Below are 72,089 nucleotides of genomic sequence, written 5' to 3'. Positions count from 1 at the left end.
AAAGACCAAGGCTAGGACACCCTTTCAGGTACCTAAAGATGCGCTTAACAGCATGCAAATGTGATTCTTTTGGGTTAGCCTGAAATCTGGCACATAAACATGTTGCAAACATTATATCTGGCCGACTGGCAGTTAAATACATTAGTGAACCAACCATTCCACGATACTTTTTTTGATCCACTGGTTTTCCATTTGGGTCAGAATCCAAATTTAAAGGTGCTGCAATGGGTGTGTTTTTAGATGGGATTGAATCATATTTGTATTTTCTTAACAAATCTCTGACATATTTTTCTTGGTTAATAAAAATACCTTCCATGGTTTGTTTAATTTGTAAACCTAAGAAAAATGTTAATTCAACCATTAAACTCATTTCATATTCCATTGACATGATTTTTGAAAATTTCTCACACATTGCATCATCAATCAAGCCAAAAATAATGTCATTAACATAAATTTGTACCAGCAAGATATTACCTTTCTCCTTTAAGATGAACAAGGTACTATCAATTGCACCTCTTTCAAAACCATTTTTGGTAAGATGTTTGGTCAGTGTGTCATACCAGGCTCTTGGGGCTTGACGAAGACCATACAATGCTTTGTTCAGTCTGTATACCCAGTGAGGATGCTTTTCATTCAAGAAACCTGGTGTTTGCTGAACATACACTTCTTCTTCCAAAGTTCCATTTAGGAACACACTTTTGACATCCATCTGGAAGACTTTAAATTGCAAATGAGCAGCATAAGCCAAGAAAATTCTAATGGCTTCAAGTCTTGCAACTGGAGCAAAAGTTTCATCAAAATCCACACCTTCCGCTTGACAATAACCCTTGGCATCCAATCTAGCTTTGTTTCTAATAACGTTGCCATCTTCATCCAACTTGCTTCGGTAGACCCACCTCGTTGCAATGGGTTCCTTTTTTAACCCTGGAGGACAAGGAACAAGTTCCTAAACATTATTCCTTTCGAACTGGTTGAGTTCTTCTTGCATAGCCTTAACCCAGCTTGGATCTGCCATAGCCTCGTCAATCTTCTTCGGTTCAATCAGTGATAGGAAGGTGACGTTCAAGCATTGTTCACTTGTGGCTCTTCTAGTATGAACCCCACTTTCTGGATTGCCAATAATTTGCTCGATAGGATGAGCAGCAGTCCATTTAGTGTATTGACTAGGTTGATAAGCTACAACATCAGTGCAAGTCACCTGGCGATCTTCAACAGTTGTGGTAACTGGAGAAGGATCAGCCCAAACTACTTCAGCTTCATCATCAGTGTCAACTGGGGTGTGAACACGATTATCTTCAAACAGAGGCATGTCTTGAAGAAATGGAGAGGTTTGAACTAGTTCTGATGTTGTCGCGGCACGTACATCTGATCCAATCACCAGTTTATGAGGTAGATTGAAACTGATGGAAGGATAGAATGAAGTGTCACTGGAGCTTTTCTTTAGTATAACTGCTTCCAATCATCAGCTTTTGCATCAAACTTTCCCAACTGACTAGAATCGTTTAAGATAAAAACTGGACAACCAAATACATGAAAATATCCAATATTTGGTTTACGATTCCTGAGGACTTCATAGACAGTCTTCCTATGTCTCTTGACATAAACTGACCAATTTTGGGTATGGCAAGCAGTTACCACAGCTTCAGCCCAAAAACAGGTGGGAAGTCCTGATTCAGATAACATACTTCTGGCAACTTCAATTAATGTGCGATTCTTTCTTTCAACCACACCATTTTGCTCTGGAGAACGAGCTAACGAGAAATTCTGAGAAATGCCAGTGTCAGTGCAAAATGATTCCAATTCTTTGTTGATGAATTCAGTTCCATTATCACTTCGCAACTGACAAACTTTCTTGGTATACTTGAGCTCAATTTTCTTGATGAGAGAGATAATTTCACCAGGTGCATCACTTTTTGATCTGACAAATACCACCCAACAATACCTGGTGTATTCATCAACAACAACTAAAGTGTATCTTTTACCAACTTTAGTTTGAACATTCACTGGACCAAAAAGATCCATATGAAGCATGCGAAGAGGTTCAGTGATACTGAAGTTTTGCCTGGTCTTGAAACTAGCTCTTTTCTTTTTGCCCATCTCACACCGTGGACATGGCTTCTCCTTTTTAAAGGAAATTAAAGGTATCCCATCCACCAGTTGTTTTCTTGACAACTTATTGATATTTTTGAAATTAAGGTGGGATAACCTTTTATGGCACAGCCAGTTGGTGTCCTCATCTGCCTTAGCATAGAAACAATGCTCTTTTGGAGCTGGTTCCATGTCCATGATGTACACATTTCCCTTTCTTGGTGCAATCATCACTACCTTCCAATCCTTGTTAAAAATGGTGCCTTGAGCAATATTCGAACAGAACCTTATATCCATCATTACAAAGTTGACTGACACTTATCAGGTTATATTTCAAACCATTAAAAAATGCAACTTTTGTGAACTGGACCTGTCCATTGTCAACAACACCATACCCTTCAGTTTTCCCACTTCCATCATTACCAAATGTCACCGCCGGTCCATCTTGGACAGTGAACTCTTCCAGCAGGGGCTTACATCCGGTCATAGTCCGGCCAGCAGCGCTGTCCAGATACCAGATATTATTCTTTCGATCGCCCTGCACACCCAAGCAAATGATTAGTTATTTTTATGAACCCATCTTTTCTTGATGGATCCACTGGACTCTTTCTGAGATATCTCAGGAGTTTGACTCAGGTTCGAACTGGAAGAAGAATCTGGACGATTATTTCTAGCTTCAGAAGTAAAGACAATTGGTTTGATGGGAACATTGACCTCCTTTTTCTGGCTAGATTTTGCTCCTTTCTGAGCAGATTGTTTAGCTTTTTGTTTATGAGGAGGTGTTTTAACAATTTGTTTTTCAACTGAAGAAGTCGAGGCTCCTTCTAAATTTTTAATTCTGGCAGTACAACTTTGTACCTACCTTGACAAGTTCTGGAGTTGACTCTCCAGTTTCAACAAAAAGCTCTTTTCATTAGGCTGCTGGCCCATGGACTTGGGCTCAGCGAGGGTTTTAGTCTTTTGAGTCTTGGGCTCTTTGGACTTTTGAGGTAGAGGAATATCACCAGCTTCCTTCTTAACTGGAGCTTTAGCCTTTTTGGCTCCAGTTTGAACCTCAACAGGGGTGGTCTCAACAGAATCTAACTTGACAGGGCCAGAAGAGTCATAAGGAGTCTCAATTCTAACCGAATCTGGCATCTGGTGGATTGTGGGTAAAACAGCTGCCATCTAAAGATCACCAGATTTCCAGGCAGTTTTTTGAGCATCAATGGTTTTAGAAAATGCATCATAATTTTTACCAGATGCTTGTACCCAAGATTTGATAACCATGTGTTCCTTTTCAAGATCAAATTTCAATTTTTGGTTATCCTTTTCCAGTGCCTCAATTTTCAAATCAGATTCTTTAAGAGGCAACTGAACACTTTGTAAATCATTAATTTTATTTTTCATGTTATTAAATTCAGTTAAAACAGTCTCAAGATATCTTTCACAGTCAGTTCTCAAAGTTTCAACAAATAACAGATCATCATTTAATGATTCAGCAGTGTCAAGTTTTGATTCAGTGTCCAATTCAACATCATAATCCCTTACCTTTTCAATATGATGTCCACCCATCTTCCAGAAATGACATCATCTTTCACCATCGGTTGCTTATTTTCCAGAGCCATAAAACAAACATCTCTAATCTCTTCATCATCATCAGATGAGTCATCAGAGAGTTCCCACTTTCCTTCAGTTTGAGTCATCATGCACTTATTCTTTTCTTTTTCTTTTTCTTGTTCAAGTGACATGAGGGCTATCTGAGCCTTGAGTTTCTTGTATTTAGCCTTGTAATCATCAGATTTAACAAAGTTAGGAACAGAGGGACCAATTTGGTTGTTCATCTAACTAGATCTGAATTCCTTCATAAAATGACCTTTCTTACCACACTTGTAGCAGGTAAGATTGGCCTTATCCAAAGAGTTGGAACTGGAAGCATTATTGGACCCATTAAATCGATTAGATTTATGCTTGAACCTATTAAAGGTTTTAGCAATCATGGCAACCAGATCATCATCGTCAGTCTCATCACAACCATCACTGAGATCAGTAGTCAGGCCAAAATTCAAAAAGCTATTTAACATCTCCTTCATAGAATGTGACTGGACATTCTCAGCAGACATTAAAGCAGCACAAGGTTGCCCAGTTAAACTGGCGACCTTGGAATTCTGTGCATGGTTTAAAGCATCTTGCTCAGCTACCATTATTGCAGCATTATTATCTTCAGTGAATCTGAAGGCTCCAAAGAGAGATGCAAGAGTGTGACTGTGAAAGGTCTTTCCTTGTCTTAGGACAAGAACCATGTGTGCCCATTTGGATGGCAAAATATCATAAAATTTTTCAAGAAGGATATCCTTATCCATTTCAATCCCTAAGCCTCTCAGTTGATTAATCAAACTGGTAAACCTGGTATAGGTACTGGTTAGGCTTTCATTGGGAAGAGCAAAGAAGGTCTCATACTTCTTGTTTAAAGCAACTTTTCTGGTAGAAAGAGTGTCAGCTCCTCCTTCAAACTGGAGAACCAATTCTTCCCACATAGACTTTGAACTGGGAAACAAAACAAGGGTTGGAATTAATTCCTCTGGAACAGCTGCGAGGATCATGTTTTTCAGTCTGGTATCAAGGTTAACCAGTCTGCGATCCTCATCAGTCCAATGTTCTTCAGATTTTTCCTTTGAACCTCTTCTCCCAGTTGGGTCAAGAAGAGGACTAACACCACTGGACATGGGTATATATGGTCCATCCTTGAGGATTTTCAACATATACCTCTCTATCCCACCAAAATGCAAGAGCATTCTAGCTTTCCATGTATGAAAGGTATCCTGGTTTCCATCAAATTTGGGAACAGGAGTGTTGGAGTAATGTACATGGACGTGGCTCGCTCCAGGAGTAGAAGGAGGGTTAGTATTTAAAGGAGTTGTAACATTAGGATTAGATTCATTTGGACCAGAACCATTCTCACCTTCAGCAGCCATCGAAGCAGACCTAGGTTATAGAATTGTAACAATTCAACCTACCTGCTCTCATACCACTTGTTAGTCCCAACTATTACTAGATGGGTGCAGAAGACACTTCTATGTCAATGGTGAGTGAACTTTGCAACACAATCACTTAATCTGGACGTGACTAGTTTAGAGTGATTGTGTACCAGGTAATCTGGAGGTTTACTTATTAAGGTGACAATGTAAATAAGTAAATACAATGCAATGCATATAAGTGACAAGTATTTATATTGGTGAGACAATATGTATTTTTCAAGTGTATTTTATTTATTGATTGTTAAATAGAAAACAAGGTTGTTGCGGAACCAAGATAATACAAGTATGTAAATATCCTAACAACCTATGAAATACAATTGATCTATACTTGGAAATTCTCCTAACAATCGAAACACTTAAAGTTGTGAAATGTTCCTTTTTGCGGTTGAGAGAATATTGCACAAGTTCACCAATATTGCAGAATGTATGTATTTGCAAAGTTGTTGAAAAGCTTGGGCAAGGACCTCTATTTATAGTCGAAGTATGAGCATTGGGATCTCAACTTCGACGTACAAATATGGTTGACAGCACACAAAAGTATTAGTAAATAATCCTTTGTGTGTGCTAAATAAAGTAAGACAAAAGGTTACTTTATTCAACCACTCTACATCTTTGCACTTTTATCCACAGACAAGATTATTGTCCGGTTAAAAGGATGTAGTGTAAAAGGTCCTCCTCGTAATCAGTGTAAAGCTTTGTAAAGGCATTTACACTGAAGGATCTTCGGTTGATTGATCTGGTGAAATGTCAACTGGGCTTCGTTGCCATTGCCATTTCCTTTTTTCCACTTGTTGTCTTCGACTTCAACTAGAAGGTCTTCAGATTTATGTCTTCAGATTTCAACTGGAGGAAGTCATCAGTTGCTTAAACTGTACGATGCAACTGGACTTCTAATATTTCAGACAATTCTTCATGCTCTCCAGATGCAACTGGAGAGCTCCAGTTTTATAGCCAAAACTGGACCTAACAGCAGGCCAAGGCAACAAGGGAGGCGGTTGAAGCGCCTACACTTAAGTTCTGGCCCGGGCAATTGAACGAGAAACACACGTGGCTCGAGTTCAGCAGGGTGAAACAACCCCATAAGAATAACTTCCTTAATGAGTTGTACTCCATCCATAAGGAGGTGGTTTGCCCTCCCAGGTATCTTACTCCTCTTGCGGCTCAACATTTCGGCATTCAAGTCGATATTAATGGATGGTTCAGAATAGAGGCTCAAGTGGGTGATCGGTTGGTTGTCAGTGACATATGGCATAATGTGTTTAATAACCAGGAACATGTTTATAGGGAGCTATGTCTAGAGTTTTATTCAACTTTGAAGGTTACAAAAGAGTTGAATAAAGTTAAGGATATTTTTTAGGAGAGATGTGTGACCTTCTATTGTGGAGGTGTTGCTAGGAAGATTTCTATAGCCCAGTTCGACTATTATACCGGTATGTACACATTGGATCAGTTGAAGAGTAGTGAGTTTAGGAGTTTGTTGAGGCAGGGGTTATATGTTAAGCAGGCTTTTGATGGTGAGTCAATTCCGCAATATTGGACTCGTATTACTGTTGGTGAAGCTTGGTCGTCTGGTGGGTCGGGTAGTGTTTCAAAGATCAGGAGTGTTAGGTTGAGGATGCTCCATCGCATGATTGTTACATTTCTGGTACAGCGGTCCACTCACTGGGACAAAGCGTACTAGACCGATCTTTGGTTGATGAAGTTGTTTTCAGAGGGGGCGCCTAGGAGGTTTGCTTTGACCCCCATTGTTGTTCTGGACAGGATGTGGAACCACTCAGACTCGGAGTTGGTATTGGGGCATTTCGTCACGATGATTTATCGGCGTATGGGCATCTTTGACACGGACGAGTACCAGACCGATCTTTCTCCCCCGATTTTTCAGGAGACATTGAGTGAGGCTGAGTTGGTTAGAGCTAAAATTGTTAAGAAGATGACACAGACAGAGAACTCTAGACTGCTTGATGACATTGGGTTTATTGCACCGCCTCCCGTTGTGGAGGAAACTAAGGACGTGGAGATGAGGGATGCTCCATAGGAGCAACCTAGGAGGCGGGCTCATAGTGATGTTAATTGTGGTTACATTCATAAGTAGCTTGGTCCATCTTTATTCCATTTCATATATGTCTGAGGATCCGCATAGCCCTCGATTTATGTGTTATTTATCCATTTTTACTTTTTTTATGCTAATGTTGGTGACTGGAGATAACTTTCTTCAATTATTCCTGGGATGGGAGGGAGTAGGTCTTGCTTCATATTTGTTAATTCATTTCTGGTTTACACGACTTCAGGCAGATAAAGCGGTATAGACTTGACCCCTTTGAGCACCCAGGCTTTTGATGACTATCAGCGGCGTATGGATCAGGAGGTGACATGGTTGGGGTTGCAGCAGGCCCATACAAACTACACTCTTGATTATTACCAGCCGATGTGGCAGGCCCAGTATACAGGGACGGAGTTTCTGAGACCTGACCCGATTCCACCCTTTAGCCCACCACCTATCCGTGTTCCACCTTATCGACAGGATGGCGGTTCTTACTTCTTTACGCTATCCCAGATGTCCCCACGACCCCATGACTTGGGAGGATCTCGCCGAGGGCCAGTTCAGTTTGGTCAATATATACAGGTGGCGATGCTGGGATTTCCTCTTCCATGCCTAGTTTCTTTGCAGGTGCCAGCTCGGGGTTCGCTGATTTTGCTGGAGGCTCGGGAGGATTTGCTACTGGTGGTTCTGGACAGGCAGATGATCAGCTGGGAGGCGGCTATGGCGGTTCAGGTTCAGGAGGCACGCCAGAGCAGGCCACTAGCTGGGTGGATGATCTCTTTAGCCCACCCGGTGCTCCTTATGGCTATCATGGGCAACAGTGATGACAGTGATGATGATGACTTCCATCCGGTACCGTGGGATGGTGTAACACCCTGCTTTATAAAAATGTGGATTTCAAAAAATTTTCAGCTTTAAACATAACACCGTTAGCAAAATGCGGAAGCGACGTTTAAAAATCCCATTTGATTCCTAACGGAATCAATAAAACATAATAAATGTCTCAAAAGGTGTTACCTACAAGTATCATCACAGTAATTCAAATGAAACCCACAATCTAAACCAACAAACTAACGGCCAAATGGCTGAATAAAGTCTAATTAGATAAATGCAACTATGGGTAACTAAAGCCAACATCCATAAGCTCCAGTAAAAGCTACCATCTCACAAGCATGCTACCAAGTCGCCAATCAATACCTAACCTGAGAGCACAACACATTTTTCACAAAAACAAGTGTCAGCTATTAAAGCTGAGTAAGATAACAGGTTATTTAATGAAATGGATTGCCAATTAAATCAATTATAAAATAACTCATGCATATATAAAGGCACAACAAGAATATCAACACAACCTGCATAGTAGGAATATTAAATCCTATAATGTGCCTAGCAATCCTCCATATCAGCACTAGCTACTTCACTGCACAAGCAACACAATCAACGCAAAGGTTATGCCAAATAAAATCTGCACAAATAAGTTGTATGAGGCGGCCACATGACCAAATAGGAAACCTCACACCCGACTAGATGGGTAGACCTTATGGGGTCCATCAATGTCGTTATGGATAGGCATAACCAAATCCATGAGTAACCCGCTACTACACTGGTGGTCAATCACTTCACCCGGAATTACTCTACCAACGCTAATTTGGTCAAACAAGAAACATGTACGGTGCCCCCGAATAATCAACGCAGCACAACTAGCCTAAATAGGCTAACTGTGGGTTAAGCTTAACTCTTTCAACACAATGCTCGAGACTTATCTACACAAATAGGTTGCAACAAAATCTACTCATCAACACTAGGGCCCTTATCGTGCACGTGACATGGCAACTTAAATCATGTCTAGTGTTCTATGTCAACAAGTCCACACAAAATATTCACAACTCATACGACAAGCTACAAAAGTAAATCATGCAATAAACATCTCATTACTACATAAACATGCATGAATAATACCCTAGTCAACCTCCCTCATATATCCCACACCCAACATATGCATGAGATAATTTAAGCAACATAAAATGGGGTTAAAATCAAAACTGAGTTTTGTTGTGTCCCTCATGTGTCAAAAGTAAGTTATGTTACCTCTGCGCTTCACAAATCACAAATAATAATAGTTTACCAAGCTTGTTATGTATTCCCAATAACCTATATAAATGACGAATGATTACAATAAGTCAATAAAGACTAAACACCAATACCTCTAACTAATGATTCACTGAAAACCGAAATACTATATATATATATATATTGTACTGCCGCAGAAGCATCAAATCAAGACCACAATTCCATTAAATAATCTTATGGTTTATGTGGTCTACTGTCTAGTCAAAGAAACTACAAACATAAAATATACCTTAGTGATGGTGGTCCACTAGTTGAATGAAAAACACACATTTATATACACACACACATATATATATATCCACGTATAATTTTATGAATAATTCAAGAACAACACTAAACAACAAATCTGATTACTTCCTTGTACTTTATTTGTGGACAATAATTTATGACAACACCTTATTTGAATAGCTTCATGATTTCATTATACTTCCATAGTTTCGGTCACCACCTAAAGGATACAACACACTATTTTTTTTTGAATCGACATTATAGAAAACAACAAAGTTTTTTTGCTTCTTTTTCTTTTACATATTGACCTCAATGAAAGGACGACACTCTGCTGCGTATTATTATACATACATATATACATACTATATCATACTAATGGCTAATGCAAAAGACAATTTCTCCTTTTATATACAGTACTATAAGACAACATATCCCCTTTCAACTTGACTTTTCTCTATTGCACATCTCAATAAAAGAACCATATATTGTTATTATAATATTATTACTATATATCTATAGATATGTATAGGGAATCATAGGATACAACAAGAGACAATTAATCCATTGATCAAACAAACAGCTCACCTCTTATCTCTGATGGAATGCACGAGATCCTAGGCAACTTCCTATTTATTTTTTTTTGTTTACTGCGGACGACTCTAAACAAGAACGAACAAACCCCTTTTTTTATTTAGTTCGACGACTACACAATCTCGACTAATCCTTTTTGTTTTATATATAACTTCGATACAAGGGAATAACGGAAGGGCTATTTTTGTTTTACTAATTTTACACTTAACACCCTTCAAATCTTATTACTTAATTAATAACCTCAAGTAATATCATTTACCAACATCAATACTGATTCAACACTATAGGGAATACATACCGCTTTAACAAGCCGCAATGGTAAACATTTATCAACACATTTAATCACCATAAATGTTACAATTACCTCCTCCTTGAAAGGATTCTGTCCCCAGAATCTACTCAGCAACAAATAAATGCGGGTAACGATCCCTCATCACAGCTTCAGTCTCCCACGTCAAGCTCTTACCCTTATTGTGCCTCCATTTAATCAACACAAGATCAATTACCTTTCTACGAAGCTTCTTTTGTTTCCGGCCAAGAATCTCAACCGGTTCATCCACCATCATCTTCCTTGGATCAATGCTAATATCTTCCAAAGGAATTACACTCATCTCTTCTGCTAAACACTTTTTCAAATAACATACATGGAAAGTGTATGAATACCATCTAACTCAAGAGGAAGATCCAATCTATAGGCTTGTTGATTAACCCGCTCCAAAATTTTAAATGGTCCAATAAAACGAGGACTCAACTTACCACGCTTACCAAAACGAATGATACCCTTCCAAGGCGACACTTTCAACATAGCCATATCACCCGCCTTGAACTCCATAGGTCGTCTCTTTTGATCTGCATAAGTCTTTTGACGATCTCTTGCCACCTTAAGCACTTCTTTAGCAATATTCACTTTATCAGCAGTTATCTGAACGATTTTCGGCCCAGCAAACTGCTTTTCACCAGATTCTAACCAACAACTAGGAGTCCTACATTTCCACCCATACAACATCTCAAATGGCGGCATTCCAATACTCGAATGATAACTATTATTATAAGCAAACTCTATCAAAGGCAAATGGCCATCCCAAGCACCACCATACTCAATCACACAAGCTCTTAACATATCCTCTAACGTCTGAATGGTCCTCTCACTCTGTCCATCAGTCTGAGGATGATAAGCGGTACTCAAATGAATATTTGTACCCAACTCTCGATACAATCCCTTCCAGAAGTTAGAATTAAATCGACTGTCTCGATCTGAAACAATAGATAAAGGAACTCCATGCTTCGACACAATCTCATCCACATATAACTCAGCTAACTTATTAAGCGGTGTTATCTCACATGTAGCTAGGAAATGTGCACTCTTGGTCAATCTATCCACTATGACCCATATCATATCATTACCTTTAGGTGTCCTGGGTAATTTCGTGATAAAATCCATGGTAATGTGATCCCACTTCCACTCCGGGATATCTAACTGTTGTAACTTACCATAAGGCTTTTGGTGCTCTGCCTTGACTTGAGCACAAGTCACACACCTCTGAACGAACTCAGCTACATCCAACTTCATAACCGGCTACCAATACAATGGCTTAAGATCACAATACATCTTAGTTGCACCTGGACGAATAGAATATCTCGACCTGTGAGCTTCTTCAAGAATCAATTCTCGGTTACCACCGAGTCTAGGCACCCAAATCCTACCATTCATGGTCTGAAAACCCCAACTATTCACCACCATTTCAATTCTCTTCTTTTTACCTATTCCTTCATCATCAACATTAGCCGGTAACAAAGCTTCAACTTGAGCTGATTTGATACGCTCAAGCAACCCAAATTTCACTTCAGTAATCATGGAATGGAGTCTACTCATAGAACCTTGCCCTTTTCTACTCAAAGCATCGGCTACAACATTAGCTTTCCCCGGATGGTATTTAATCTCACAGCCGTAGTCTTTCAACAATTCCATCCAACGCCTCTGTCTCGCATTCAAGTCTTGTTGATTAAAGACATATTGCAAGCTCTTATGATCAGTATATAAAGTACACTTGGTGCCATACAAATAGTGTCTCCATAATTTCAAAGCAAAAACCACAGCTGCAAGCTCCAAATCATGGGTCGGATAATTCTTCTCATGTGGCTTCAACTGACGTGAAGCATAAGCAATTACCTTACCCCGCTGCATCAAGACACAACCTAAACCAGTACCAGAAGCATCACTATAAACCACCATATCCTCGGTACCTTCAGGTAAAGTAAGAATAGGAGCTTCACACAATTTCTTCTTCAATGTCTGAAAAGATTGTTCTTGTGAATTAGTCCACAAAAACTTCACACCTTTCTTTGTCAACTCAGTCATAGGCTTAGCGATACGAGAGAAATCCTGAATGAACCTCCTGTAATAGCCAACTAAACCCAGAAAAGACTTAATCTCTGTCGGTGACTTTGGTTGTTCCCACTTCATCATAGCCTCAATATTTGAAGGATCAACTTTCAAACCTTCAATAGAAATGACATGCCCAAGGAATTGAACTTCCTTAAGCCAGAATGCACACTTGGAGAATTTAGCATATAACTTTTCTTTCCTAAGAACTTCAAGAACGGTCCTCAAGTGCTTACGATGCTCCTCAACAGATTTAGATTAGATAAGAATGTCATCAATGAAAACAATAACAAAGTGATCAAGAAAACGCCGACAAACCCGATTCATGAGATCCATGAAAGCAGCTGGAGCATTAGTCAAACCAAAAGGCATGACCAAGAACTCATAATGCCCATAACGAGTACGAAAAGCTGTCTTAGCAACACTTTCTCCATCCACCTTAACTGATGATAACCAGACCGTAAATCAATCTTAGAAAAACAAGAAGCACCTTGCAACTGATCAAATAAGTCATCAATACGAGGAAGAGGATATTTATTCTTCACTGTTCGCTTGTTAAGCTCACGGTAATCGATACACATCCTCATAGAACCATCCTTCTTCTTTACAAACAGAATAAGAGCTCCCCAAGGCGAGGAACTCGGACGAATAAACCCCTTATCAAGCAACTCTTGGAGTTGAGACATCAACTCCTTCATCTCGGTAGGAGCGAGACGATAAGGTGCTTTAGCAACAGGGGTAGCACCGGGAATAAGATCAATATGAAACTCTACTTCCCTATCAGGAGGAAGACCGGGAAGATCATCTGGAAATACATCAGGAAACTCAGCTACAACATCAACATCCGAAATATAAGGATTAGCTTTACGTGAGTCAATCACTAAGCCAGAAAATGATTAGAATGATCCTTAGTCTGCCGGATACACCTAAGAGCTTTCACAAGGGAAATAATCTTCACACTACCCTTCTGCTTATCACCATAAACTGAAACCACACTACCATCGGGAGTAGTGATACGCACTATCTTCTTAGAATAGAGAATAACAGCGCCATTCTTAGACATCCAATCCATACCCACAACAATATCAAAGCCAGCAACAGTAGTAGGCAACAAGTCAATAGAAAAAGAACGACCCTCTATCTCTATAGAACAATCAAAGAACCCATCACAAACCATAGAAGTACGACCGTCAACTATCTTTACCTCGATCGGGTTATCTAACGGGCGAGTTACTACACCAAGCTTAAGAGCAAATAAAGTAGACACAAAAGATCTATTTGCACCGGAATCAAATAACACATTAGCAAGAGAAGAATTAATAATAAAGGTACCACTAACTACCTCATCATCGGCTCGAGCAAGTTCAGCAGTCATGTTGAAGGCACGGGCTGTAGTCTTCGGTCGCTCATTCTTCTTATCTGCAGTCTTCAACAACGGACAATCTGACCTCTGATGCCCTGTCTGCTTACAATAATGACAACGGGGCTCGGTTGTGCAATCCTTAGCAAAATGCCCCATACCTGTACACTTACTACAACTCAAGGTGCTGATAGAACATGGTCCACTATGGTTGGACCTACAATGAGCACACCAATTACCTGCCTGCTTAGTATCATTCTCCCTTGAAGACCCACCCATATGCTTCTTTGAGGACCCTGATCTAGATGCACCATCAAATTTCTTCTTAAACCCAGAAGAAGTGTCTTTCCTCTCTTTATACCTCATATAATGCTCAATAGATTTTGCCAAGTCAACCGCCTTTCGGAGAGTCGGTTGCATCCTTATCACAGGACGGTAATCAGCAAGAAGACCAGTAACATATTTGTTCACCTATGAAGAATCATTAGGACACAAGTGTTTAAAAAATCGAAGCTTCTCTGTGAAATCCCTAGAATACTCAATAATGGACTTTTCTCCCTTTTTCAAACCAAGAAACTCAGACTCCAAAGCTTGCAGCACCCACTCAGTACAGAACTCTTTCTTGAACAACTCAACAATTGATTCCCAAGTCAAGCTAGCAATATAACACAAAGGTTATGCTAAATAAAATCTGCACAAATAAGTTGTATAAGGCGGCCACATGACCTAATAGGACACCTCACACCCGACTAGATGGGTAGACTTTACGGGGTCCATCATTGTCGTTATAGATAGGCATAACCAAATCCATGAGTAACCCGTTACTACACTGGTGGTCAATCACTTCACCCGGAATTACTCTACCAACGCTAATTGGGTCATACGAGAAACATGTACGGTGCCCCCGAATGATCAACGCGGCACAACTAGCCTAAATAGGCTAAGTGTGGGTTAAGCTTAACTCTTTCAACACAATGCTCGAGACTTATCTACACAAATAGGTTGCAACAAAATCTACTCATCAACACTAGGGCCCTTATCGTGCACGTGACATGGCAACTTAAATCATGTCTAGTGTTCTATGTCAACAAGTCCACACAAAATATTCACAACTCATACGACAAGCTACAAAAGTAAATCATGCAATAAACATCTCATTACTACATAAACATGCATGAATAATACCCTAGTCAACCTCCCTCATATATCCCACACCCAACATATGCATGAGATAATTTAAGCAACATAAAATGGGGTTAAAATCAAAACTGAGTTTTGTTGTGTCCCTCATGTGTCAAAAGTAAGTTATGTTACCTCTGCGCTTCACAAACCACAAATAATAATAGTTTACCAAGCTTGTTATGTATTCCCAATAACCTATATAAATGACGAATGATTACAATAAGTCAATAAAGACTAAACACCAATACCTCTAACTAATGATTCACTGAAAACCGAAATACTATATATATATATATATATTGTACTGCCGCAGAAGCATCAAATCAAGTTTATATTTGGTTCATAGACCACCTGCTCGTATGACCCATAAATTAAAATCAAAACTGAGTTTTGTTGTGTCCCTCATGTGTCAAAAGTAAGTTATGTTACCTCTGCGCTTCACAAACCACAAATAATAATAGTTTACCAAGCTTGTTATGTATTCCCAATAACCTATATAAATGACGAATGATTACAATAAGTCAATAAAGACTAAACACCAATACCTCTAACTAATGATTCACTGAAAACCGAAATACTATATATATATATATATTGTACTGCCGCAGAAGCATCAAATCAAGTTTATATTTGGTTCATAGACCACCTGCTCGTATGACCCATAGAAATAAATAAAGACTTTGTATTTCATTACTTGATTGACTATAAATAAAAGAGACCACAATTCCATTAAATAATCTTATGGTTTATGTGGTCTACTGTCTAGTCAAAGAAACTACAAACATAAAATATACCTTAGTGATGGTGGTCCACTAGTTGAATGAAAAACACACATTTATATACACACACACATATATATATATCCACGTATAATTTTATGAATAATTCAAGAACAACACTAAACAACAAATCTGATTACTTCCTTGTACTTTATTTGTGGACAATAATTTATGACAACACCTTATTTGAATAGCTTCATGATTTCATTATACTTCCATAGTTTCGGTCACCACCTAAAGGATACAACACACTATTTTTTTTTTAATCGACATTATAGAAAACAACAAAGTTTTTTTGCTTCTTTTTCTTTTACATATTGACCTCAATGAAAGGACGACACTCTGCTGCGTATTATTATACATACATATATACATACTATATCATACTAATGGCTAATGCAAAAGACAATTTCTCCTTTTATATACAGTACTATAAGACAACATATCCCCTTTCAACTTGACTTTTCTCTATTGCACATCTCAATAAAAGAACCATATATTGTTATTATAATATTATTACTATATATCTATAGATATGTATAGGGAATCATAGGATACAACAAGAGACAATTAATCCATTGATCAAACAAAACAGCTCACCTCTTATCTCTGATGGAATGCACGAGATCCTAGGCAACTTCCTATTTATTTTTTTTTGTTTACTGCGGACGACTCTAAACAAGAACGAACAAACCCCTTTTTTTATTTAGTTCGACGACTACACAATCTCGACTAATCCTTTTTGTTTTATATATAACTTCGATACAAGGGAATAACGGAAGGGCTATTTTTGTTTTACTAATTTTACACTTAACACCCTTCAAATCTTATTACTTAATTAATAACCTCAAGTAATATCATTTAACAACATCAATACTGATTCAACACTATAGGGAATACATACCGCTTTAACAAGCCGCAATGGTAAACATTTATCAACACATTTAATCACCATAAATGGAACTCCTACACAAATTTATCCACATAAACACATAATAATTAACACCATAATTATTCGCCAAAAATATAAGTCCACCTAACGATAGTTAAACTTTGACTAACGGTCAGACTCAACGAAATGAATAAAAAAAATTCGGGATGTTACAGATAGGGTCATATGTTAATTGATATTCACTCATTTTGGCAGATAGATGACTGTATTCGATACATTATTTCTTATCTTCTCTCTTTATTTCTGTTGATATCCACCTTACGGGGTGATGAAACATTGTATTTGGTTATTTTTCTTTTTCTTTTCGTTTGTTGCATGAACATTAAGTATAAGTATTGCTTTGAACTATTATGGTTTGTTTTGATGCAATTTGAGCAGGTTGTTACATTTGATGGCTATAGCGCAATTCAATTGTTGGGGGGGGGAACCCCTTGGATTCTCTTCTCATCTATTCTATGGCATCAATTTGTTGATTGTGTGATGGTGTGCGTATGCAGGCAGTAAGTTCAGCGCCATATTTGTTATTGCTATGTTTGATGCACACACAACTCTCGCACCTTCCGTTTTGGTACAAGTTGTTTATCCCGCCAACCAAAGTGTCCTTCCTATTTCAGAAGTGCCATTTGTGACACGGGTTCGATAACTTGTGACAAAACGGAATGTGTCCTTATTCCGGTATGTGCTCTTATTATTCTATGTCGCTTACCCCTATTTACTTTTGTTTGACCGAATATAGCATTGAGGGCATTGTCCATCTTAATTGTGGGGGGTGGCAAATAGGTTTAAGCTACCGGGTTTATCATTTTTGTTGTTTTGCCATTGAGATTTTTATCATTTTTGTTGATGTGTCCCTCTCGTAGGCCTTTGGATTCTATTTAGGGGTATGAGTTTCTATTTTGAACTCTTAACTATGATGTGCATGTTTAAAACTGGTGATATCAATTTGGCGGAATAATAGAAATTGATATGATTATTAAAACTTGAGTTGAACTTGTTCTTGTGGTAAATTGCCTTTGACACTTAATTGATTACTTATTAAGCAATTTGACTACAAAATGTTTCCTTGACAAAAATTTTAATTGGCGAAGTGTATCTTGAACGGTTATTTGGCTAGTCCTTCGGGATTGATAACATTACTTGCATACTCATATATATTCAAAACACCCAATTGTGAGATTTCATCATTTCATATATAGTGTGTCAGGTGACGGCTTTGGTTTGTTTGCTTCGTAAATACGTCCCTCTCTTAGTCTCTTGGATTTATTCAGGAGTAAGGGTTTTCATTCTGATTCCTTGCACTAGGATGTGCGTGTTTGAGGTATTTCTAAGCCATTTCCGAGTTCTTTTCTTGATAAGAGTATACCGGTGATGTGTTGATTCTAGAAGTTGGCCTGGTGATCGTGACGAGTACATTGGATGACGAATTGGCATTTAGGTTTGACCATACTTTTTATTTCTTTCTTTTCATTTTTCTTTTGTATATCCATATCCCTAGTATACAACCTTATATATATACTTGTCTATATTCACACACTTTTCTTTTCTTTCATACCTTAGCAATATACACACATATACATCACTGTAACTTACCTTTCCATTGTATAATTTCACCTATTCATGTAAACTTAACCTAATTATACCGATAGCCTAATCTGGTAGGCTATTGATTGTCACTGGTTTCTTTGGATGGTTTGGGAGAGTTTCAGTGGGTTGATTTGTGGAATATTCTTGTCTATGAGAATATGTAAATGGGTTAAGCTATTAAAGATTGTCTTGGATTGTTCAAACAAAGAAAGTGAAGTGTTATAAGCATGTTTATCATTGTAAGAAGGTATCTACTAGTAGAGTAAAAATGGTTCAAAAAGGATAAAAATAATTGAAAAACAAAAAAATTAAAAAAAAAAAAAGAAAAGGAAGAACTTGGGCTACTAGTAGGTATTTCTCATTTTTAAATGTCTAGAAAGTTGTTGTATCATTAATTTTGGAAGATTTGGTTGATTGTAAGTTGTTTGAAGTTGATACACCACAATGGTGTCAGGCTTGTTTGGTACTTTGGAGGTGTCTGCGGAATAGCATCTTATGGGTTAGTGGTTTGTTGGCAATCAATGGTATGGGTTGATTAGACTATTTTGTTCATATTCGATATAACTTATACAATAAATTCTTACATTTCACTTTCATCCAATAAATTTCCCATATTATATTGTACATATCCATTATACATAGCCTTAGTTTAACTAAACAACCACCCTTAATACCTATTTTGACGATGTACTTGATCCTTGCGCCTTAATGGTGGAGTAACGATCCTAGTTCAAGCCTATGGTAAAAGAGTATACATCACGACTGAGCTATGAGTGATTCTTCATATATTCAACCCCGAAAGTAAGTTTATTGGAGTAGAATGATATTGATAGGATCGTTTGTTTTCATTTATGCTTAGTTGATTATCGTGGCTTGCGAATTGTTCAAGTATTGTCAAACATTTCGAGTTTTCATTTAAGATTAAAACTGCTTCACTTGCTCTTTTCTCATTTGACATGCTTGGTGTTGCTTCTTTTTGATACTTGTCACTTGTTTGATAGTTTGATTGTCAAGGATTACTTTTTCTTAAATTCTGGATTTGCTTGAGGACAAGCAATGCTCAAGTGTTGGGGGATTTGATGTGACTAATTTATACCCATTACCCACATCCTTATTGGCCTATTTCTTATGCTTTTTAAGTATATTTTGTATGCATTTAACGCGTTTATGGTGTTTGTTAGTATTTACAGGCTCTAAACAGGTTACGCGTTCATTTGGTGCAATTACGAAGGGTTATTGGCCTAGAAGTTGATCTGAATGATTGAGAGTTGATAGAGTTTAGAAGATTGAAGAGTTCAACAAGCTTGAAGATCGAAAGACATATCTTAGTCACCAGGCTTGTGACTGCGCCGCAGTGGAGGTTGCCATGCCCACTGCGCCGCAGTCCTTATCCACGGAAAAGAATGGAACATACCCCACTGCGCCGTAGTGGGGGTCGCACTAGGTTGACTGCAGTCAGGTTAAAAAGAAAGGAGGCCGTGGAAAAGTACTGCGCCGCAGTGGTGGTTTGCTTAGCCACTACGCCGCAATCACGAGAAGGTCAAAGTCAAGATCACCTCACTGCGTCGAAGTGAGGGAAGGCTCAACCCCACTACACCGCAATGGGTGCACGGGAGAACAAGTTTTGCCTTGTTTTTGCATCAGATTTTGGAGGAGTATATATAGAAAAACCCTAGACGAAAATTAGGCATCAAAACTCTTTCTAGGAGCTGTTCTACAAGGTTTCTTCACCCTCCAATCAAGATAATTTCTTAGGCGGATTCGTTGAAGATTTACGGGCACCCATCTAGATCGTATCTACTTACTGTCTTGCAATTTATTTTTCATCAAACGATTGGTACATCATGTTTCTCTTCTATTTTATTTATTATTGTGGATTGATCATGAGTGGCTAAACGTTTAATCATCCACCTTGATGAAACGAGACGGATAATGTGATTGCAATATTTCTAATTCAAAAGAGTTTATTTAATTATCGTTGTTCTGTGATCTTGATGATGTTAATTCTTTTTATTAATTAATTTTGATATTGGTTGCATATAATTCTTCGTTGGTGGTACCAGTTGAATGTGTATGTGATTTTAAAACGGTTACTTGTCCATAAATAATTATCACTAGTTCATGGTATGATAGTGAATATCATTTTAAGAAAAGATTAATTTTGTCAACGTGATTGATATCGGTTGGTGGTACCACGTTATTGTCACATAGGTTCAATTGATAATTTGATAGTCAATAAAACTGATTGTTGGAAGAATTGTCTTTGTTTTGGTGGTACCGGCTTGGTTAATTTAACTAGCAGTTAGGTGATTCGGTATTTTGTTCACGGTTGGTAGTACCACGTGAGCACCTTAATCTTGTCACGATTATCTTTAAACTCTAGAGATTTTGTTCTTAATTAAATGCAATCACATTTGAAGTCGAGGGAAGTCAAGGTGGATGACTTTTAATTATATTATCTGAAGTTCTTTTTAAATTTATGCAATTATTTTGTAAACCAATTTTACTTTAATTGTCAAGAGGATTTTCAAAGCAACACCCGTTTTCCAAACCATTTCATAAGCAACTAATCATTCCCAATCCTTGAGAAAGAACTCAGACTTATCTCTTAACAATATTACAAACGATCAGGTCCACTGCCCGTGAGTGCGTAGTAGTGAGTTTTTAGGAGGTTTTAGTTTTATAAATTTAAAGCTCGATTTTGCACATCACTAACCCCGTACCCGTCAAGTTAACAACTTCATTGACTCTCTTGTTTAAACTAGTTCCATTATTAAGACCGGTACCCCGAGACGCCATTTTATAACTTCACTAATTCAACAATGGTTTTGGTCATTTTAGGTAACAAATGTGTCTATTGATTGTACCCAACCATTAACCCGTTAATTCTTATTAATTATTAATTACCTTCTACCGTACCCATCATAGAACCAATCACTTCTAATCAAGCGATCAAAATAACTTCTACCCAACCCGAGTTGCCACTAAGATTGTGCAAAAGTTATCCGCAATCAATAATTAAATGATAAAGAATTAATAAACTAAGATCACGACACAACGTTAAATTTTATCAACTTAAATTATAAAATATTGTGCAATCCATACATATTGTCTCACTCCATCAAGATGGATGAAAAGGCGATTAGCCACTTATATTAAAATACGAATAACAAATCAAATAAAGAGAATGCATCGTTACCGAATACAAGGAATTGAAAAATGAATAACGGAATTGATCCAATCGTAATGAAGTTCTTTGAAAGAGAATAATCGGATGAAAATCTGCTCCCAAGGCTGCAAAAGTTGACTGGAAAGTAAAGGTCGGGTTTCAAGAATAATGAAACACGCTATATATATGTTTCCAAAAATCTATGCAGAACCGACCCCCATTGCGGCGCAATGAAGTTTGATTTTCGCGTTAACTTTGACTTTCATTGACTTGATCTGACTGAAGATTGGATGTATTGTGGCGCAACATCGTTTCATTGCGGCGCAACTAGATTCCCTGACTTTATTGTTGCGGCGCAGCATGGAGTTGCGGCGCAATGGCATTTGACTTTTGTTCACCAGCTGATTTCTCCATCCACACGCTCCAGAATTCATCCGTTAGCACTTGTTTTAGCTCCAGAAAGTCATTTTCTCCAGATTTACGCTCACATTCTTGTCAGTCACCTGAAACACTAACAAATACCATAAACGCAACAATTGTATACAAAAACGACTCAACAAACATGCTAACTTTAACTATACTAACCGTGGGAAATGGGTATAAAATACGACATATCAAGCTCCAGCGCCGCTACCTGTCCAGAACGACACCACCAGCGCCGCTAGGCATATCACTAGCGCCGGTGGTTGCGCCGCTACCCGCTCCACCAGCTTCGCTTAAAGCTCCGTTCTGCGCACCAGATCGCCAAAAACACAAAAAAAAAAAATCAGAAAAACCCAAAAATAAAAAAAAATAAAAAATCAGAAAATACCAAAAAGAAAAGAAGATGGAGAAGCAATCTTGGATCGCCATCATATGGAGATGATTCAAGTTGTCAAAAGCTCATCATGTTCAAATCGCTCCACAATTGCCATCTTCAAACAACAATCATGCAATTTCAGGCCCGGGAAGTTTCGTTAAACCCTTTTTCTTTTACATTTTACGTGTTTTTCCTATAACCCTTTGTTATGTATGTCTAGTACAATGAGGACGTTGAACAATTTAAGTGTGGGGGGATGGAATAGGAAAAACCCTTGGTCAAATTGTTTGACTTTAAACAAGTTTTCTACTACTTATTTCATGCAAATTTAAGTTTTTAAGTGTCTAAAAACTATTTTGAGAATATAAGCTTTGTAAGTAGACAAAAAATGACGATAATTAAGCAACATTAGCTTGGTAGGATGAACGGTTAGTTAGAATTGGTAGCTTAACTATAGATTTGTGGCTGTTCATGCTTCAAACTGGATTAGAGCTTAGACTTAAACTGTATGCGATCATGTTTGCCATAGCACACTTAACCGGACTTTAATATACCTAGCAATTTAGAGCTTTCTAGTCATTAGCATAGGTGTATTAATTGGACTTAACATACGTGCTTGTGTAGGAACTATTTTAGATGTATGGTTTACCTTAAATCTTACACTATTTAATGTGAACTAGTTGCAAGTGGAGTAGGATCTCTGATAATGTCTATTGCATGAATAATGTAGTAAACTTAAAGGAAAGGCAATCAGTAGATTAAATAAGTTCAAAGAACTATTAACGAGTAAAATCTATATAAATACATCAAGTTATGTCGCTTTGTGCGTGGGGAACCACCGACCTGTCACCGCTGTCTTGATGTCAACTTTTAGTTGAGTTATGTCGCTCTGCGCGTGAGAAATCACCGACCTGTCACTGCTGTCTCAACTATTAAAGATGATAATATTGTATGACTGTAGTGTAGGAATATATCTAAGTAGTGACTCACAAGTACACACACTTTGAAATTTAAATGCCTTGCTAGTAGCTAGTAGTTCTGATTGCTATACAAACTTGAATTAAGTGCTTAACTAGTCAGCAAAAGGTAGTAAGATTGAGCTATAAGACATGTGGAAGTATAGAACTGTTTTAGAGGTATTAACACAAATAAAAAGTTAGCTATTAGTTTTGATTGACTGATTATCTAGCCTCTAGCTATAGCTTACTGATTTTGTCTAAAGCTTTCTCAAATCATTTTGCATGACTATGCTTTCAAATAAATTCGATATAGAAGAATACTTTAACACTTAAGATGTCCACTCATCAATTGTTTTATCTTTCTCGGACTATTTGCTTGAGGACAAGCAAAAGCTTAAGTGTGGGGGTATATGATGAGCGTCCATTTTGTGATAAAAGCCCCTAAGGAAAGGCTTCATTTCTATGCTTAAATGATTTATTATTCCAGAACTATTGGTACTTAATGAATGAAGTGTTTATACAGGTTCCCGGAAGATACGAGAGAGTGTAAATAACATCAAGTGACTCAAGAAGGAAGCCTATGAAGTTACAAGACACAAGGAAGTGATTCGGGAGCCAGACGAAGACACAAGAACAAGAACAGCAGCCACCAGCGCCGCTCCCCCAGTCACCAGCGCCGCTAGCCCATGGAAGCCCAAGACCAGCGACGCTGGTCAGCCCACCAGCGCCGCTGGTTGGCTCAGATCATTAGCCGACTTTTATCCCTATTTAAGTCGAACTAACCCTCAAAACCCTAAGAGAGAGCCGATTCAGCAGCCCTAGCCGCCCAGCAACAACCCTAGATCGAAATTGCAGATTCCAAGGAGGTTTTGGAGCATCTAAACACTTTCCGATCTTCACTCTTGGTCTTTCATCTAAACATCTAAACACCTTCCGATCTTCACTCTTTTATCTTTACTTACTTTATTTTATCGAACAATGTCTTTCATCTTTTCAGACTTTCTTATTCTTTTAATAATGCTAGGCTAGTAGGCTGAATACTTGTTTGGATCGATGTGATCATGTAGACACTTATTGTTTTACTGTGTTTGTTTAGATTCTGTTGGAGTGTGCTTTACTGTTTATCGTAGATCCATGTTTATTACTAATTCATGTTGCTATTGGTTTTATATCTGAACGTATTAGTTTAATTCTGATGGTTGTCTATGATCATACACTAAGACTAATATGCTAGGACAGAAAACGACTAGTCGGTCTATAACTAGAAGTAAAAAGTGATTCGCTTGTAGCCGAGGGATCCAGAACCATAGTAACTAGGATGAATTGAACATGAAGCTTAACAATGCCAGACCCGATCCTTTGACTTGGAAACGAGCACTGTGGTCACCGGAGGGAATTATATCTGGTCATGGCTTAAGAGCCAGGTAATTAAAAGATGAATTAGTAATACAAACTTTAGGCCATTAATGCTTAAAACAATGATCTAGCGAGAATTTGTTTTAAAGGGTAGTGTTAGTCTAGCGACAACACTACTAACTAGGCAAAGTGAATCTAACGAGAATCTGAACCGTGATTAAGTTTTCAACAGGCTAACAAACCAGTAGGATAGTATTTGGTCGCACCATGAGATCGGAGATGCCAAACAAGTATTTTAATTTAATTACTGTTATTTGCTTTTTCCAAACTACTTTTAGATTAGCCTCTCGCTGCAAAGCGTGTGGTTAGATTTTAATTTACTGTTAAAAGTATTAGTTTATTAGGAGTTAGTGACAAACCCCTAAACAAACTAGAATTACACGCACTACTAGATTAGGTAACGCAACGCGTCCCTACGAACGATCCTGTAACTTACCACTAGGCTATACTACACTAACCGGGTTCTCTGCTCGTTACGTGTGTTTAGATTAGATAGTTACTTGTACAACATAAATTTAAAGACAAGATACAAAAACGCACATCACGTCTTTTGTTTTAAATGATGGTTCGATGAAGATTCGGGTCAAGATTCAAGACCTAAGATGAAGGAACTTTAATGGATCACCATCAAATGGAGTCGACTCAAGATTTGAAGATCATCATTCACAGTGACTCCACATTTGCCATCTCCAACTGTTTAAACCCGGGAAGTTTCGTAACTTTTATCTTTTTATTTTTTGTTTTTCCTATTTCCCTTAGTTTCTATGTTTAGTACAACGAGGGCGTTGTACAATTTAAGTGTGGGGGGATGGAATAGGAAAAACCCGGTGTTTAATGTGTTCAAATTTCAAATTTTCTACACAATTCATGCCAAAATTTAAAATAATTCTTGTATCGAATATCATTTTTGAGAAATAAGCTTTGCAAGTTGACAAAAGATGACGATAACTAAGCGATACTAGCCTTGGTAGATATGAATGGTTAGTTATAATTGTTAGCTTGACTATAGATTTGTGGCTGTTCATTTTTCCAAATGGATTAGAGCTTAGACTGATACTGTATGCGATTATGTTTACCATAGCACATTTAACCGGACTTTAATATGCCTAGCAATTAGAGCTATCTAGTCATTAGTAAAGGTGTATTAATTGGACTTAAATATATGTGCTTGTGTAGGAACTAGTTTAGATATATGGTTCGCCTTAATTCTTACACTATTGATTGTAAACTAGTTGCATGTGGAGTAGGAGTATGAGTCATCTGGGGTCTCTGATAATGTCTATTGCATCAATATTGTAGTAAATCTTAAGAAAGGCAATCAGTAGATTAAATAAAGTTCAAAGAACTATTAACGAGTAAAATCTAAACGCATCAAGTTATGTCGCTTTGCGCGTGGGGAACCATCGACCTGTCACCGCTGTCTTGATGTGAACTTTTAGCTGAGTTATGTCGCTCTGCGCGTGGGGAACCACCGACCTATCACCGTTGTCTCAACTATTAAAGATGATAATATCGTACAACTGCTTTAGTATCTAGCTAGTGAGCATGACTGTAGTGTGGGCGTATGTCTAAGTAGTGATTCACAAGTACACAAACGAATGAAATGTAAATGCCTTGCTAGTAGCTAGTAGATCTGATTGCTATACAAACCTTAATTAAGTGCTTTAACTAGTCAGCAGAAGGAATTAAGATTGAGCTGTAAGATATGTGGAATTATAGAACGGTTTTAGATGTATTAACACGAATATAAGGTTAACTTTTAGTTTAGACTGACTAATTATCTTTACCTCTAGCTATAGCTTACTGATTTTGTCTTAAAGCTTTCTCAAAAGTAAATTGCATAACTAGACTTTGAATGTTGTGAAAAGTAGAAAAGTTTTGTCACTTAAGTTGTCCGCTCATTTTTCAATGTTTTTGTTTTTCTTTTGGACACTTTGCTTGAGGACAAGCAAAAGCTTAAGTGTGGGGGTATTTGATGAGCGGTAATTATATAGACTTTTACCGCACTTGTTTTGGCGATTTTATAGTCATTTGAGTAAACTTATGATACTTAATGGTAGGTATGTGTGATTTCGGGTTCATTGCCTATGGCATGAAGGAAAACGTCAAGAAATGATGATAAAGGACTTAAAGGAAGATAAATGATGGTTCGATGAAGATTCGGATCGAGATTCAAGACCTAAGATGAAGGAACTTGTGTTAACTTGAAGCCTATGACCATGTGTTAGTATTTTGGGCATAACTTCTTCATACGAACTCCGTTTTAGACGTATAAGCTATCAACAGAACCAGCAAAGAAAGATCTACAACTTTCATGTTCAGATCCAGGACCAGCACCGCTCAAAGAAGAGCCAGCACCACTCACAAGCAGCCAGCGCCGCTGGAAGTAGGTCGGTCAAATTTGGACTTTTCGTAAACCTATAAATACCAACCCTAAACCCTAAAATTCGACACTCTATTATTCCAGATGAATTTAGTGCTCCTCCTAGGGTATTTTCTCCAGATCTAAGCCGTCGTAACACCTCCATATCACACCAGAGATCAGACATCGATTCCGTACTGCAACATCATCAATCTAATCTCTATTTCACTTTCAGTACATTATGTTTTCTTATATTATTGATTGTGATTGTTCTTTTACCATGAGTAGCTAGATATTTTATCATCTACTAATTGAAGTGACATGATTATGTGACGGTTGTGTTTATTATTGTGACTGCAGTTAGTGTTTTGTCGTAATCTTAATGTATTGAATTCTTATTAACTATTATTGTCTTGTTGATTGTATGATTATGCTTTTAATGGTATTACTTGCATGATAATATGATCTTGATTGTTTGGTAAACGATTGCTTAATTCATGGTATGATAAAGTACAAGATAATATTATTAGGAATCAACGTGTTAATAGTTTGGTAAACTAGTAGACAAAATTACTGTTGTATTAATCTATGCAACCTGAACATGTTATGGATCTGATTCAAAGTAGATGATGTCTTTAGTTATTATTGTTTACAACAAACTCTTTCAGATTAATTCTTCAGAATTACTAACTTGCTTAGATTACTAACTGCTTTCAAAACAAACTGACATTGGGTCATTAAACCAACCCCCTAACAAATCTTAGTATTACTTGATCTTGCTTAGTTCTTAAACATAGTCGCTGCGAACGAACCTGGTCTTACCTAATAGCTATATTACAAACGAACGGATCCACTGTCCGTGAGTGTGTGTTTAGTTTGGTATTTCCTTGATTTTATAAATTTAAAACTTGACTGCTTTTAATTATACACAAACGACACATCAGTAACATAAACCTCAAAAAGAAGAATTAACACATAGGTAGGAAATCTTCATAACACTATATACACTATATACAAAGAAGGCATAATAGAAATAGATACACAATGCATCCTATTAAGGTAAGATAAAACCGTAAAATCTTATAAATTAAGTGCGTACATGAATAGTGACTATAGTTCACTGTAACTACGCCAAACTACACGAAATTCCTCACGGAATGTATTCAGACGGGCTTTTAGGTTAGGTGTTCGAAAGCTTGCATGGGCGACAATAGCTGTTGGAAAAATAAAGAGTTACCAACCAGTATTCAATATTTTACAATAATTACATGTAAATCAATGGAAAAGAAGGTTGTGACATACCAAGAAAACCAAGGGTAAATGCCCATAACAAAGTCAAGAGGCCACAAGAAATAAACCAAAGCATTAAACTCACTGTGAAAGGGCAAATGAGTAACATTAGGTCAGTATTTAGAAGTATTTAGAAGCCTAAAAGTTCTTAACATAGAAAAGAATTACTAGCCTTTCCATACCAGCAGAGAAGACCAAAACAAATGCCCACCGAGGTCTTCCACATATATAAATAGGCCCTTTTAGAAGAAGGGCGACCACGAAGAACAGGCCTGTGACTGATAAAAGAAGTGGTCAATTTATGTAGCTTATTTCTACAACGGGTCAAATAGATAAAAGTTTTCAAGCTTAGCTAGAATGGAAATTGGTTGAATGGGCTGAAAGTCACCAAAACTATTTTCAAATACATAACCTTCTTATTTCTTAAATGGCTCGCATTATTGCAAAAAAAATAGATTATTTTAACAGTACTTTTCAAATCTTATTTAAAACCTTAACTACCAATAAAGTGAATAACAAAACAAGAAGTCTAGTGTAACCCGATCCGCCCATTCTGCCATTCACCCTTACATTATATTGAATTTAAGAAAACAAAGGCAAAAAAAAGCTCACGATAGAGAAGGTCTCATTTTTGCGGCTAAATGCGGTGAAAACTGTCTCACAGCTCTTGTTACTTTTTCACTAATCGTGCCTGCAAAGCTATAGACCAATCCATTACCATATTAGATGAATTTAACAAGTCATCTCATCTGAAGAAACATTCAACGCATTTCAGTTTCTATATTATTCATTGCAGCCTTTACTCAAACACCTTAAATCCGTATGTAATTCCCCAAACAAGCATAACCTTGAGAGGCTATCAAAAAGAGCAAATTGCCTTTGCTCCAAGAAAGATAAAATGCAGAATTTATAATTCCTGGTCTAAGATAGGTGTTTTCCAAATACTAACGCAAAAAGATTTTAACATTTGTATATCACCAACTGTCTTCACTTTGTATTCTTATAAAGTTAAGGGTACTAGCATGTTGTTACAGACAAATTATAACTCATATCAACTATTATTTGGATATGTACCAAGTTTGTGTTTGGTTTAAGGGTTTAGGAATGAAACCAAACTGGTATTTGGTGTTTATTTCAAGGAAATAAGGTTTGGAAAGCAAAACCTGAGACATAAAAGTCTTTCACGTATCACCTATATAATTAACACATATGGGATTGTTGTGTCAACATATAGTTTGGTAAAACCATCACTGAACTCTGCACAATTATATCAACAACTATTTTTATAATCTAGGGTCTAATCTAATTAAACCAAAAGTTGTATAAAAGGATTTTGTTTTTCGCTTTTGTGAAAACCGAAATGGTTTGTTACCTCAATCCTTTTGCAATGAGAATATAGGTCTTGAACATATTCAACAACAGCACACGGATCTTTTGTGTCTGCCATATCAATATCCACTACAGGTTCTTCAAGTATGTCCTCCATTTCAACTTCCTGCTTCAAGATTTATGACATCCATCTTAATATACTTCAAACCAATACTTTAATTACACAAAATATCATAACTTTTTTTAATGTAGAGTTCGATACATACTTTCAGCAAAATGGATTTTCTGCGTTTCGAAGGAATAACAGGAGTAGAATCATCATCTTCAGTAAATAAAAAAAACATTCAAATTCAAATAACATAATTTTATCATACAACTTAAATAATTCAGATTAAAACATATGATGACATAATTATTTTCCAAAAAAATCTTGCATGACATCATTAGAATTATTTCTTTTAATTTAATTATTTTATGACATCTTCTTTTAACTTTTTACTAGCTAATTAGCTCGGGTTTAACCCGGACATATTAATGAAAGTTTTTTAAAAACGTAAGATCATCAGTGAGTTGAGATGAAATGGATTGAATCTATTCTTAAATATCTATGTGATTATTTACTACAACTTTTTTTTTATATAGTTTTGATAAACAAAATGCATATAGCTATATATATTTTACTTCAAAATATTCTTTTTGCTCGGAAATAAATAAAAAAATGTCTATATTTTTTAAAGTTTCATCAAGACTTAAATGTAAATTATAAAATTATATGAAAAATTAATAAAGTAATTAAGATAGTGTTAAGATGGATTAATTTTTAAAAAAGCTAAAATGTTGCTAAAATTATAATTTTAAATATGATGTTATAATTTCTAAAATCATTTGTAGGAAAGATTGTGAGTTTGCTACATAGAAAATTTTCTACAAAAATCTTCTAGAAACAATTCTCTTTTATTTATATAAGAGATTTTTAATCCTTTTATTGTAAAATAACAATTTTTTTATCCTACCATATGTCATGTTTTATTAAATGCGTCTTACTAATTCTATTATTATTTTCTTTTTAACTTACTGATTTCCATTTCTTACAATTTAAGTATGATTTTTAAAAAACATATGGTACATTCTAGATTATATCTAATTTACTTTTATAATCATAACTATGTTTCGTTAATATAATTATTTATTAGTATGAGTTCATTAATAACAGTTAGACATGTATATAGTAAACGAAATAATATATAGAATTACCATCAACCTGATCAATACTTTTACGTTTTTGTATTACGTAAATACATTTTCGTTTGGTCATTTTTATAAAAAATTTTCCAATTCTAACCACAGTTATATAATTCCTTAATTGTCGCTTTTTATAAATATGTAACTAGTGTTAGTTTTTTTATGTTTATCATTATTTTAGCCTTAATATGTACCCGGTATCACCCGGGTTTATAAGTAGAACAGAAGCCAAGAAAACCCCTTTCTGTGAACCTCTACGGGGTTGATTTTGTGCCCTATATAGATATACATATATATATAAAATATATATATATATATATCCCGATCACGTACACCACACCGCACCGCACCGCACCTAGATTTTCCTCTAAGTTGGAAGAAAATACGCAGTTGTTTTATGCTGCGTTTCAAACCCTAATTTAGTATCAGCTGGCGAGATTAATGTATGGCTGGCTGGATGTGTGAAATATCAATTTTCTTTTGCTATTAAATATATTTTCTAATTATTATTGTTATTATTATTTATGTTTATTATTATCATCATTATTGTTATTATTAATCTTATTTTTATTATTAAATCAAATTGAGCAACCAATTATACTTATTGTTAGCAGCTGCTGTACTCTGAAGAAGAAGAACAAGATCTCAGTGAGGTAATTTTTACAAATTTTCCTGGTCATTTGTTATCATTATTACTACTAGTACTACTACTATTATCATTATATTATGCTAGTAAATGTATATTTATTCTTGATCTTTTTTTTTTTTCTTTTCTTTTTCTTTTCTTTTTTTTTTTCTTTTTGTGTGTGGATAAATAATAATAGTAATAATAATTAATAAGTAGGATGTATGGTTGTTGGACAGATATTGTTATGATTGAGTAGTGGAGAAGTAATTTAGAATAGTTTGCAGGGGCAGGCAGTGAGAGATGGCTGCTCCGCAAAATAATAATAACAATGTCGAGATGGAAGCAGCGAAGTTCTTACATAAGCTTATTCAGGAGTCCACTGATGAGCCCACTAAGTTGGCTACTAAATTGCATGTGGTCAGTCCTTCACTCTCTCACTGTTGTTCTTACTTAACTGCTTTTTTTCCTTTAATCACTGAGGATCTTAATATTGCTTTTTGCTGTTGTAATGACACAAATTAGTCATTAAAGTTTTATTTTTGTTTTTTTTTTCTCTCTCTCTCTCTCTCTATATATATATATATAATATATCCACTTATATTTCTTTTCATGGGGGTTCACAGATTTTGCAACACATGAGATCCAGTGGAAAGGAAAATTCAATGCCCTATCAAGTTATATCAAGGTAAATTATCAACACCATGTATGTTTTGCCTATGAGTTTTTGTATTTTTGACTACAGGACACAGTTTTATATTATATATACTAATTTACGTAAGGATAGAAGAATATAGAATTAATATTAATAACTTCGAAAGAAGCCCATTTTTTTCTCATACTCTGTTCCTTGGTCCCTTTTTCTATTGTTCCTTTGCTAATACTCTTAAGGAGGTATAATGGATTATTGTGGTCGGCCCCAGGGTTAATACAAGGGCAAGGCATTGATTTGGGTCTTTAGTCTTTTTTCATAGTTTATACAATCCAACTAGATACTCAAAACGAAGTTAATGACTATATCTGCACAACATAATAACTTTGTGATGCGGTATAGTCTGACCCTTTATTTTGTTTATCTGAAGGGCCATGGAGACAGTTATAAATCGACACGGACTTGATATGGAGGCTCTAATCTCATCACGCCCACCTCTGACCAGTGGTAGTCAAGCCGGGGACTCATCTTTTTCCCAAATTGCAGGTATACAGATTGTTACAAGAGCACATTTTTTCTCCCCCTGTCCTGACAAAGCCAAGTAGCCTTGGTTCAGTAACCTCTTCCACTCTACCTCCATAATTCTTTTTAAACTTCAAATATTACAATTGAACGGCAGGCACTTCACAGCAAATTGCAGTGGAAGATAATTCCCAAAAAACATTGAATCCTGAACAACCAGTGAAAGTTGCAGCGTTTTCAGGCAAACTCCTTCATGGTTCCAACAGTGCAGGACATGACAGCTATCAAGGATCTGCAAATCAACTTAACTGTTAGTTCTTGAATTTGAAGCTCTTCATGTGTTCCTATGTTTCTCTTAAAGTTCTAGGGATTTTGTATTTCTTAGTTACAGAATGTTTTCTTGCCTTGGTTCTCAAATTCTAGCATTTAAATAGTTCACATCCCAGTGCTTCTGCCCTCACTTATAAAACTTATTCATGTTGTTATACACAGACTGAATTGGTAAAATAATGTTTAGGCTGTCTAGTTAGTGTGATAGTGATCACAACTTTTATTAACACATGTACTACTTATGTTATGTTTACTCAGCTTTCCATAACGTTTCAATTATATATATACACAATTATGGATGAAGTTTTTGTCTTTTACCCCAAAACAACCAATACCAACTTTTCCTTTTCTCCACCTTTACCCTTTCAAATGAAATTTCTTCCTAACCTTTGACCAGCATTATATTACTAACGGTAAACTCACATTATCTTCATTTTTAATTGATTACTTTAATCTATTTTCATTTTTGAGTCTTGACCCTCAACTTAAAAGCAATAGATGGGTTGGTCATGGTGCCTTCTTAAACCCTAAATAATCTATTAATATGGTGCAAGTTCAAGCCACCCCAACATATTGATTTTTGATTTCTTCATCAACTTCTTTTTTTTTTTCAATTTTATAAAACAACCCTAAAAACTCTGGTATTTATCACTTATATAGAATGTGTGTCTTAACCTGTGGGTAAGCTTAGGAGTTGAGATCTAATAGTATCTAATGCTTTTTATTTACTTTCTACATATTTTTATCTTTTTGCTGGTTTCATTTATATTTTTACCCAAGTTATGTTGAGAATAAACTTAAGAATATTCAACATTATCTTTCTCCTATCCATTACTTTCTTATGGATCTTAACTCAAAGATTTTACCTATATATGCTTTAGTATCTTAGCTAATAAGTAACAATCATAAGTGTTTTTCATAACCCTCTCAAAATCTGCTTGAAGTGCGGAAATACAATTCTCGTTTAAGTACAAAACATGACAGTAGTGAGACAATGTTTTATCTTGTTGGAGTGATTGGTACTCAAAAGATATTGAACTAAAAGAAAGACAAAGCCTCACTTATTTTTATAATGTTTTTGGGAGATAGTAAAAATTAGTAAAAATATAAACGTATTTAAATTTCTCTATTTTAGGACATACTTTTATCTTTTTTTTTTCTTTTTCTTTAACTTCAAACTAACAACCTATCTCTGAAAGATAAAATTTTTAATATCCACCATCTTGTTCATCATGACATTGACTACCACACATCAGTTGCCACCACCTAATACTGCCAACTACCGTATTAATCTATAGATTAAGTTAGGTAGTCTTAGATGCTCTGAAAAGATGCAGTATCAAATCCTCATTAAGTTGAATTTTATTGGATCTATATTTAAACAAAATCTACCAGCTGGCTAATGAAAAATGAGGGAAACACAAAAACACCGTCATCATTCTCACATGTTTTATTTTTACATGCCTATAGGAAATCCTATATCAAAACATGTCATCATTGCTAACAGATGTCGAATAGTCAAACAGATGAATAATATAGATCCTGTAAGTTGCTAGGGGTGTGCATCAAGCTTTTATTCCTTTATTTTCGGTTACGTGAGTCTCAAACTGAATAAATATAGTTAAACTATAAAAAATATCCCCACAATGAATATATGTTATATATAAAATATCGACTACCTCAAGGTCTAGTTAGTTGTCAGAGGGTAATGTTGGATATTATCTGTTTGATACAAGTCTGTAAGTCCAAAGTTTCAGGTTTATCTCTGCTAAATGTGACAATTGTTAATCTAATAGAGTAAGTAAGAGGCATACTGAATTTAATTACAACTGCAAGGAACATGGTATGTTTTTGAAAGATAGCTTCACTTTTACAAAATGGTGGTTTGTACAACCTGGTTAAATTTTAGGCTTATTTGAAGTTTATTTACACAAAGCTTTTAGGACAGGACACAGGTTCAGTAAGGGCGGCCATGGGAAGGTATCAGTTCAAGTATAGTTTTCGGGAGTGATTGGATTCATTGATTTGAGTACATATGACGAATTTAAGTTTGCTAGTAATGTTCCATCACTATGTAACACATATACTATATACATCACTCATATTCTCAAAGTGATTGATCTTGAGTATCAAGACTAGACATTGAGGTTTGTGTGTCATAATGGGATAAAAGTTGCGAGGATGAATTATGAAAGCTTTGCTATATGTAGTGCAGATCTGCATGCATTTGACCTGCTGACCTGTGTCTGCATTTGAAACAATACGTGTTTGTGCTATTGGTTTAACCACAGTTTCTTCTTCACGAATGTTTAATTTGTTTGGTAAACATGTCACGTTAATTACAGCTATCAAGAGTCATGGATCAAATACAGGCTTTTCTGGTTCATATGAATCACTGGATGTTGGGAACCCAAGATCTATGCAGTTCAGCAATTTGTATGATAACCAGAGTGCTGCAACATTGATGCATAAAGGCCCAGGTGGAAAGGCATTGGATCATGAAACCGGCTTTCAAAATGTGATGTCAAGTACAAGCAAGCCAGTTCAGGTATGACTACTTTGTCATTTACCTCTTACCTTTTCTAAGGTCGCCTTGTTATCATCTCTATACTCACATTAGCATTAAATAATGTTCAGCTAAGATCTTAGTTTGTTGGTATTGTCTTGTTCGGTGTTGTAAAAATCGGCGGGATTGGCTGAGAAATTGGGATTAAGGTTGAGGGTTCGAGTCAGCCGGATCTGACTAAAAATCGGGTCAACTTTGGTCAACAGCTATAAATTGGGTCAAAGTTGGTCAAATTCGGTCGACTCGGGTCAACTTTGGTCGATTTTTTTTTATTTAAACTCTTAATAAAATTCTAAGTTGGTTTAAGTTTATCTTTTAAACAATTGAGTCTGAACTTTGAAGTATTAATTTAATTTTTTCAAAAATAGTTATATTTGAGTTTGAACTGATTTACATATAATTTCATGTTAAAAAACTCAATCCCATTTCTATGCGATCTGAGTCGGAGTTTTCAGAATGCCTGAATCCCCCCCTCCCTGATTCGATTCTGAGTAACGAGTTTTCATGACCTTTGTTTGACAGGGAGGTATCTATAGCAACATTGCTGCATTGGGACTACTTCAAAATGAATCTTCTAGAGATATTGGAAAATCATTCGCTTCACAGGGATCTCTTGCTGGATCTTCCATGCCTTTCAAGGAACATCATTTGAAACAGCTCAGAGCTCAGTGCCTTGTATTCTTGGCATTCAGGTTATTTTAATGAAAACATTTTATTGTTAACACTTTCCAGTGTCTGATTGTTTATTACCAGTTGACTTTAACATTCAATTTCTGGTTATATATGCTCAATTAACTTCAACAATCCCCTTTCTACATGCAGGAATAGTTTAATGCCAAAAAAGTTGCATCTTGAGATTGCATTGGGGAATGTATTTCCCAAAGAAGGTAACTGAAATTACTGGTGCTGAATAGTTTGACGATTACTTTCTGACAAACCGATTTTCAGCTGCTTTTTCATTCGAGCATGTTATTGTTCCAATGGTGTATAGTATATCTACATTTTTTTTCCTCTCGAGATCGCACCACATTTGCGGGGGTGGATTATTGTAGGGCTTTTCAGAAGTCCTAGTTGCATCCTAGGCATTTGTGTAGTTTAGGACTAGGAGTGGTATAGATTGCTGTTCAATAAAAAGTTACTTAGAAGGTTGAACAGCAACTACATCAAATCTAGAGTTACTTATTTAATATAAGTAACTTATATTAAATATCTACGTATGTGCTCTGTTAATGTCATATTGGGGAATTGGTGTAGTTGCTTAGAAGGTTGTAAAAAGTTACTTAGAAGTTACTTATTTAATATAAGTAACTTATATTAAATATCTACGTATGTGCTCTGTTAATGTCATATTGGGGAATTGGTGTAGTTGCTTAGAAGGTTGTAAAAATTGGCAAGATTGGCCGGTTTCTCTGTATCCGTCTGGGGTTGGGGTGGCCTGGAAATTTGAGTTTGCTGGAATCGGCCCAAAAATAGGCTAACGGTCAAGACTCGGGGGAGTCGGTCAAATTCGGGAGAAAAAACTCCAGATTTGATCGGTTCCATGAGAGAGACAAAAATAGGGTAGCTGGGGTTTGGCGGCTTAAAGAGGGTGGAGTCGTGGAGATAAGATACCATTCTAGCTGTGGAAGAGAAGAAATGTGTGTGTTATTAACTTATTAAGGGTGCCCTAGGGTATTTAGGGCCTGTTAGCCCAAAACTTTTGGCTTGGATTTTTTTTTTTTTTTGGTATTTTACTTGTAATTATTAAAGTAATTCATTTCTTACTATTATTTCGAGAACATTACCATAATTTTTTTTTTGTAGAATCTGTTAATGTTAAAGTTATAATTATTTACAAAATTTTTTTATATATAAAAAACTCAATCCTTTTTTCAATTAATGCTGACTTCCCCCAACGTGATCCAATCTCAAGGCACGAGTTCTCCAACCTTGGTTGCTTATATCTGGGTGAGGTCATAAAACTTGCTTTGTTCGATCGAAAGAAAAGATGGTTCTATTATGTTAGGTGTTGGTCATCATGGTATCTGTCTTTTTATGGAAACAACTGAATTGTGTGCATATAATTGTGATGTTTCAGATTTATCGAGCAAAGAATACACTGATCAAAAGGGAAAAGATCCATCACTTGGTCCTGGCTCCTCGAGCAGTGGGTTTCTTTCAGAAACAAACCTTTCAAAAGAAGGTGAGAAGCTTGACAGGATGATAGACAAAAATGATCCACTTTCTGGTCTTCATGAACATAGTATAATTCCAAGGAAGTTCGAGGCAAACATGCAAGCATTTGAAGCAAAAGAAGCACAAACCTCAACTAAAGCAGCAATAGATCCTACTAACATTGCAGGTCTTTTTGATATACATGATAGCCAAGGAAATCGGCATAGCCAGAGTCTTTTGTCAAGTGTCCCTCTGAGAGAAGGCTGGAAATCTCATTCAGGAATGGAAGGTGATAGGCACATGATCATCCCGAAGAATGCTAATATTTTGGAAAAGGATGTAATGCTTGGTGAGAACTATCAATTTGAACACACAGTTTTTAATATTAACTCCTTTCTCCTATTGTTGATAGGCACTGTTTTCATTTAATGATTAACAGTTAAATCAGCAGTTTGGCATATGAATTCTTTGAAGTGTCACATTGTATACTGCTTGTTACATGCTCCATTCCCTAATAATTTTTCATTTTTGAAAATTGTGTACCTTGAATTTTCAGTATCGTAAAAATCTGATTTTAAGGGTGAGTAATCGCCGACTTTCGCTACAAGGTTAGTCACCGATGCAAGCTGCGTACTATCTGAGTAATTGTTACGAGCTCCACAATTCGGTTAAAATTTGGTAAAACTCGGTCAAAAAATCGGTTTTAAGTTGTATTTAAACAGTTCTTTTAAAGTTTCTAGACATACTTCTATGGTCCTATGAACAATTTTATGGACTTATGAACATGTCATATGTATAATTTCAACACTTATATCTAAATTACCAATCGAAGTACTCTCTGCCTAAGGGCTAAGGCCGATTACTCACTCCAAGCTCCCCGACAGGTTGAGTACTGCAAGTTTTACAACCTTGGATATTTTCATTACAGTTCCATAAAGAATTTAACTAGTACATTTAGTGGTATTTAGTATGTAGATACCTCGTATGGTTTCTAATTGGAGATTGCCAGGTTGTATGTTTAAAGTGGAAATTGCTGTGTTACATAGTTGAGACTTAGTTATAGTTTCATACATAAGAGTCATTTCAGATCTGAGTGTAGTTTAGAGCATTGTTTGCTAAATAGAATGTCTTTATTGTAACAGGGGCTGGTCATGAGGGGGAAGATACTTCTGAACTTTGTGCTTTACCGGCATCACCAAAATATACTACGTCTGAAAAGTGGATTACAGATTGCCAAAAGAGAAAAGTTTCCGCTGATTATAACTGGGCTGTCAAAAAGAAGAAAACAGAACAAAAGATCTCAGCTTGTGTTGAGAAGCTAAAGGTTTACTGGCTGTCTTATAGTATTATTAACGTACCAAAGTGTTTGCTACTTGTACTTGTGGCATAAAATGGTTTATTATAGTAAAACTAGATAAAAAATATGTTTAAATTGAGCCTTCTGGCTGTCTTGGGATATCTTACATTAATTCTTTTAATGTTCTTATATCCGGCCTTAATATGACAGTGGTGACTGAACTCGTTATCCCAGTTCTAGAGACAAGTCATTTAGCTAATTTTAGCTGTCAAAGTTGTGCAGTAATCATTAATAATTGACTTTGTGGGGATTTTTTTTTTCTTTTTTAAATGTCCAAAAAGGAACCATTCATGGTTTTTAATAGAATGGTCTATTCACAATTTCACATATTCTCTTCTATGATTATAAATATGGCTGTAAATCTATTTATTTGCAATGGCAATGCAGGAAACAGTTAGCTCTTCTGAAGACATTTCTGCTAAAACCAAGAGTGTCATCGAATTAAAAAAGCTTGAACTCCTAAATCTTCAGCGTCGCCTCCGGAAGTAATGTTTTTTGTATCATATCTAACTGCTTATCGTGACCTTTGAGTCCCTGCATCCTTGAAAGAGATTGCACATGTTCCATCTTCAGTGCTTATGCTGGTTCTTGTTTGGTTTCAATTTGCTTAATATATCTGTTTTGCTGCAGTGAGATCCTGAATGATTTTTTTAGACCTACATCTGCTGAGATGGATCGTGTGAAATCAATTAAGAAACATAGGATAGGCCGACGATCAAAACAACTTGAGAGGCATGAGCAGAAGATGAAGGAGGAGCGTCAAAAGAGAATTCGAGAAAGACAGAAAGATTTTTTTGGTGAGCTGGAACAGCATAGGTATGTATTCATAATTGGTTTACATTCTAACATGCATATTAGATATTTAAACACTTTTTTTCACACAAATATGTACTTCTATAGGGAAAGACTGGAAGATGTGTTTAAATTTAGGAGAGAACGGTTAAAAGGCTTTAACAAGTATGCAAGAGAGTTCCATAAAAGAAAGGAAAGACTTCATCGGGAGAAGATTGATCGAATTCAGAGGGAAAAGATTAACCTTCTAAAAATCAATGATGTGGAGGGTTATCTTCGAATGGTGCAGGTATATTGTGGTCTATCAGTAGATATAAACTAGCATCCATGTTCCCAGAATGGTTTTAAAAACATTATAAAATGTTTTTACAGGACGCAAAGTCAGATCGTGTGAAGCAATTATTGAAAGAGACTGAGAAGTATCTCCAGAAGCTGGGAACTAAGCTGAAAGAGGCAAAAGTTATCAGCAGATGTTTTGAGCCGGATATGGGTGTAAATGATGGTAGTGAATTTATTATCGAGAATGAAGATGAAACTGATCAGGCAAAGGTATTTTTATTTTTATTTTTTGCAATCAAATAAATATTACTATGGTACTAATTATTATGTTGGTCTGTACAGCATTACATGGAGAGTAATGAAAAGTACTATCTGATGGCTCATAGGTAATCAAACCACTTTCATCCCTAGTCAATAAATATTTATGGTTCCTGGTGATGGCTACAACTTTTTAGAATAACATTTTGTTCTCCCTTCAACTTTTTGTTTTATCAATTTCTCTCTTTTTGTCGTTATTTTTAATATTTCATCTTGGTATTATAAGATAGAATGAAGTATACTTTAGAGGCAGGATATGCCTAGTAAGACTATCTCCAACGCTACTCGTGAGTCGTGCCCTTAGTTGCCATATCATATCCTTTCAAATCCTTTAAATCCCAAATTTTATCTCCAACACTACAAATATCTTTACCCTTCATAATTTTCACCTCAACAGTGAGCACCTACCCATTACATACAATATTTAAATTGTACTTTTTTTACTTTGGGCCCACCACATCACATGAATCTAGGCAAATCCATGCCCTTGTGCAAGGCATCTCACCTACGGGCTTCATAAAACGGATATGCTCTAAGGGTAAGGGCATCCAAGGGCTTATGCCTTTGGAGATAGCCATGTTAGGAACTGCCCTTAGCCTTAGCACAGCGGAAGCAATTTAACAAGAAATAACAGCAGAAAATAGATAAACGAAACGCGAGATTTAACGTGGTTCGGCTTCGGCCCCAGTGGGGGGCCTAGTCCACCGGCTGCAACTAGGTTATTTTATTAAGCTCGGAACCATAAAAATTACAATTACAATTGATGGGTATATATAGGAGGACAACTAGGGTTTCTTGCTTGGTGAACAAGGAAACCTAATGGGCTTCCTAACCAGCCAACTAAAAAGAGCCCTAAGGCCAAACACAGGCCCGTAAGGCCTTCACACCCAACAATCTCCCACTTGAAGGCCTTGCGATAAATTTCAGCCCGCCATTCAAGCAAACAATATCCCCATCATCCAGTAACTCCAGTAATCTTCAAATAACCGAAATCATCAAGCTTCAGTTCCAAGAACAAACTAAAACTTCAAAACAGAAGTTTTTCAAGTCTTAAGTTCTTCATGAACAAGCTAAGATTTCAATAAAAAACAGATAGGAACAGAAGTCTTCACAGGTCCAGCTCCCAAGAACAAACCAAACTTCAATCTATGCATCCCAAATGTATCTAGTTGCAACGGCCCTTTTCATCAGTCACCTGAAAAGCCCATTTAAGCTATAAATGGCTTCAATATAGTTAGACACAACTGACTCAGTCATGGCAAAGTCCACCAATGACTCATCCTCAATCTCAACCGGCTCCTACTGATTTCAAATACCGGCTCCAGAGGAACAACACTCTCCACTAGCGGTAGCATCACAAAAGAGATTTCATTCATTCGGAACCCTGGTCTTCAGAACTTAACGTCGATCTCAACAAATGTCAAAACACTCATCGTGCTCCTACTGTTACCAAAGCCCGCCCAAGTTCAAACCTCCGAATACGCTCAAACAGATTACCTGAAAGTCCCAGAGTCCTCTACCGCACACCAGACTCGTATAACTCTCGAATCCGCGAGCCAAGTCTTTTCTCCGAAAGATGGTTCAGTCTTCCGGTAGTGTAGTAATTTGCACACTCCAAAAGTCTAATCAACAGATTAGTGCTTCACTACAGTAGGTAACATTTAATGAAGCAAGCCAAAATCTTTAACAAGAGTCTTCACTGCCTTCCAATGAGTCCCAATGCATCAACCCAGACACATTCCCATAAACAGAATTTTATCAACATCAGGCGACTCCAAAACCCTGAGCACCTAATACAACCCCACAAGTGAACTACGCACAGCTCCCACTGTCTCTGTTATTCTAACCCATGCTAACCCAGACTTCATGAGACAAACCTCCACTTCTATTCAACCAGCGAAAACCTTCGCCTAATACTAGTACAAAGATCCACTCAAAAGTCAAATCACTGATCAAAACTAAACAAAGAATAACATCCACAGTTCCAGACCAGTTAACAGCGAACGATCAATAACAGCAGTAGAGAAAAAACAAACGTTAGTTCCATGACTTGACTAGCTTTTTTCACTCGTGTCGACACTAGCAACCGGAACAGGACACTCAAACCAAAGCACTCCAAACCCGCTAGCTCTATACAAGGTTGTAAATATCGGTTATCGGTTTATTATCGGCCGACCCCCGATAAGCGATAAATAGGATATATCGGGGATATATCGGATACCCTAAAATGTAAAGGAATTTATCTAAAATTTTTATATATACTAGCAATATATACAATTTGTAAGGCAATACATTAATAATTAGAATATAAAACTGTAGAAAAGAAAATAATTACAATTAAAGTTTCGAAATTTAAGTATTTATAGACTATATTCAAAAGGAAAAAACGGTAGTAAAGAAAGTAATTACAATTTACAACTAGAATTAAAAGATTATTAAAGATTAACTCAAAAGTTAAAGAATTAATTAAAAATTAAATAGAAAAAATTGAATTAAAGAATGTAATAAACCCTAATATTTGATAAAAACCCAGTTTTTGTTTTTATAAAAAAGTGGTCAAATTTTTTTTTGACCGATATTGACTGATAAGTACCGATATTGACCGAAAAGTGCCGAGTTTGACCGAAATTTGACCAAAACGATAAATTGCCCGATAAGTCATTTTTCTTATCGGTGAAGGGCCGATAACCGATAACCGATATATCGCCGATATATCTGCCGATAAATCCGATATTTACAACCATGGCTCTATATTCTTCAAAAAACGGTACCATATCCAACAGAAATCCAATCCACTCCAAAACACCTGTATATACCCGGTCGAACAAAGGTTTAACCCTAATCAACCTAATACCTTGTTTCGATGGTACTTATCTTCTTTTCCTTTCTAATTGATCAAGGTAATATCACAGCAACAAACTTAGTAACAACCACTCGCAAAAAACCACACTCTAATCGTGAACCAGAATAACCCGAGATACAACTCAAACAATAACTGAACAAAGACAGTACCTCAACCTCTACCTCTGATTAATGACGAACAAGAATGTCATGATGGTAACCAAGAACAGTAGCCAAATACCTTCTCGAACAAGAAACAAAACAGTGCTTTTATCATCTTCCAATCGATTAATAACACCAAATAACCCCAAAAAACCAAGAACCCTACCAGAATTCCAATTAGTGACGGCTGACAACAGCAAAGACAGCTGCAACAGCGGCGGCAGGCGGTTAACAGTGGTGAAACAGCGGCGGAACAACAGCAAAACTGCTGCAAACCAGACCCAGAAACAGATCGAACAAGAAAGAAACGGCAGCAGCAATAATTGCAGCAGCGAACAGCAGCAAAACAACAACAATTCAGCGAACAAAGAGGCATTCAGCCCCTTAAACGCGATCACAACAACAGCCAACCAGATCAGCAGCAGCTACAAACAGCCACAAACAGCGACGAACAAGGGTAGAAGAAACCCTAATCGTGACGGCTGTAGATAGCAGTAGGCTGTGAGAGAAAACGGCGAACAAGAGAGACAAAACCGAAACCCTAATCACGAATCACAGCAACCTGGTCACTGCTGTAAGTTGCTGTAAACAGCAGCTGAACGACAGCAATAAATCAGCAGATACAGCAGGAACAGATCCGAAAAACAGCAGGTCGGCAGGCTGTAGAAAATCAGCGAACAAGGGAACAAAACAGAACCCTAATCGCGACACATACAACAGCCACGAGCAAAAAACAGAGTCGAATCAAACCTAGCTCTGATGCCACTTGTTAGGAACTGCCCTTAGCCTTGGCACATCGGAAGCAATTTAACAAGAAGATAACAACAGAAAATAGATAAACGACAAACGAGATTTAACGTGGTTCGGCCCCAGTGGGGGGCCTAGTCCACCGGCTGCAACTAGGTTATTTTATTAAGCTCGGAACCATAAAAATTACAATTACAATTGATGGGTATATATAGGAGGACAGCTAGGGTTTCTTGCTTGGTGAACAAGGAAACCTAATGGGCTTCCTAACCAGCCAACTAAAAAGAGCCCTAAGGCCAAACACAGGCCCGTAAGGCCTTCACACCCAACAAGCCAAGTGTAAGGAAAAGGCGATTTGTTACTGGTTGTGCCTTTCCCTCTAAAGTATATATAAAATTTCTCATACTGTATGAGCTCCTCTACTATGCACTAAGGTTTTTTTCCGATTTTAATGGTATTGACTTTATTTATCTCTCGAACTCATCATTAGTTCCATTCTGCAGTATTAAAGAGACTGTAGCAGAGCAGCCAACAAGTCTTGTTGGTGGAAAATTGCGAGAGTAAGCTGTTGAAACATATCTCTAGTTGTAATTGTCGTTTTCTTTTTAAAGTGGTTAAGTAAACGAAGTATATGCTTTGGTTGTCATACTCAGCCGTGCATAAACGTTTTACTTGTTTGTCCTTAGGTACCAGATGAATGGTTTGCGGTGGTTACTCTCACTGTACAACAATCATTTGAATGGAATTCTTGCAGATGAAATGGGCCTGGGAAAAACTGTTCAGGTATCTGGAGGCTAAAAGATGGGGCACACATCATGTGGTTGCCTCATTTTTTGCTTTATTTTTCAGCTAGTTTTATGGGAAATTGTGTGGCGTTTGATATGCTCTGTGGGCCTGATACGTTGTTTTGATAGGTTATTTCTCTACTCTGCTACCTAATGGAAAATAAAAATGATAGAGGGCCCTTTTTGGTGGTTGTGCCATCCTCAGTTCTGCCTGGCTGGGAGTCAGAAATTAACTTTTGGGCGCCAAGTATCAACAAAATTGTCTACTCTGGCCCCCCTGAAGAGCGCCGAAAGCTATTTAAGTATGGGATCTGACCTTTAATTTACTTGAACAATCCGTGTAAAATACTATTCTTCAATAATAGAGCTTGTGTAATTCACTTCAGGGAGAGAATTGTTCAGCAAAAATTCAATGTTCTGTTGACAACGTACGAGTATCTCATGAACAAGCATGATCGACCAAAACTGAGTAAAATACACTGGCATTATGTTATAATTGATGAAGGACATCGTATAAAGAATGCGTCTTGCAAATTAAATGCTGATTTAAAGCATTATCATAGTTCTCATAGATTGCTTTTGACCGGAACTCCTTTGCAGGTTTGGCTATGATTTTAAGCTTTGTTTCTATATGCTTTTCTGCAATTTCTTTGTTGTGTTTTCATTTTAGTCATAGGATGCTTAACATTATAAATTAAGAACTCCCATAATATATGGTAATTATCCATCCATTCTTTGTAATTAACTTGTTGCTTTTCTAAATTTGCAGAACAATCTTGAGGAACTGTGGGCACTCCTTAACTTTTTGTTACCAAATATTTTTAATTCGTCAGAGGATTTTTCTCAGTGGTTTAACAAACCATTTGAAAGTAATGCAGATAACTCCCTTGAAGAAGTGAGTATTATATTCACTACCTAGGCACGTTTTGTTACATACACAAGATCTGGAATTCTCGTGGCATTAAGTTAAAAGATTTTCTGCTCATTTTTTCCAGGCTTTGCTCTCTGAGGAAGAGAATCTGTTAATCATAAATCGTCTTCACCAAGTGCTTCGGCCGTTTGTGCTTAGAAGACTAAAACACAAGGTTCTTTCTGAGTTTATGTCTGCAGTGTCTTGCTAAGTCATTACAATGCTATCATTATCTTCCTACTTGCGTGCACTTTTTCTGTATTGTCTTGCTAAGTCATTACAATGTTATTAGTATCTTGTAACTTGCATGCACTTTATGTGATCAAGTTCTAGAACATTCACTAGCTTCTTTACATTTCAAGCTAACATATCTGTGATCTTTTTCACGGACATGGTTTATCTCTGGATAAAGGATACACATAAAAGCAATTTTGTTGTGTTTAATTGTAAGATTTAGAAAAAGCTCATTCAGGATTTCCTTGCATTTCCATATAGGTTGAGAATGAGTTACCCGAAAAGATAGAAAGACTCGTGAGATGTGAGGCTTCTGCATATCAAAAGCTTTTGATGCAGAGGGTAGAAGACAATCTTGGTGCATTTGGTGCTTCAAAGGTTCATTTTACAATAACGTTAATTCAGTGATCAGATTTTTCATTTCAACCAGTATTTTGAATTGTCAAATTCTTGTGGAGAAGGTGACACATAATATATGGGGTTTAAAACAAGAATACGGTTGGAAATGTAACATTGCATGAATTCACTAGTTCAATTAAGTTGATTTTCGTTGTCATTTACTCATTTATATCTGCAAGGTCTATGGTTTAACTTTGTTTTTCCACTAGTCTCGAGCAGTGCACAATTCCGTCGTTGAACTACGAAATATATGCAATCATCCTTATATCAGCCAGCTTCATACTGAAGAGGTTGGTTTTTTTTAACCCCTTTCTTTTATTTTTGATCGATGCTGATGTCCGTTGCTGAATATGATTTGAATCTAGTCATGCCTCAGTAATAATTTGGCACTTTCTTGTATGCTTTTGGCATACATAGAGTACTTGTTTCTGTTTCGGCTTGCATATCATCATTGTTAGAAGAGGACATTTCAATAAAAGAATAATAAATCACTACATATATGTATTATCATGCGACCATTCTAGAAGGTGCAGGTCTAATGTTCTTTCGCTGCAAAATTTCACCACCTTTATTGTCACCTTGGTTTTAAAAGGCTCGGCTCTTAGAAGCGATTAGGGTCCAAAAGTTTAGGCTCAGAGATTACTTAGCTAAAGGATACTGGAAGTGCTGAAACTATGTTGAAATTACTTGATTGGTTTTGTTTCTCCCTAAAATCTGCATATCTGTTTAGAGTGCTTGATCTACTTGGACTCTACTGTCTAATTCACTAGCTGGAAAACCAAAACCTCTGAGATTAGTAGATCTTAGATTGCAGATCTTTAAAATGGAATTTTGCGTCTATTGATATTGGTTGAGCTGCAAAGGCTCTTAGCTGCTCTTTACTCCTGGGTGGGGGCGGTGGTGGTGGTGAAGCAGGTTCTGTTTTCTGAAGGAAAAAATTGAGTTACCAACAATGAACATACTAGGAGAGGATTTAGAGAGAGATGATGTGTAAAAAGTGGAAGGATTATTCACATCAATGAAAAAAACTGCAAAATCTTTTTTTCAGTTATTAAAGTTATTTTATATATAAACACACACATCCTGGACACAATTTGCGGTGGGCTTATTCATTCTATTGCTCGATGGTCTAACTATGTAGTGTATCTTAATGTTTCTAGTAAACAAATGGTTATAGAATAGCCCAGATGTTCCTGATCTGTCTTGTCTTTTTTTTCTTTTTTTGCTATTAATTTACATGTCGATGATTTTATATACTTTTCGGAACCTGAAATTATTGTGGAAATGTCAATTTCGTCCGAGTTATAAATGCTATATATTGATGCTGACTGAAGCTGTTTTACTTGATTTCAGGTTCATGATTTCGTTCCCAAGCATTATCTTCCTAATATCATAAGGTTTTGTGGCAAGCTTGAGATGTTAGATCGATTACTGCCCAAGCTAAAAGCTACAGATCATCGGGTATAATAGATCACCCTAGTTATTTTGAAACTGAACCACACGTAAATAAAATTATGAGATGTGACTTGGTAACTGAAAGTTATAATGCACTAGAGATCTGACAGTATCGTGTATACCTACATAGAAAATTTTTATGTTTTTATATTTCTTTGTATATATCCATGCTTACTTCTCTGATATGCGTTGGAATCTTGAACTATATTTCTAAGTTAATGTATTGCCTTCAGATGCTTAAATTGAAATCTATATGCAGATTCTTCTCTTTTCAACGATGACTAGGCTGCTTGATGTCATGGAGGATTATTTGTACTGGAAAAAATACAAGTACCTTCGCTTAGATGGGCATACATCTGGTGGTGATCGTGGGGCCCTGATTGATCAGTTTAACAAACCCGGATCTCCTTTTTTTATATTCCTGCTCAGGTAATCAACGTCTTCAGTATTCATTGCTTTTCTATTTATGGCTTTTTTAGCTATATGTTTGTAAATCGTAACAATGTGGCTCTACAAAAGAACATTGCAAAAGATGGATTAGTGCTGAACATTTATATATGTGATCCATAGTATCCGTGCGGGAGGCGTTGGAGTTAATCTTCAAGCTGCCGATACAGTCATCATTTTTGACACAGATTGGAATCCACAGGTATTAGATACCACACATTCTTATAAATTCATATGACACTGTATGTTGGAATAAAGATTTTTTGTGCTCAATGTTTTTATGTCCCTCCCTTTGGTCAGGTTGATCTGCAAGCACAAGCTAGAGCTCACAGGATAGGTCAGAAGAAGGATGTACTCGTTCTGCGGTTAGAAACTGTATGTAAATTTCAGGACTTCAGTATCACATATGTTTAAGATGCATTCATTCAAAATTTGCATGCACTTGACTAGCATAGAAGGTTAAAATACTATAGGCTGGTTGTTAAAAATGTTTTAATGATAGGTTAAAACGGTGGAGGAACAAGTTAGAGCGTCAGCTGAGCACAAACTTGGAGTTGCTAACCAGAGCATTACTGCTGGTTTTTTTGACAATAACACAAGGTATCATCATGGTTTCTATGTTTACCGTATGTTACTCTTGATGGCGACAGTATTCTATCTGTATAATATGCATATTTTTTGCATGTAATATTAAGTATATTTTTATTGCATATAACATTCAGTTGTTGCATAAATATTACATATTTTTAATTAGCATATAACGTGGATAGTAGTATAGTATGCATCATGTTTTCTATATGATACATATATTAATATTGTGTATAATTGCATGTATATTATGCATCATATGGTCTGCTATATTTATTGCGTTTATACATATTGTTGTAAGGGAGAAATTGATTTGTTCTTCACGTAAATTGTATCATAGTGCCGAAGACCGAAGAGAATACTTGGAAGCTCTGTTGCGGGAATGTAAGAAAGAGGAAGCTGCTCCTGTTTTAAATGATGATGCTCTCAATGATATAATAGCCCGGAGGTACCATTTTTGTCTTGGTAATTTGGGAACCCAAGTATTTTCTCTCTTAATCTTATGATATAGCGAGTATTAAGTAGACATCTTCTCATTGTGAAGATAGCGTATTGCATCAGTTATTTATAGGTATAATGGTACCCTAATCTAAATTTAGGTACAATTACACAAAGTAAAGATCAAACTAACCCAATTTATACCATGTATGTTCAATTGTCGGAATATTTTAAAAATATTTAAGAGAAAGAAAGAGGAATTTTATGAGAGGCCATTACTTTAGGTGTGAAAGAAAGAGGAGTTTTATGTCAGAATATAATTATCTTTTCTTATTCCCTATATAAATCGCATATATATTTATCCGTTGTGTGTAAATAGAGCTGGCATATCGTGTCTGACACGACACGATAAGACACGAACACGATAAGACATGAACACGACATGAACACGATAGGGTTAAACATGAACACGACACGATAGTCGTGTCAGTTTTTCCAAACACGAACACGACACGATTTTTATCAGGTTACACGATAAGGGACAAGATAAGGGACGATAAGAGACCTGTAAAGAGACCTGTTAAGGTACTTATTAAAAGTTGCACGATAAGGAACCTGTTAAGAGACCTGATAATGTATCTTATCGTGTTTTAACATGTCTTAATGTGTCCTTAGCAAGTCTTTAACGTGTCTTTAACGGGTCCTTAACGTGTCTTTAACGTGTCTTAACATGTCCATATATATACTACTTGTCTTATCGTGTTTTAACAGGTCTCGTCTTAACAGGTCCGGACCTGTTAATACACGAAACACGAAAATACTAGGTCGTGTCGTGTCGTGCTAACAGGTCCGTGTCGGAAATTGCCAGCTCTATGTGTAAACAGGTTTCTGTAAGGGGTTTCTATAGTTTTTATAGTAATATGTATATAGAAACTGGTTTTCATAGGGTTTGTATTCTCTTTTTGAGGGCTATAGAAATCTGTTTCCATATACTATAGTAGTGTATGTTTTTGTTGTTTAGTAGTTTTTATATTTTCTTACATTCCACTAGAAATGATTTCAACGTAATTATGAATAATTTGGATTGAATTTTTTTGTTTTAGGTTTTTGGTGAATAGTTTATGGGTTTTTGAATGGTATTTAGTAATTTGAATGATATTTTCTTTTACTTAGGTGTGCTTTTATTTTTCCAGGCCCTGTGTTTTTTTGTGCTTCTTTGCCTAGGCATCTGATACGAACCCATCCCATAATAGGCTCGTATCATGCCACAAGCTAGGTGTAGAACTCACTCACCAATTTGATAGGAATCTAACTGTAATCGACAAGAATAGAGATTAACAGAAGTATTCACGAACAAAATAGCCGTATGTAGTTGGCTGTAACAATTAATAAGCTGGAAATAGAGCTCCAGCAGCTCCTAGGTTCCGCAGAACACAATAATATTCAAGACAATTAACCCTAATGGCCCGTAGCCTTATTTAACGTAACAGACTTTTTCTTGACTAACAAGTAATTACCATAATTAATAAACTATTATAAGAAGATGACACATAGCACCCTCGAACTTCTCAGCTTTGTCTCTTCTTTCTTCTGCTGTAAACTTGGCCCCAATGGCCCATATCCTTTCGGCTGTAAACTTGGCCCATCTTCTGATCTTGAGCTTGATTCGTATCACTACCCCCTTCCCAAAGAATCACCTTGTCCTCAAGGTGAAAAGCTGGAAATTGAGCCGCCATATTATCGGCCTTCTCCCAAGTAGCCTCCTCAACAGGCAACCCGACCCAAGACAGCAACACTTCCTTGTCAACACCAGAACCACGTACCCCTAATAACTGGCTTGGCTGTACATTTTCTGTAACTTCCACACTAGCAGGCAAAGAAGTTTCTGCTTGAATATTTCCCACTACCTTCCTTAGTTGTGACACGTGAAAAACATTATGTATTGCAGACTCTACAGGCAATTGCAATCTATAAGCCACTTCTCCCACTTTACTCAAAACTTTGAACGGACCATAGAAACGGGCTGATAGTTTTTGATTAGCACGTCCAGCCACAGTAGTCTGCCGATATGGATGCAATTTAAGATAAACCATTTCACCTTCCACAAAATGCACATCTCTACGCTTCTTATCTGCTTGAGTTTTCATGATATGTTGAGCACGCACCAACTGTACTTTTAACTCCTTTAAAACCTGGTCACGTTCGACAAGGTATTGATCAACATCGAAGGTATAAGCACTTCCTGAATCGTAGTGGAGGAGTGGTGGAGGTTCTCGACCATACATTACTTTGAAGGGAGTCATCCCAATCGTTGAATGATACGAAGTATTATACCAGTACTCAGCCCAAGACAACCATTTTAGCCATTCTTTTGGTTTGTTAGATGCGAAACACCGCAAGTATGTTTCTAGACTTCTATTAACGACTTCGGTTTGACCATCCGTCTGCGGGTGATACGCTGTGCTTCTTTTAAGAACGGTTCCCATGAACTTGAACAATTCTTTCCAAAATTGGCTAACAAAAACTTTATCCCTATCCGAAATTATTGACTTAGGAATCCCGTGCAAACGTACCACTTCTTTAATAAAAATAGCTGCCACTAAAGATGCGGTATAAGGATGCTTCAAAGGAATAAAGTGAGCTCCTTTGCTCAGCCTATCCACTACCACAAAAATCACACTATAACCTCCAGACTTAGGCAGGCCATCAATGAAATCCATAGTTAAATCCTCCCAAATTTGTTCAGGCAAGGCGAGCGGTTGCAACAACCCCGCCGGAGATTGGTTAGAATACTTATGTCGCTGACAAACATCACACTCAACCACCATCCTAGCAATATCTTTCCGCATCCCAACCCAATAAAATCCCGACTCATTCGTTGATAAGTTTTCTGGGTTCCCTCAGCCATGAATGTCAAGAAATAACCTCTTAATCCAAGTGGATCCCCTAGGTAGTACCAAGCGCCCTTTATATAAGAGTAACCCCTCACAAACAGAATACCCATCCAATCCCGAAACTTCCTGGTTAACACGGTCTCGTATCACACTTAAACCCGAATCTGTTTTTAACTCTAACAACAAAGCATCATCCAACGCCATTTGACTCGTAGAAATCTGCCCAAACTCTACCTCTCTGCCACGTCGTGATAGAGCATCAGCAGCCCCATTTTCTTTTCCGGGCCGATATAAAATTACAAACTCATAACCTGACAGTTTTGCAATCCATTTCTGATGTTCCCCCGGAACTGTTCTTTGCTCTAGCAAAAATTTTAGACTTTTTTGATGAGTTACTACAGTAAATTTACGTCCTAACAGATATGGCCTCCACTTCTGAACAGCTAGAATAATAGCCATTAACTCTCTTTCATAAACTGATTTTAATTGAGCTCGTACACCTAACACTTGACTAAAATAAGCAATCGGTTTCCCTTCTTGCATCAACACGGCCCCAACCCCTTGCCCCGAGGCATCCGTTTCAATCACAAATTCCTTAGAAAAATCAGGAAGTGCCAACACTGGAACTCGTGTCATCACTCGTTTTAGCTCCTCAAAAGCACGGGTGGCCTCCTCTGTCCACGTAAACCCATCCTTTTTAAGTAAATCGGTTTATGGTCTCGCAATCTTTCCATATCCACTAACAAACTTCCGGTAATACCCAGTTAATCCCAAAAAACCCCGTAACTCCCTTAAAGTTCTTGGCTTAGGCCAAGCTGTCATAGCCGTTATCTTGGCTGGATCAGCCATTACCCCCTGATTTGTAACAATGTGCCCCAAATATTCTACACATCCTTGTCCAAAGACACACTTCTTTCGATTACAGTATAAACCCTCATCTTGTAATTTCTCAAAAACTAATGATAAGTGTTTTCTATGTTCATTCATACTTGTACTATAAACGAGGATATCATCAAAGAATACTAAGACAAACTTGCGAAGAAAAACTCGAAATACCTTATTCATCAACGACTGGAATGTTGGGGTGATTAAGAGTGGTGAGACAAAAAAACCTTTTAAGAGGATGACTGATGCGGAATATGCAGATAAGAGGGCAAAAGGATTATGTTTTCGCTGTGATGGAAGGTTTGGACCTGGTCATCGTTGTCCTGAAAAAAGTTTGCGGGCTTTGCGATTGATTGTTGAGCCTGGTGGAGGGGAGGATGGGTTGTCTGATGATGAAGATAATAATGAGCATGTTCACTTAGATGCCATTTCAGTTTCAGCAAATTCGATTGTTGGATTTTCTTCTCCACAGACAATGAAGGTTAGGGCTAGGATTTGTGGCGGATGTTGAGGGGGCATTTGTTAACCCAAACGGCATAACTAAAAATTCATAATGGCCTTCATGCGTCTGAAAAGCTGTCTTATGAATGTCGGATTCCTTCATACGAATCTGGTGATACCCCGATTTGAGATCCAACTTTGAGAAAACCTTAGCCCCATGCAATTCGTCCAACAATTCATCAATAACGGGAATAGGAAATTTGTCTAATACTGTTACTTTATTCAAAGCTCTATAATCAACACAAAACCTCCGACTCCCGTCTTTATTTTTTAACTAGCAACACCGGACTTGAGAAAGGACTACTACTTGGCCGAATAACCCCAGCTGTTAACATTTCACCCACTAACTTTTCAATCTCATCTTTCTGAAACTGTGGATAACGTATGGTCGTACATTTACGGGTTCTGTTCCACTTTTTAACACAATCGCGTGCTCATGTTCTCGTGACGGTGGTAACCCTGAAGGCATCAAAAACACATCGGCGAATGTAACAAGTAATTCGTCCAATTCTGGCTGAACTTGTGACCCCGACTCTGTAACTACATCCAACCCCGCATAACACAACAAATACCCTTCATTTATTCCCTCTAAATCTCCAACCAATGATTGCAATGAAGTCGCCCCTCTTTGCAAACCCGATTCTCCTTTAAGTGTCACCAGCCGACTTTGATAGTGGAAACTCATAGTTAAAGCCCCCCAATTAACCCAATACGCCCTGAACCGGCCCACTTCAGTGCACTTTTCCCGACCTCTAAACCCCCAACCATACCATCCTCATCAATCATAATAGCCATCTTAATCGTTTGTTTCAACCCTCAAGGTTGTAAAAAACGAACCGCCGATCGCAGATCCGGTTTCAACCCTTTCAGAAAAGTAGCAATTAATACCTCTTCTGGAATTCCATCCAACTGAGCTGCAAGCTGCTCAAACCTACTCACATACTCCCTGGCTGTACCTTCTTGTATAATAGCTAACAGTTGTTCATAAAGATCACCTGCCTGTGATGGTTGAAATCTCTCCAAAACACCTGCTTTCAATATATCCCAATGACCAAAAGGCTCACGTTTGTGATGCCAACGAAACCAGGACAAAGCTTGCCCCTCTAAACATAACACCGCTGCTCTCAAACGTTCCCCAGGCTGAATAAACCCTTGCACATCAAAGAAACGATCCATCTTATAAACCCACCCATACGCATCATCACCATCAAACATCGGCATCTTCAGCTTACGTAACCGATAGTCACCTTGTTGCATGGGTTTGTCCCCAAACTGGTTACTTTCTTGTCTGAAAAGCTGTTCACGAAACAGGCCCGAACGCTTGATGTCTGATCCATTAAGCTGTTCTTGAGAAAAACCAGAAGTGTCACCTGTTTCAAAATTCCCAAATCGAAATTTTGATTTCCCCACTGGACTATTCGGGTGTGCCTCATCCCATCTCTTGTAATCAAAAGCTGCATCATTTACTTCAGTGTCCTTAGACGTCGAAACCGTAACACTTGGTTGTGGCATGGAAGTAAATGGAATCGCTGATTGTTCCTGGAACTTAGCTGCAACCAATTCCAGAATTTTGTTAGTTGTTTCCTCCAAGGCAGCCTTGAAATCCACCTTCATCTCCTCAAACCGAGCTGCTGCAGCAGCAGCATTTTCCTCTGACGCCTTCTGCAATTTCTTCAAGTCAGCGTCCACCTCAGTAACTTTTCGAGTCATCTTTTCCACCAGTCACAAGAGCAAGGCTCTGATACCAATTGATACGAACCCATCCCATAATAGGCTCGTATCATGCCACAAGCTAGGTGTAGAACTCACTCCCAAAAGCTAGCTCAAAGGAGGAGGGGACACCTAGGCTTATAAACCACCAACCAATCCCATACTTAGCCGATGTGGGATCATATCAATACCCCACCCTTTGAAGAGCCAACGTCCTCGTTGGTCACGGCTATGTTGGTCACGGTTGGCACCCTTCTCCTTGGGTCCAAGCCACCACTCCATAGGCCACCACTCCGAGCGTTAGAACCTTGAAAGGTAGGGCTAGCTCTGATACCAATTGATACGAACCCATCCCATAATAGGCTCGTATCATGCCACGAGCTAGCTTTTGGGAGTGAGTTCTACACCTAGCTTGTGGCATGATACGAGCCTATTATGGGATGGGTTCGTATCAGCACCAAAATGGGTCATTGCACTTTGAGTGCGTCTTCCCTTTGACAACTATGATTCTGATTAAATGTTTTGTAATTGCCATTGTATTCATTTAATCAATACGATATTGAAGTTTGGTGCACGATATAATTTATATGTGCGGTTAGCGGATTATATAATAACTAGTTGAACTACACAGTTTCGAGTTGTTTATAGATCTGATCATTTCACTTCATGTTTTACCTGGTTCTATTGGTTTCTGTTTGAGCAACTTAAAATATCACTTGGTATTCATATTTATAGTTTTGTTGATGACAGTGAGTCTGAAATTGATGTTTTTGAGGAAATTGATAAAAAGAGGCAGGAAGAGGAGCTGGTATATCACTTGAGATCTTTATTTTATTTTGTTAGCCTAGAAGAATGGTATGCTGCATCTCTGAGTTGTCTTTTATTAACACTATTTGGAAATGTGCAGGTTGTATGGGAAAGGTTGGTATCAGAACAAGGGGGTACAAGCAGTGAAGTCATACCTCCCCTTCCTTCTAGGCTTGTGACGGAAAATGAGTTGACATCATTCTGTGAAGCTATGAAGGCAATTGAAGTTCCTAAACCTGTGGTAGTGCCTGGTGTTGGGGGCAAAAGGAAGGGTGAACTTGGAAACTTGGACGTTCAACATTATGGAAGGGGAAAGCGTGCAAGAGAGGTTAGTTGATGTTGTTCGTATTTTGAAGAGATGGGGATTTAGATTCATTTACTTTTTGATTGGGTGTAGCTTAAAAGCGAACTTGCTAAATAGGCCGAACATGTCAAGGGGCTGATTGAAACCTGCAGTTTGTTTTTAAAGCATATAAAGTCCTTAATCATTTTATAAAAATTTAGCTAATGGTTGTATTAATATTAATTTTGTAATCATATATTAGTGCATATTTATTAAAAGAAAAAAAGGTTGCAAAACAGACAAAAAAAAACAGGTTGCAGTGGATTAGCCAACCTTAACTGAACTGTTTTGATAGTTACTGAATGATGACTAGTTTCAACCTGAGCCCCTTATGACAGTTGCCTGATCCGCCCATCTTGCCACTCTAATTTTATGACATATTCTTTTTCCTTTTCCCCTTAATTGTGGCACATGCCATAAGTTCTCTTCTCACTTTAGTTGCTATATATGATAATACTTCACTTAGGTGCGTTCTTATGAGGAGCAATGGACAGAAGACGAATTTGAGAAATTGTGTCAAGCTGAAAATTCTGGTTCTCCTAACCGTAAGGAAGAACCGAAAGAACGAGAGTTGGCTATTGTGAAGAGTGAATCTGGTGTGGTTATTGGTTCAGAAGGTGCAGGGTTGCCAAATGTGAAGAGTGAATCTGGTGTGGTTATTGGTTCAGAAGGCACAGGGTTGCCAAACATACAGCCATTGCAACCTACTGCTGATTCCACTGTTCAACAAATGAAGGATCTAAATACGCCATCAAAGCGGGGTCGTGGAAGGCCCAAAAAGAATCTGACAGGTGTTTCTCCATCTTCAGTTGGTCGTCCGGCTTCTCAAGGACATGTTACTTCAACAGCTAAACCTGTTACTCCAGCTGTTAATCCATTAGGTATTCAAATTCTTCCTAGCCCTGAGGTGACGACGACTAGCCCTAGATCAAACCCAAATGATACTAATGTAACCCTGGCAGTGCCTCCAGGTTTTCAACCAGCGGCCAGTCATCCTCCAGGTTTTCAACCACCGGTGACTCCTGGTTATAAGTCAATGACCACTCCGCCTCCAGGCTATCAGCCAATCAGCGCTCCTCCTGGTTATCAGCAAATAACCCCTCCACCCCCTGGATTTCAACCAAAATTCAGTTCTTCTCCTCCTCTGATGGCTTCTCAGGAAACAGATTCTCTTGTATCTTGTTCAGCAAACCCTACTCTGGGTCCGAGTTCCCTATCAACCACTAGTAATCATGCAGGATCCCAGTCAACCACCACTGTACCAGCTTCTCAGTCCAAGTCTACACCTCATTCTAACATCATGGCCAGCACTGTTGTTCCTCCTGGAATTCTTTCTAGCCCTGCCTCACCATTGGGTCCTGTCTCTATGCCAATGCTATCCCCAACATCACCCAACTCTCGGTCTGCAATATCTCCTATAGTCACACCTGGGAGAGGCAGGGGTCGGGGTCGAGGTCGCGGTCGGGGTAGAGGGCGTGGCCAAATAATCGAAAGTGAAGTCGGTGTGCCTCAACGTAGGGGAAGGAAGTCGCCTAATGTGGTATTAGCTATTCCAGGTCTTCGAACCTCTTCTCTTGCCAGCGAGCCAGAAACAAACTCTCTGTTGCCATCTACTGATTCGGAAACAGCTGCTGAACTTTTGGTATCGACCTCAACTGCTGAAAATGTTGCCAGTAACACACCAGTTTCAGCTTCCCCTGTTAATATTCCTGTAAATCTATCCCACAGACCTGATATAGCATCACCAAGGACACCGGTTCCCATTGCATCTATAGCTACGTCTTCTGTATTAATAGACACTAGTGAGACTCTAATGGATCCGGATGCAGGGACTTTGCAGACACCACTTTCTGATTCTATTGGTTCGAAGTCCACTGAAGTTGGAATTTTGAGTTCTCAAACAGCTATGCCTCTTGTCACTGCTCAGATTGGCTCTCATTCTATGTCTTCTAATCCTGTGTTGAATCAAGGTAGAGGACGAGGTAGAAAGGCGGTTCACGGTGGAATCGAGGCACCCCGTCGCAGAAGAAAGGAGGATGCGGCAGACACTCAGGAGCAGAAGTCTAATGAACCCGTTCAAAAGAGAACACGAGTTTCTTCTGGTAGAAAAACTATTGCTACAAGAAGTATGCTACGTCATGAAGCTCAGAAGAGAACTGATCAAGCTTCTATAACTGATGATCGTTCTACTCGTGTTTCTTCATTGGCCGAACCAACAGTGAACTCTACCTCGCATGCGAAAGATCAATCCAACACATTAGCAGAGATTGATGCGAGCACAACAGATGGTAGCCCAAGTACCCAGGGGAAGAATGTTGTGGAGCAAAAAAACATTTTAGTGGCAAAAGAATCAGGGAAAAAGACTCGTGACATTGACATTACCAAGTCCAAAGAAGAAACGCATCCCCAGAAATTACCAATTTTGGAGGTGAGTATGCATACATGTTACTCACAAATAAAGCTTACATTTGTAAATCAACCGTGCTTCCACTTCATATATTTTAAGTGTAGAAAATTTATATGCAATTTTTAATCAGGCTGATTACTTTTTGCTATTACATAGTGCTTTTATATATTTGGGACACAAAACTGAGCATTTGTTGTCTTTTCTGAAAAAGGCTCTATAATACATGTAGTCGTTTGTTAAGATTATTTTATCAATCGAGGAAGTCATATGTTAAATTTCCATTTCTTTTATCAAAAAGCAAATATATTGTTGCATATCAAAGCTAAATGAAACTTTTATTTGGGGGATAAACAAGCTATTAATTACATGCAGGGTAATATGTGCTCTAAGTTAAAAAATTGTTCTGATTGCTGTCTGTCGATTCCATAGTATATTATAATAATGAGACAATTTATGCATGACATGGTTAGATTTACTTGCGTTAGTTTGTGCCTGAGTTTACTGTTCACGACCTTGTATTCATATTCAGTTTTAGTTTTGTCCTTTTCGTCTTCAAGACTCCTTTACTAACTTGTGTTTTGCGGTTATTTCTGCTTTCTATTCTTGTTGTCACTTCTACACTAATAATATGTGCCACAGGTGCAAGGGGAAATAGAGTCTAAACCTGAGTCCCTTGAGATGGGAGAGTCTAAAACTAATAAAAAAGAGAAGTTGTCTCATGTTGAGGATAGTTTTCCTCAAAAAGTGGAGCCCTTCAAAGTAGAAGCTGATCATAAGGATCGAGTGGCAGCGTGCAGTGCATCGGAAGACGCTAACACGAATAATAAAATTGATGTTGATGCCGCCATAGATGAACTTTCTGCTGAAAACAAGGTTTTAAAATGTTATTGTGTTTGGCTAATTTACCTTGCAATTACATTTATATTATGTAGGATTGTTCCCGTGTTATTCATTGATTTGTGGATGAGCAGAGTGAAAAAGATGACCCTGTAATCGCGGTTGGAGGCGTTCTGGAGGCAGTGGAAGCCAACCCTACAGAAGAATCCAATGTACCTTGTCTTGGAGCAAGTGAAGTGGTGGACGCCATTGAAAACATTGCGGTTGAAATTGTTCAGAAGCCATCATCTCCTGTTCTGCAGGTCATAGTTTGTCAATGTAGTATCTATGTTTCTTATCTATCTTGTATCTTTATGTTCTTTATTGTGTATATGATAATGCAGAGTGACACTGAGTGGGCGGATTCCACCACATCCTCTGAAAAGATGCCAAAGATCTCCCAGGCAACAATTGAGCTTGAGAAAGAACAAGTGGCTACCGATCCTTTCATGGAAGTTGATGATGATTTAAACAAGACATCATCAGAGCTTGCCAATACACAGGTAAAGGTTCTGCACATTTTAGTTATTTAGCTCTTTAATCTTTTTGTAAGAGTTGGAGTTTTGGGGTTAGCGTGACAGTGGTTTTTGTACATCTTCTACTTGTATTGTACTTGTGTTAAGTATCTCTATTAAAGTGGGATGATGAAACTCACTTGTTCTGTATTAGATCTTAAACGCAGAAATTTCATGTATCATTTGTAACTAAGCTGATTTGTACTTGCTCTTACACAGTACTTTAATACTTGGGACACGAAAGTGAGCATATGCTGTCTTATCAGTTATCTGACGAAGGATTGAAATGCAAATGGTTGCTTGTGAAAAAAACTGCCTGAAATACCCATTTTGTTTTTCATGTAGCGAAATAAAATTCCCCACCGAAGCTAATGAAACTGTTATTCAGGAATAGGAAAGAGATGTAAACTAAAATACTTTTCTATTATTTACTCACACAGGGTGACATGTAATTTAAATTGTGAATTTGTTCTGATTTTGTCTATTCCTAGTATCGTCTGGTATTGAGATTTTTTTTAAATTGTTTGATTAGACCTACTTTCAGTGATTTCTATTTGATGACTGCTCACAACCTTGTATTCGTGTTTTATTGGTCTTCAAGATACTTTTACTAATCGGTGTTTTGAAGTTATCAGTATTGTCAACTTGATATTCTTAACCGCCTGTGCAGGTGGAAATGGGGTCCAAGTCAGAGTCTCTCGAGAAGGATGATTCTGAACCCCATAAGGAAGCTGAGAAGTTCTCTTTTGGTGAGGATAGTGTTTCTCAAAAAGCCGAGTCCTTCAAAGTGGAATTTGAGGACAAGGAACATGTGGCTACCGATCCTTTTATCGAAGTTATTGACGATTCAAACAAGACATCATCAGAGCTTGCCATTACTCAGGTAAAGGTCCAGTACACTTCAGTTAGTTACCTCCTAAATCTTTTTGTAAGAGTTGGAGTTTTGTGTTTAGTGAGGGTGGGTTTTGTACATCTTCTAATTGTATTATTGTAATTGTGTTAGTTATCTCTATTAAAGTGGCATGATCAAACTCACTTGTTATACTATAGATCTTAAAAGCGTAAATTTCATGTAGGTTTTGTAACTAAGTTGATTCGTATATGCTATTACATAGTACTTTTATACTTGGGACATGAAAGTGACCATATGTTGTCTTATATGATGAAGGCTTGAATTGCAAATGGTTGCTTGTGAAAAAAAAGTGTCTGAAAAACCATTTTGTTTTTCATGTAGCCAAGAAAAAATCCCCCCCCCCCCCCCTCCAAAGTTAATGAAACTTTTATTCGGGACTGGGAAAGAAATATAAACTAAAATACTTTATATTGATTACGCACAAGGTGACATGTAATTTAAAATTTAAGTTTGTTCTGCTTTTTTTTGATAATTCCATAGTATCATATGGTATTGAAATTGTTTTTATATTGTATGATTAGACCTACTTGCAGAGATCCCATCCGACGACTGCTCACAGCCTTGTATTCATGTTTAGTTTGATCTTCAAGATACTTTTACTAAACTGTGTTTTGAGGTTATCAGTATTGTCCATTTGATATTCTTAGCCGCCTCTGCAGGCGGAAATGGGGTCCATATCAGAGTCTCTAGAGAAGGGAGATTCTGAATTCTCTATAGTAGGTGAGAAGTTGTCTTTTGGTGAGGATAGTGTTTCTCAAAAAACCAAGTCCTTCAAAGCGGAAGCTGAGCACAAGGAACAAGTAGCTACCGATCCTTTGATGGAAGCTGATGTTGATTCAAACAACACATCATCAGAGCTTGCCATTACACAGGTAAAGATCCGGTACACTTCGATTATTTACCTGTTAAATCTTTTTGGACATCATCTACTTGTATATTGTAGTAGTGTTAACTATCTCTATTAAGATCGCATGGTCAAACTCACTTGAATTATTATAGATCTTAAAAGCATAAATTTCATGTGCGATTTGTAACTAAGCTGATTCGTTCTTGCTATTACATAGTACTTTTATACTTGGGACATGAAGTGACCATATGTTATCTTATCTGATGAAGGCTTGAAATGCAGATGGTTGCTTGTGAATTACATTGTCCGAAATCCTATTTTATTTTTCGTGTAGCATAATAAAATTTCCCCCCAAAGCTAATGAAACCTTTATTTGGGACTGGCAAAGAGATATAACCTAAAATGCCTTTTTATTAATTACTCAAAGGGTGACATGTAATCTAAGATGGAAATTTGTTCTGATTCTTTTTATTTAGTCCATAGTATCATCTGGTATCGAGATTGTGTTTTTATATTGTATGATTAGACCTACTTGCAGCGATTTCTATCCGACAACTGCTCTCAACCTTGTATTCTTATGTAGTTTGGTCTTTAAGATTCTTTTATTAATATGCGTTTTGAGGTTGTTAGCATCGTCCACTTGATATTCTTAAATCCCTATGCAGGGGGAAATGGGGTCCAAATCAGAATCTCTTGAGAAGGGAGATTCTGAACCCGATAAAGAAGCCGAAAAGTCATCATTTGGTGTGGATAGTCTTTTTGAAAAATCCGAATCCTTCAAAGCTGAAGTTGAGCAAGAGGAACACGTAGCAGAGTGCAGTGCTTCAGATGATGTTGGCGAGATTAAAATAATAGAAGTTGATGCTACCATAATTGAACTTTCTCCTGAAATGAAGGTTCTAAATTTTTTAACTTTTTGGGTTTGCTATTACATTTCGTATTCATGTAGGATCTTTCCCATTCTATTTATTCATTGATTTACGGACGAGCAGAGTGAAAAAGATGAGCCTGTAATCGACGATAGGGGTCCTCTGGAGGCCATGGAGGCTTACCCTGCTGAAGAAATTAATGTAGCTTGTCATGCAAGTGAAGTAGTGCCACACCTTGATGAAATTGAAGTTGAAATAGCTCAGGAGACATCATCTCCAGTTTTGCAGGTCATAATTTGACTACGTAACATCCAAGCGTCTTATCTGTTTCAACTGTTTATGCTCTTCTTTATTGTGTATATATGATGGTGCAGAGCAAAACTGAGAGGACAGATGCACTGTTTGAAACTGAATCCCCTTCCTCTAAAATGATCGAAAAGATTCCAGGAACAATTGAGCATGAGAAGGAACAAGTAGCTACCGATACTGTAATGGAGGAAGTGGATGCTTCCAATGAGACATCGCCAGAGCTTACTTTTACGCAGGTTAAGCTCCAGTACAAGTCAGTTACTTAGGTCTTACTAATTAATTTGTATGAGTTGGAGGTTGGGGTTACTGCATTGGAGTTGCATCTTTGGCTTAAGAAATTAAAATGGCATGATCAGACTTGCTTGTCATATCATTGATAATGCAAATGTTGATGTAGTATTGGTAACATTCTGATACATTCTTGCTATTACTCGGTGCTTTTATACCTGTGACAGAAAGCTAACCATAAGTTGTCTTTCCTGAGAAAGACTGAAAATGCAAATGGTAGCTTCTCTGAAGAATGTTTGGATGACCTATTTACATCCACCTTGGAGGTCATGGGTGGAAATTCCCATTTGTTTTTTCATGCAGTAAAATAAAGTGCTTACCAAATTTGATGAAACTTTTTTTCTGGAAATGAAATGTATTAAATTGCTTTTTTTCTTAATTACTCAGAGTGAAGTTGAAATTTTTCTAGATTTTTTTTATTGATTCCATAATTTCTAATTGTATTGAGACAATTCATGCGTCGTATAGTTGGACTTCTAGCAATGTTTATCTGATCGCCTTTCATAACCTTGTAATCATGTTCAGTGTTAGCATTATCCTTTTGGTCTTCAGTAGTTTTTTAGTAACTAGTATTTTGAGGCTGATTATGTTGTTGTCACTTTTATATAATATTTGCTGTATGTGCACAGGGGGAAATGGAGTCCAAATCAAGGTCTCCTGAGAAGGTCAACTTTAAACCGAATAAAGAGGTTGAGAAGTCTTCTCATGGTGAGGATAGTTTGCCGCAAAGCGTCGAGCACTTCAAAGAAAAAATTGAGCACGAGGAACAAGTGGCAGAGTGCTGTGCTTCAAAAGATGCTGGCAAGAATAACGAATGGGAAGCTGATGCTGCAGTTATTAAACTTTCTGCTGAAAAGAAGGTTCTGAAATCTTATTGTGTTATGCTTTTTTTTAACTTGCTTCTGCATTTAATTATATGTAACTTTCTTATCGTTTATACAATAATTTAAGGATGAACAGCGTGAGAAAGAAGACCCTGCTATTGATAATGGAGGAACTCTGCAGTCTATGGAGGGCAAACCTGCTGGAGAAGTACATGCAGCTCTGCATAGAGCAAGTGAAGTAGTGCCAGCTGTTGATGAAATTCTATTTGAAATTAACGAGGTTGAGAAGTCGTCTCATGGTGAGGATAGTTTGCCTCAAAACGTCGAGAACTTTAAAGCAGAAATTGAGCACGAGGAACGAGTGGCAGAATGCAGTGTGTCAAAAGATGCTGGCGAGAATAATAAAGGGGAACCTGTTGCTGCAGTTACTGAACATTCTGCTGAAAAGAAGGTTCTGAAGTTTTATTGAGTTTGGCTTCTTTAGCTTGCTGTTGCATTTAATTGTATGTAATTTCTTTCTTGTTTTATTCAATGATTTATGGATGAACAGAGTGTGAAAGAAGACCATGCAATTGATAATGGAGGCACTCTGCAGGCTGTGGAGGGCAAACCTGTAGTTGAAATTGCTCGTGGCGCATCATCTTCGGTCCTTCAGGTCGTATTTTGACCATTTAACATCTATGTTACATATGTGTAATCTATGTTTATGTTATTTATTATGTATATGATGGTACAGAGTGAACCTGATAGGACAAATTTTCTGTTTGAAACTGGGAGGATAGACTCCCAACGAACTATTGTGCAAGAAATGGAAGAAGTAGCTATTGGTTCTATAACAGAAGATGTGGATGATTCCATCAAGACATTGTTACAGTTTTCCATTTCACAGGTTAAGATCTTGCAGTCTTCAGTTATTTTGCTACTATTTGTTATTAATAGTTGGAGTTATTGGTTTAGTGGGACGGTGGGTTTGTGTACATCTTCTACTTATGACGATGAATAGATTAAAATGGCATGAGTATGAAGAATGCATTAAAGTGGCATTATTATGAAGAACAGTTTAGAGTGGCATGATCGAGTTTGCTGTAATATTTACTTTGATTTTCTATTCATCTATATGATGAAGTTCTTAAGTAGGCTGTAATTAGTTAAAAGTAAAAACAATTTGATTAATTTCCGTAAGAATGCAAAAAGGAAAAGTTTTAAGGAAGTTAAAACTTAAATGAAATCCATTATACATAATAAATATTAATTATGGTACTACTTATATAGGCATCTAATAAATAAAACATAGTATTGTCATATGTTACTTAAGAATGTCATCCCAATAAAAGCAAAAAAGCACAACAAATTTAGTAATTTACATAATAATGATTATTATAATTGAATTTTAGTACATATAAAAATGACTATGTTTACAATTATTTACTACTCGTTGCAAAATAAGCTTCGACAATGAAAGTGGTGCATAGATTTTAGGAATGTATGATCATTGAATAGATAGTTGCTAAATTTCATTTTTACCCCATGCTTTTTGATAACTATGTGAAAAACCTAATACGGAACAAATGTAGGGGAATCTATTTTTGATAACTATTTGTGCTGTCTACACCGCTTGTGCAGGGGGGAAGGGAACTCAAATCAGAGTTCGAACCCCATAATGTTACGAAGTCGTCTCAGGGTGAGGATAGTTTGCCTCAAAAGGTCGAGCACTTTAAAGAAAAAGTTGAGCACATGGGGCACGTGATAGAGTGCAAAGCTGGCCAGGCTAAGAAAATGGAAGTTGATGCTGCCATAAATGAACTCTCTACAGAAAAGAAGGTTCTAGAATTTTACTGTGTTTGGCTTCTTTAGCTTTTGCTGCTGCGTTTACTTATGTGTATGTTCTTTCTTTTTTTTTTCATCGATCTATGGATGCGCAGAGTGAAAAAGAAGACCATCCAATCGATGGTGGCACTCTGGAGGCTGCTGCTGAAGAATGTCTCTTAGCTCATCATGAGGCAAATGAAGTTGTGCCAGCAGTTGTTGAAATTGTTAAGGAGTCATTATCTCCAGTCCTGCAGGTTGTAATTTGTTGATGTAATCATCAATGCTTCATGTTGTGCTCTTCCTTAATGTGTAAATGATGGTGCAGAATGAACCTGAGAGGCCAAACTCCACATTTGAAACTGAAGCCAGTTCTTTTGAAATGATCAAAAAGATTTCCGAGGGAAAAATTGAGCTTGAGAATGAACAAGTAGCTACTGATTCCATGATGGAAGACGTGGATGATTCTAGCAAGACATCATCAGAGGTTAAGGTCCAGGACACTTAAGCTATTTAACTCTTTTGGGTGAGAATGGGTTTGTGTAGAACTTTTACTTGTATTATTGTAGTTGTGTAGAGGAATTCCATCAAAGTGACATGATTTATACTCTTATATTTATCAGTTAGGGTGTTGGGATTAGTGGAGGCTGGATTTGTATAAACTTCTACCTGTATTGTTGTAGTAGTGATTAAACGGTGTGACATGAACGGGTTAGTATGCGAGCCATTGTTCATAAATGGTTTTAATTGATGGGCTCCGTCTTTAGCTAACACGGCTCCGGCATAGACCGACATGTTTAGTTTCAAAAAGTTGTTTTTAAAATTTTTGAATTTTTCTTTTTAGAATGAGTTAATTAAAGTTGATGAAAAAAGCTAGAAAAAAAATAAAATAAATAACTAAGCTAAAATAAAATAAAAATGTGCCTTTTTTTTTTTTCTCTTGTCATAAAGAATCTTTTTAGAACCTTCTTTCGTCATAAATTTCCTTGACTTGGCATTTGCCAGTTTCTTCTTTCATCATAAATCATTGAGCATCTCCATAGGACTCGGAAGAAGTGGCATTTTCAACGCAATCTTTGGCTATAAGACTCTTTTCACTTAGCTTGGCTACTTGACCCTTTAGTTGCTTGTATTTGTTTGAGTTTAGAGTAATTGTCTTTTTTGCCAACCGTTGGGAGTCTTTGAGTTTCAGCTTGGTTAGTGAATTTAGATATGTAGTCATTTACCCTATGGCTATCTTTCCACAGTCAGTTGACTTTAGACATGTCAAATGGTTTTCTGGACTTGTCATTAGATTGTCTTGTTGCTTTCTATTCAACTTAAAAAAGTTTCTCTCTCTTAATCTTACATGGCAACCTCATTTGATAAAAAAAAGTATCATCACTGGATTAATATTAGTTTCAGAACTGATTTTCTCAGATTCAAACAATATCACAAATAGGATAACTTGACACAAGATGTGTACTCATGTGATTAGGTTGTTTAGTTAAGGATATACAACAAGTGTAGAGCTAGAGCTAACCATAGAATCACCCATGGCAATAAGCTTCTTAGCTTCAGTAGAATCATGGTTACAAAGTGAACCATGGAGTCATAGTATTTAATTGATTTTGTTGTATATTTAGTAACTTACCTTAAATTGTTAAGTTGTATTTTTAGTAAGTTTATGATTTTACATATTTATTATGATGTAAAATTGTTTTTGAGAAAATATAAACCTGACTAAGCAATATCGAAATAGAGATTTTTTTTTTAATAAAATTGGAGTCTTACAACCTTGAGATACAGCGGCTCACCCATTTGAACAAACTCTAAGAGAGGTATAAGTCGGAGTGCGCTAGCCTTCTAAAAGGGCGGGTTTTTAATTGCGTTCATCGCAAACCTTTGCCCTTGCGCTTCTTTGTGCGTTCAAATGGAGCTACCAAGCTCTCTTGTGTTGTTAAGACTATAAAAATGATTTTATTAAATATTATGTTTAGAAGATATGCATGAATCTGCGAAACATAACTTTTTGATCACATATCAAATTGAATGACCCAATAAATTTAAGTCATTTGTCATCCAATTTGTTAAGGACACATGGGGTCGTTGTTTTACTCACTGGTACACAGTGGTGAAATGACGATTGCATGGCGAAACTCATTCACTGGTACACAGTGGTGGTCATTTTTGCACATTCTTAGTTGGACGACTTAAAGCGAGTTAAGCGGTGAGCCCTTGACCCGTGGCAAAAGATGGGACAAAACATGACTACAAAAGATCACTTGATGAATCGAGTGTCTTACGTAGGTCCCATACTTTCTAAGAATTGCACTTGTATTGCAATTACTGATCGTCACTTACCTTTTGAGTGTAATCATTTCTAGCAGATCAACTGATGAAATGGTTGCATGTCAATTGGATCCTAACCATAATGAGTTTCATAGAAAGAAACCCGTTACAAAACACAAATCTATAGAATCTATATACAAAATCAAATATGATTTTACATATACAGTTATAAAAACAGAATTCTCTATATATAAATTTAATTCAGAATCATAAAGTTGATTAAATCATATTATCAAACATTGATTTAGACATTTTATCAAACACCTTATGCAATACTCGATCAAATGTGATTTGATATTAAATCATATATTAGAAACTTTGGTTTAGACATTTCATCAAACACCTTGTATGCAATACTCAATCAAATGTGATTTGATACTAAATTATATATAAGAAACTTTGGTTTACCAAATACTTTGTAGGCAATATTATACCAAACAACAAAGTCAATTCCCGCGCAGTTAAGAGATAAATTGTCCCCAAATTGTGTCTTTCTTGAAATAACCATATATTTGAATATTTCAAATTTACATAACAAAAAACCATATATTCATATTCAATAGATCATCCATTGTTATTAACGTCTTCAAAATCAATTGATGATGATGTTAGAATATGATCACGTAAAATGAACGTATGTCCGAAAAGTATTTAAGCCTACGGGGTCACACCTCAACGTGAATGTAACTATAAATTGATTAATATATTAAATGTAATTTATTAATTAATTTGATCACGAAAAACTAACGGTCGTCTGTTAAATGTTAATAGTTAACGGTACTTAACTGACGGACTTAATGGAGGAGACAATTGTGATTAAATGAAAAATTAAGAAACCCTCTAGAATCTTCCTAGAGGGGGGACGGCTAAACATAGGGGTTTTTCAGAAAACCCTAAACTTGTTTTTCAAGGAAAAGTTTGGCTATAAATACAAACCCTTTTCTTATGTTTTTCACACACAATTATTAAGATTTTCTAAAACCCTAAAATTCTCTCCTCCCTCTCTCTTGGTTTCGGCCACTCCTCACAAAACAAAGGGTTTCGGGTTTTGTTTGGTTCGTGTGAAAGGGTATTAACAAAGGGTTGTTTGTTCGTGATCAAGTACTAACATACATACGTTCCAACATTGAGTGTGCGATCGTAGAGAGGTTAATTTAAACCTTGTTCTTGTTTTAATCTCTCCATTATAAGGTACATATTCTATACTTTGGTTAATTAATTAAACTGCATAGATCTTGTCTTCCGTTGCGTGCTTTGTGATTTGATTTGATAATAGTTATATAACCCAACAGATGAATGATAAAGATGATAACAACGATGAAGGCAACGATGGCTGTACCATTTCGATTAGAATGCGATGGTGACTTGAACACGTTGGTGGTAGTGGTGGTGGTGGTGGTTATGGTGCTGCTAATGGTGAGTGAGAGAGTGAAAGAGAGAGAGAGAGAGAGAGAGAGAGAGAGAGAGAGAGAGAGATCTGTGTGTGTTTGTGTGTGTGGGGGTGTGTTTGGATCTTGGAATAGATAATAAGGGAATGAGATAATGTGTCAAATTACAATATTACCCATTTGCGTGTTTTTTCTCTTTTAACCTGGATCGTTGATGACTTTTGATCCAATGGCAGAGATTTGGCCCTTGGATTTCACCAATATTTAGGGTTTCTAATGATTACAACCCATTAATGTTAATAGATATTAAGTCATTAACGTACATTAAATCGGGTATGTGTCTCTGTAAGAGATTCATTCTTTAAAGCAAAGAACCTTTCATATCTCTTTGTTAAAGTGGTTTTTTTTATTCCATAAAAGTCTTACAACCCTCAAACATGACGGTCAAAGTTTCTCACATTTTCTTTGCATTGGAACAGTGTCTAATGACCTTAAAATTGTCATTAGGAACAACCATAACAATAACGTTTCTAGCCTTTACATCTAGATTAACCATTCTTCTATCAATCTCATCCCAATCAGCTTTGGGTTTGACAATGGTCCTGACATCAGAAGGACTTGGATCCACACCATCTACAATACATTTAGATAAACAGAGTTGTAACTTGTTGAGTTGTAACTTGTAGTACAGTCATTTACTAGTTAAGTTGGCATGTAACATCCCGAACAGTTTATGCATTTCGTTGACTTTGACTGTTAATCAATGTTGACCTATCGTTAGGTGACCCTATATTTAAGGTGAATAATTATTAATTAAGGTGTTAATTATTATGTGTTTATGCTGATAAATTTGTGAAAGTGTTCTCATTTAGATTGCCTTGTCGATAAATGTGTACCCTAATGCTTGTTAGCGTTTATGTATTTCAATAGTGTTGAATTAATAATTGAGGTCAAAACTAACTATTACTTGACGTTGTTACTTGTTTAATGAAGTTAGAAGGGTGCTAATTGTCGGTTTGGTTAAACTCATTTGATCGTGATTAGGGATTAGCCAAACAAAGATTAATATGTTCTTTACTCTAATCTAGAAAAAATTTATATATATCCTCTTATCTTCTATGTAACCGTCGGCCTAAAAACATAAAAATATAACAAGTAACCCTTATTGTGGTATAGCCGATCTAAATATTAACAAGGAACACCGGACCAAAGATTGTTGTCAACAAAATATATATGTTTGTGATGTGGAAATGTCCAGATTCACTGAACTGACTGACGCTAGTAAACTGAGTAAGTCTACTGAACTGAATAAGTCGTCTAAATTGAAGCCAAAATCTGAGCTGGAAGAAGATTCTGGTCTGAAGGGGTTTTCTGAACTAAAGTGAGATTCTGAACGAATAATGCCATCTGAACAGACCATGCTAATTCTGCCAGCAATAGCCCATTTCAGACAATTGCTCACTGAACCAGTCCAGTCACCAGTTGTAACACTTCTCCAGTGGCAAGTGTCTCCAATCGCAGCCAGCAGTGATCCACCAGTAAAGTTTTCCACTGAAGCACTCCAGTGACCAATCCCAGTCTAGTCTCCAGATGGATGTTCCAGATGTACGTCTCCAGTGGAAGTCCAGATTTCAGTTTCCAGTTGCCCTAATAAAGTTTGTTTTAGTCACATGTTTGTAGGACCCCAATAAATAAGGAATGACAGCTGTCAAAGATAATGACAAGGAAGGAGTGAGTGGCCACGTTATTTCTAACGATTTGTGGGCCCTCTTACAAGAGGAATCTTTCTAGAAGTTTTGTCTGTCCATTTCCTATTAGCCAATAAGTTAGTTGTTTTCCTTTGCCCATGACAGCTTTTTATTATTTAATTATTGTATTTCGTTAATTCCTAGAAAATAGTTTATGTGGCTATAAATAGGGATTGTAGTTCTCATTTTAAAAGCAATTTTATGTTGAATTGAATGAAATTAATAGAGCAGCCTTTATTTCTTAAAAATATTCATTTACCTTTATAGATCTTTGATCTTGGTGGTTTGGAGTGATCCCTTTATCTATAATTGTGGCGGTTCGTCCT

At 37.0% G+C, this 72,089-nt stretch overlaps 1 protein-coding gene and 1 pseudogene across 4 annotated transcripts; one reads left to right on the top strand and one right to left on the bottom strand.

Annotated features, from left to right (window-relative positions):
* Positions 1 to 28,150: 28,150 nt before the first annotated feature.
* On the bottom strand, positions 28,151 to 30,744 carry LOC122581154 (annotated as a pseudogene).
* Positions 30,745 to 31,182: 438 nt separating this feature from the next.
* LOC122598630 (chromatin structure-remodeling complex protein SYD) lies at positions 31,183 to 67,067 on the top strand. 4 transcript variants are annotated; one of them, XM_043771231.1, is made up of 48 exons: positions 31,187 to 31,344; positions 31,516 to 31,554; positions 31,814 to 31,946; positions 32,153 to 32,214; positions 32,609 to 32,724; positions 32,858 to 33,010; positions 35,376 to 35,578; positions 36,119 to 36,288; positions 36,419 to 36,483; positions 37,674 to 38,099; positions 38,893 to 39,074; positions 39,495 to 39,592; positions 39,738 to 39,923; positions 40,008 to 40,188; positions 40,272 to 40,448; positions 40,521 to 40,564; positions 44,750 to 44,806; positions 44,933 to 45,029; positions 45,161 to 45,333; positions 45,418 to 45,631; positions 45,801 to 45,926; positions 46,027 to 46,116; positions 46,437 to 46,553; positions 46,784 to 46,864; positions 47,928 to 48,035; positions 48,289 to 48,458; positions 48,600 to 48,678; positions 48,777 to 48,851; positions 48,979 to 49,076; positions 49,405 to 49,512; positions 56,243 to 56,300; positions 56,400 to 56,627; positions 57,109 to 59,070; positions 59,689 to 59,922; positions 60,021 to 60,188; positions 60,270 to 60,428; positions 61,111 to 61,323; positions 62,013 to 62,225; positions 62,866 to 63,096; positions 63,193 to 63,357; positions 63,444 to 63,614; positions 64,296 to 64,526; positions 64,627 to 64,941; positions 65,041 to 65,145; positions 65,227 to 65,379; positions 66,114 to 66,311; positions 66,413 to 66,553; positions 66,625 to 67,067. In XM_043771231.1, exons 3-48 carry the CDS (start codon positions 31,830 to 31,832, stop codon positions 66,802 to 66,804), a joined length of 8,898 nt encoding a protein of 2,965 aa, XP_043627166.1. In that variant the 5' UTR covers positions 31,187 to 31,344; positions 31,516 to 31,554; positions 31,814 to 31,829; the 3' UTR covers positions 66,805 to 67,067. The 4 variants fall into 4 exon arrangements, with proteins under 4 accessions (XP_043627174.1, XP_043627166.1, XP_043627153.1 ...); XM_043771218.1 differs by having other exon boundaries at positions 31,189 to 31,344; positions 64,618 to 64,941; XM_043771239.1 differs by lacking the exon at positions 64,627 to 64,941 and having other exon boundaries at positions 31,183 to 31,344.
* The last annotated feature ends 5,022 nt before the right edge of the window (positions 67,068 to 72,089 follow it).

Source organism: Erigeron canadensis, chromosome 1, assembly GCF_010389155.1.
Source record: "Erigeron canadensis isolate Cc75 chromosome 1, C_canadensis_v1, whole genome shotgun sequence".
Lineage (NCBI taxonomy): Eukaryota > Viridiplantae > Streptophyta > Magnoliopsida > Asterales > Asteraceae > Erigeron > Erigeron canadensis.
This window is presented reverse-complemented; position numbering and strand designations above follow the sequence as displayed.

What these genes read in the sequence shown, in the direction of transcription:
- LOC122598630 (XM_043771218.1), top strand. Translation starts at nt 31,830, where the DNA reads ATGGCTGCTCCGCAAAATAATAATAACAATGTCGAGATGGAAGCAGCG. An exon ending in ATCTGCAAATCAACTTAACT is followed by an intron (nt 33,011 to 35,375) that starts GTTAGTTCTTGA and finishes CGTTAATTACAG; the next exon opens with CTATCAAGAGTCATGGATCA. An exon ending in AGAAATTACCAATTTTGGAG is followed by an intron (nt 59,071 to 59,688) that starts GTGAGTATGCAT and finishes TATGTGCCACAG; the next exon opens with GTGCAAGGGGAAATAGAGTC.